General features: G+C 35.4%; 2 protein-coding genes and 2 long non-coding RNA genes across 9 annotated transcripts in view; 3 read left to right on the top strand and 1 right to left on the bottom strand.

Annotated features, from left to right (window-relative positions):
* Positions 1-6,928: 6,928 nt before the first annotated feature.
* Ttc19 (tetratricopeptide repeat domain 19) lies at positions 6,929-14,154 on the top strand. The gene is made up of 2 exons (XM_076477231.1): positions 6,929-7,355; positions 12,675-14,154. The coding sequence occupies exons 1-2, from the start codon at positions 6,979-6,981 to the stop codon at positions 13,606-13,608; spliced, it is 1,311 nt and encodes a 436-aa protein (XP_076333346.1). The 5' UTR covers positions 6,929-6,978; the 3' UTR covers positions 13,609-14,154.
* Positions 14,155-22,274: 8,120 nt separating this feature from the next.
* On the bottom strand, positions 22,275-28,733 carry LOC143238613 (uncharacterized). The gene is made up of 3 exons (XR_013020669.1): positions 28,630-28,733; positions 22,500-22,624; positions 22,275-22,406 (listed from the first exon to the last, which is right to left on the bottom strand). It is a non-coding gene; the product is annotated as an uncharacterized LOC143238613 (long non-coding RNA).
* Positions 26,501-39,802, top strand: LOC143238612 (uncharacterized). The gene is made up of 28 exons (XM_076478982.1): positions 26,501-26,704; positions 26,812-26,955; positions 27,579-27,733; positions 27,961-28,069; positions 28,258-28,354; positions 28,545-28,639; positions 28,777-29,058; positions 29,270-29,575; positions 29,734-29,996; positions 30,460-30,616; positions 31,240-31,875; positions 32,254-32,463; positions 32,587-32,640; positions 32,996-33,115; positions 33,434-33,594; positions 33,702-34,149; positions 34,304-35,121; positions 35,244-35,367; positions 35,602-35,748; positions 35,952-36,210; positions 36,413-36,587; positions 36,973-37,183; positions 37,280-37,479; positions 37,564-37,687; positions 37,772-38,028; positions 38,464-38,735; positions 39,050-39,246; positions 39,441-39,802. Exons 1-28 carry the CDS (start codon positions 26,578-26,580, stop codon positions 39,602-39,604), a joined length of 6,312 nt encoding a protein of 2,103 aa, XP_076335097.1. The 5' UTR covers positions 26,501-26,577; the 3' UTR covers positions 39,605-39,802.
* A 20,505-nt stretch (positions 39,803-60,307) lies between these two features.
* The window catches only part of LOC143238298 (uncharacterized), a 10,103-nt gene continuing 9,461 nt past the window's right edge, over positions 60,308-60,949 (top strand). For all 6 annotated transcript variants that reach the window (XR_013020507.1, XR_013020506.1, XR_013020508.1 and 3 more), the window contains exon 1: positions 60,308-60,949. This exon is cut by the window's right edge and continues 20 nt beyond it. This is a non-coding gene — a long non-coding RNA (uncharacterized LOC143238298).

The following is a 60,949-nucleotide window of genomic DNA, read 5'->3' as shown; positions in this document are numbered from 1 at the left end:
TTGTTTTTTTTCCATGTTGTATTTGTGATACAATTGCTCCATTCCAAATTCATTGTCATCTCTACCTAAAATAAATATTTCCTTCATAAGTCACTGTGCCACTATTGTCAGTATTTTAATTAATAACTCCATCTCATTATACAATTTACCACTGACCTCATTTGTCTGATCAATGGTCAATAACAGTTGTTAATTTAAAATTTTCTACTTTTAAAAGCTCTAATTTTAAACCATATTGAACTGGCATCTTGATTCAAGTTTAATTCCAAAAGGTTACTGTTAAAACACCACTAATAATTAACATAAAGATCTACCCCATCTCCTCTTTGAAAAACAATCTACTGGTATCAAATATTTCAAAATAATTCATAATAACAATGTTCTCCAAATTCAATCAAGTTTTAGTAATTGCCATTGGATTATGATTATCTATCTTCATTCTTGTTCCCAATATTTCAAATTAACACCAAATAACAGCAACTAAGCTTATACTTTACATTTCTTGAGTAAAACCTCAGATGGAACTACAAAAATTATCAGTATTAATATTAAAATCAAGCAACAACCCTGTATGATTATGAAAGTTTCAAATAACTTATAAAAAGTGAAGATTTCATAAACTAATGACTAAAGTCTGAGTAAAAACTAGTACTCGGTGGTAACAGTAGTGTAATTACATTGTGTTAATTAATATTGTGTTACCCTAATTAACCACGTAATTGCATTATGCACAGTAAACTGTACTGTACTCCGTAGTGTATTCAATATGTAGTATTAGTATAAAAGCTATAATTTAGAGACAAAAGTATGACTTGAGCTACTAAAGTGAAGAATATCTTGAAATGTTAGTGTTAATATCCAACTTATCTCTGCATTATTTTGGCCTTTTGTCTTAAAATATTATTACTAATATTATTCTATTCTTTTCACAGATGAAATATCCACATGGCTCACTGACATACAAAGATGTACAAAAATTAATATGCAAAAGGCCTAAACGTAACAGGTTGTGTTGTACTATAACTTATCCCACTTACTTTTATTTTGCCTATATAATAATATATTATAAGAAAAACTAACCCAAAACATAGAAAAGCTTTCTCCTATGGCAACGACTTAATCCACGATAAACAAATCATAGTGCCCTCTTTCTTTAGATATTTCTCATAAAAGCCGACCAGCAATTTGGAAAAATATTTTATTCCTCAATCTTTATTTCCTTTAACATATAATGTTTGATTTGATACAGCACTTATATAATGCAAAACCACAGACTCTTAAAACGAACATTCTAAGTAGTGATAAAGAGTTTTAATTTAAATCAATTTGTGTATTTGCTCTTGTGAACATGATTGTGATTTTGAAGCGTGGATTAAAGCGACCACATTGTCTCTTTTGTTTTGTTTTTTGTTTTGGAATTTCGCACAAAGCTACTCGAGGGCTATCTGTGCTAGCCGTCCCTAATTTAGCAGTGTAAGACTAGAGGGAAGGCAGCTAGTCATCACCACCCACCGCCAACTCTTGGGCTACTCTTTTACCAATGAATAATGGGATTGTCCGTAACATTATAACGCCCCCACGGCTGGGAGGGCGAGCATGTTTAGCGAGACGCGGGCACGAACCCGCGACCCTCGGATTACGAGTCGTGCGCCTTACGTGCTTGGCCATGCCGGGCCACCACATTGTCAACCTTTATATATGCAAAAATATTTTCTCAACCCAAACGAGCCGTTTTTGCATATATATTTCTATACAAGTGGGTTTTCTCGACATCACTGATTGTCAACCTTTATAGTTTCAACGTGGAACTGTGTATCCTTATTTTTAAGATATAAATTTAATATTTGTAATAATGCTAATCGTCGATTTTTCTTTAGCATGAAATGTTGGGATTTCCATCATATATAAATTATATATATATATTAATTTTAATGAAAATAATTGTTTTTTTTCCATGTTGTATTTGTGATACAATTGCTCCATTCCAAATTCATTGTCATCTCTACCTAAAATAAATATTTCCTTCATAAGTCACTGTGCCACTATAGAAGTAGAAGTCAGTTTCTTCTGAAGTCTTTTGATTTCTTGTTCACTATCAGAACACTAACAAACTTGGACTCCGTGGCCCTTTTATTAAGTACACCTATCTAGTACAAAGTAGAACCCCCTTTTGCTTCTAGAACAGCCTGAATTCTTCGCGTCACGGATTTAACAAGGTGCTGGAAACATTTCGTTGGAATTTTGGTCCCATGCTGACTCGATAGCATCATGCAGTTCCTGCAGATTTGTCGGACACACATTCATGCTGCGAACTTCCCGTTCCACCTCATCTCAAAGTTGCTCGATTGGATTGAGATTTAGGGAATGTGCAGGCCATTGGAATACATTGAAGTCACTGTCATGTTCGTGGAACAAGCTTCAGATGATGCGTGCTTTTGACATGGTGCATTATCCTGAAAACTGGTAGACTGGGGCCATAAAGGGATGCACATGTTTAGCAACAATGCTCAGGCATGCTGTGGCATTCTTATCATGCTCAAATAGTGTTAAGGGGTCTAATGTGTGCCAAAATAACATTCCCTCACCGTTACATAATCATCATAATCCTGCACCATTGACACAAGGCAGGTTGGATCCATGAATTCATGTTCACTCCAAATTCTGATCCTACCATCTACATGTCGCATCAGAAATCAAGATTCGTCAGACCAAACAATGTTTTCCCAATCTTCAATCGTCCACTTTTGGTGATTCCGTGTCTGCTGTGGCCTCATATTCCTGTTCTTAGCTGACAGGAGTGGAACCCGGCGTAGTCTTTTGCTGCTGTAGCCCATTCTCTTCAAGGTTCGACGTGTTGTGTGTTCAGAAATGTCCTTCTACACACCACTGTTATAAAGAGTGATTATTTGATATTTGTGTCGTTTCTGTCAGCTTGAACAAGTCTGACCATTATTCTCTGACCTCTCTTATTAATAAGGTGTTTTCGCCCACAGAACTACCGCTCAATGGATGTTTTCTTGTTTTGTTTTTGCACCATTTTCTGTAAACTATAAGACTAGTGCTTGAAAATCCCAGGAGGTCAGCAGTTTCTGAGATGCTGGAACTACTACGTCTGGCACAAACAATCATTTCACGGTCAAAGTCGCTTAGATCACGCGTCTTTTCCATTCTAATGTTTGATAAAACAACAAGTAAACCTATTGATCATATTCGCATGTTTAAAATATTGAGTTGAAGCCATATAAATTGCTGTTTGGCTATTTGCGTTAAAGATCAGGTGCACTTAATAAAGTGGATATAGAGTGTATAGCCCTCCGCTAGTATAGTGGTAAGTCTATGGATTTATAACGCTAAAATGGTCTTTATGTCTATTATTATGCCATCCAACTAAGCGAGTTTGACAATCGAGGGTAGTTCAGACATAGCACACACTTCATTAATTGATGAAATGTAATAGGAATATTACATAATCGAATTAATAACGCAACAAATAGACTAAATATTTCTTCTCTCTAATTGCTTTGTTGATTTGCACTTTCCAATATTCATTCTTAAGTTACAATATTAGCAAACATTTCGTTTCAGATATAGCGTCATAAATAAGTATAATAAATTTTTGGAAGTGCGGAGGCATCCTTATCAGTAATTTTGTCCACCTTCTGGTAGGTCACACAGAACTTTATGGATCTACTTTTTCCTAAGTACAAAAGTTAATGCTTAAGAGCTAGTACTTGCTTCTATGAACCTCTTCCCCTCATAACTTCCACTGTTTTGAAAGCCTCAACCTATCGGCAAGGGTAAGTCATCTGACTATATTTTGCAAGATATTACTTTTCTGGAGTAAGCCATGAGCTCCACTCTAAAAGGTGTCTTGATATCCCGTGAAAAAAAAATTATGCAATCTTCTAGAACTTATCGTTTGTAAGGCTTTCACAGTTCAAGTCATGCAGCTCTTATAAGTGAGGTTTTACGAGGTAAGCTGTCCTTAAGTAAGGGTTTGGTATTTAATTTACTACATCTTTCCTCAAAGGTAACTACTTCTAATGTTCTTTGATGTGAACGTACAACTATACAGCCTCACATCCTACGATGTATCATCCAGATTTGACTTGAATTTTATGTTTTATTATGTTCTCAGTCCTAATGCGACGTCTTTGTTTTTCAGATTTATGATAGCTCTACTAACCATTATAATATCAAGAAATGTTGCAGTGTTTGGTTTTATTGCATCCCAGACATTAGATGTACATTTATTCCTAAAACGTTCTGATGTGAGAATGTCATTTTTTGGTGGTACAATTACTATTGTCGTTGTTGTCATGATGTAGTAATTATAATACAAAGGGATTTTCTAGGCTTATACTCTGAAGTTATTTGAGGTTGGTCAATCTAACCTCACATCTTTGTTTTTTCATGACGGCCCGAGGTGGCCAGGTGGTTTAGGCACTCGACTCGTAATCCGAGGGTCGCGGGTTCGAATCTCCGTCATACCAAACATGCTCGCCCTTTCAGCTGTGAGGACGTTATAATGTCACGGTCAACCGCACTCTTCATTAGTATAAAAGTAGCCCAACAATTGGCGGTGGGTGGTGATGACTAGCTGCGTTCCCTCTAGTCTTACACTGCAGAATAAGGGACGGCTAGCACAGATAGTCCTCGTGTCGCTTTGCGCGAAATTCAAAACAAACCAAAGCTAAAAGAATCTTTCATGACGTCCTTCTCAGTGGGTACTTTTCTTCAATATTAATTACCCACAATTATGAGATATGAAAATTTTTCTACAGAAAAAATAACTATTGCTGCGACCTTCAAAATACAGTTTGTTCAATTAATTTTTTCATAGAAAACTGGAGCAGACATCGTTATTTTGCTGAGAATAGCACAGTATGTAGCAGTGAACACGTCTCATTTGAGATAAATACAGCACTGTTTTGGATCTCAAAAAGCCATTGATACAGCTTTCTTCTTATTACATAACTTTAGTTTTATTTAAAATAGAAAACGACTGCCTTTCGGATGATAATAACGTATTGAAGAAATAAAACATGCAAGCAAGTTAGAATAGTGTGTGAGTGATTTCTTACAGCATAGCCACATCGGGCTATCTGCTGAGCCCACTAATGGGAATGGAATCTCTGATTTTAGCGTTGTAAATCTGTAGATATACCGCTGTACTAGCGAGGGTAGTGAGTTAGAATAGTATGAAAATGTTGTATAATTGAAATAAGTAATCACCATGTAGGTGGTGCTTTTGTATGTCTTACTAAAGAAATCACATCAGCAGTTTTGCTTTTAATATGAAAATTGTAATCTAATCGTTACGTTAATATATTTCATAATAAAATACGCATAAAACAATTATGACTGAGAGTCGGACGCAAAGCCCTATATTATAAAATATTTATACAGACATGTTATGCTTAACGTCTAAGGAAGAAAATAAGATCCTACGTGTCCTCTAGACTATCAAAAATCAAAATATTATCTCTGAGACGACTTTTCTACAAATTACCACGTTTGGTACCAAACACGGCATTCTTTGTGGCTTACCCAAGGTACACAAAACTGGATACCCTCTCCGCCCTATTCTCTCAGCTGTAGGCTTTTGTAGTTATAATCTGTCTAAATTTATCATTCCTATCCTTAAACCCTTCACCTTTAACGAAGTTACGATTACTAGTTATTTTATCTTTGCTTCTGAAGTCTCTAAAATTCCCTCTGCCGATTAATACTTGTGGCCAGTTTTGATATTAATCTCTATATATCAATATTCACCTGAATGAAACTTTAAATTTAATCGTGAACCTTCTCTTTCCCACAAACACTGAACAGACAGCATCTTTGGATTTAGCCGCACACAATTCCTGGAACTTTGTGTACTCTTCACTAATTTAAACCATTTCTTCTGTAATAACGTCACGTATGACCAGGTAGATGGAATCGCAATGGGATCCTCTATGGGTGTCTACGATAGCCAATAGTTTTTTATGCTATAGTGAAGGCCCGGCATGGCCAAGCGTGTTAAGGCGTGCGACTCATAATCTGAGAGTCGCGGGTTCGCATCCCCGTCGCGCCAAACATGCTCGCCCTTTCAGCCGTGGGGGCGTTATAATGTGACGGTCAATCCCATTATTCGTTAGTAAAAGAGTAGCCCAATAGTTGGCGGTGGGTGGTGATGACTAGATGCCTTCCCTCTAGTCTTACACTACTAAATTAGGGACGGCTAGCACAGATAGCCCTCGAGTAGCTTTGTACGAAATTCAAAAAACAAACAAACAAACTATAGTGAATTAAATGGCTAGAAAACCGCACACGTGAATTGAAACCTGTCCTTTACAAACGTTGTATTGGTGACACTTTCTGTTTCGTCAATCAAGCTACCTTTCCAAGAAGTTTTGAATAAAATGACTCTTTACCGTGTAGTGACTGTAAGGTCACGTACATCGGTAAAACGAAACGACACTGAAAACTAGAGTCTATGAACATTTAGGAGTATATAAGAGAAACAACCTCCTGCTACTTATGTGGTTACAATATGACATATAACAATTTTTCTATCGTAATCTCAGGATCTTCGGACTTTGAACTGTATATTAAAAAAAGTATACTCATAGCTAAAGACCACCCTACCCTTAATGATTCATGAAGCTCTTTAGACCTAAAGTTGTTCTAAATGTTCATATGTAACTCAGCTGGTGTGTTATCTATCTATCTATATATATATATAAACATTGTTTTATCCATCCTATTACAGCTTTTTCTAATAACTAAATAAATTAGTGATGTGTTATAACTGTAGTAATAATCATCTTTGTAACATAATTTTCAGATTTCGCTGGTGATGGAATAAGTTATTCTGGAACGTTCAAACGTGTAAATAAAATGTGTTTGATCACTTTTCATCACCTTCGTTGTTTGTATATTGCAAAATACTTACCACTGTTGAGCCGAACGCGAAATATAATTATATATGAAGTTATGGCGTATAGTATTGCTTGGAAGGCGTGGCCTTTGTTGAATTTAAGTCATATTAATAGTCATATTTCAAGGTTTTACGGTACAATTTTTAATATAAATTTAATAAGAAGAGAGAAGTTAATACACTTATCAATTCTTCAACGACTAACTAAGGTTAACAGGAATCTTGCTAAAATAAGTAATAGTACTGCTACTGGTAGTAGTAGCAACGTTATAACATGTACTAGTACTACAAATAGTAGTAGACTGCATAATACTGTTTTAAAAAAACAAAACGAAAGTAGCAACGATATTCTAAACATTGAAGTGAGAAATGTTAATTTTGTATGCCATTCATTTTATTCCAGTGCTCAAGAAAATTATCCTGGAACAAGAGGGTAAGTCTTAATTGTTATAACTAAACTTTATAAACGTCTCAAAACTCCCAAAATAAAACTGAAAGGATACAAGATAAACAGAAGAAAAACATTTCAATTTAACATGATATTTATCATAAATTTGAGGTCTATTATAATACTTAGTTCTAATAACTTCAATGTATATCAACACCACATGAAGGTTACAAATTTTCAGTTCCTAATAACAAAAGTGCAAAAATTCAGCATAATTTGTTTACTGAAACATAATGTTTAAAGAGAAAACTAAATTAGGGACAAATGACCTAGGTTTAGGAAATTTAAAAATTAAATTGAGATATAAGTTTGAAGAATTACAGAACTGAAGGAATGTTAAGGATTTGGTTAGAAAGTAAGAATATTGAAAAATTCTTTTTGAAACCAGCGTGTTGATAATGTTAAAACTGATAGCAGGAATAATTTTTTAAGTAAGTTATAGGAATGCAAGATGTTAAAGTTCAGGATTAGGCTCTTAGATTGAGAATTGTTTTAAATGCTGATGGAATAAATTTTGTTGAACATTATGAGATGGTTGAGCTTTTAAGTTTTTTCTTTTGTTTGTTGTGTTGTAAGAGAAAATATTACCAATATTCCTGGTCTTGATGAGAATTATATGGAAAATATTACAATTGCACCAAATTTAGATTTATTAATACCAAAATATTTAGGAATAACAAAGGACTTCTTCGTCCATCTAGGCTGCCCCGTCATCTAAAATAAACTAAAACTAGTAGACAAATTAAATCCACCAAACCAGCTCATATAGTTAACAAGCTTTCACTTAATTTCAATTAAATTTACTGCCTACAGATGTTCTGAAGGCAACCTGTTCTAAAATCAACCACCCTATTAAAAGTAGAGTGGCTACAAGTACAAAACCAGGTTTGCTTCACAGAGGGTGTAATCAATTACATTAAAAATAATAATAATACAGATTTAAGAAATTTAAATTGACTGGTTTGACAGGAGAGCTAAAAGATTTTAAAATACCAAGAGAGTTGGTGAAACAGGAAATTAGGACATCAAAAAGGATGTATGAAACAAAATTGGTTGAAAGTGTGAAAATTAATGGTAAAGGTTTCTTTATACATATTAGGGATAAAAAAATACCAGTATGGGGTGAGGACATTTGAAGGATGATAAAGGAAAGCATGTATCTGATTGTTATGAGATGGCTGTGTTATTAAATTTTGCTTTTTCTTCAGTTTTTACTCATGAAAATTTAAGCAGTATTCCACATCTTGAACAGTTGATAAATGGAAACAAAGCTAAACAAGGTGATCACATTAATTTGGAGGCTTGTAGGGAAAGCAACCAGGAAGTTCAAAGGATGATAAGGCTCCTACACCAGATATGTCCCCAAGAATTGAACATGTGAGCCCCTTTGCTATGATTTCTTATAAGCCTTTAAATATTGGACAGGTGCAAAAGGATTGGAAATTGGCTAATGTTACTCCTCTTTTAAGGGAAGTGGTAAAAATTGTCCCTGTAATTATTGGCCCATTAGTCTTATATCGGTTGTGGGAAATGTTTTGGAGCACCTGATGAAAGATGCTTTACAAAGTCATTTATCAAAGTTTAGAATTTTATTGGATATTCAACATGGTTTTACTAAGACAAAATCTTTGACATTCTTTGAAAAAGGTAGTAGATTTGGTGTACTTGGATTTTCATAAAGCATTGGAATAGGTGCCACATAAAAGTCTTGTAAATGCATATACATATAGGAGTGGAGGATGAGTTAGCTAATTGGACAGAAGAGTTGATGGATAGAAGAAACTAGTCGGCTGTTATAAACGGAGTTCAGTAAAACTGGATTAAAGTCACAAGTGAGATACCTAATGATTCAGTTTAGGATCTTTATGCTTTTTTAAATTACAACAATGATGCAAATGAAGGAATGGTTAATAAATTACTTACACTTGCTGATGATATTAAGATCTTGCTGTCTATGAGGAAGAGGATGCTGCTTTAGAAAGGAATTTACATTATTTAGTGAGTAAGTTGAGTAAGTGACTGATGGGTTTTAATTATAATAAATGCAAAATAATGCATCAGGGTTATCATAAGTTGAAATATAAATTGAAAGGGAATAACCTCAATAATGTCATAAAAGAAAGGGTTCTTGGTGCAGTGGTTTATCAGTTTCTTAAACCACCCAAGTAGCATGTTGTTGTTGGTGGTGGGTGAAATTGGATTTTAGATCGTATCTATAAAAATACTGAATCCAAGTCTAATGAAGTTATTATTTCATTGTATAGGTTGCTGGTTAGGCCAACTTTGGGGTATTGTGTTCAGTCTACATCTCCTTATCTTAGGATGGCATTGAAGTTTTGGAAAAGTTGGAAGGATACAAGAATAGAGCTTGGGAAGGAGGGGTTGTCATTACAAGGAGAGGTTTCTTTTGGAAAACAAGGAGTTTGAGGGATATGATTGATGTGTTTAAGATTGTTAAGGGAATTGATAGTGTTAATGCATCATCTCTTTTTATACTAATGGTGAGAATGGTAGGACTAGGGGACACAGATATAAATTTTCGGAAGGGTGGAAGCTGTCCTCAGCTAAAACAATTTTATTTTTCAAATAGGCTGGTTGGCCTATGGAATTAGTTGCCTTCAAATGTGGAGGCAGTAAATTTAAGTGAGTTTAAAAGAAAATGTGATAGCTATATGAATTGTAAAGGCTAGTTTTACATTTTTCTTTTTTAATTTATTTATCTAATAGTTTTAGTTTTTCTTAAAGGATGGGACAGCTGAAATAGACCAACAGATCCCTTGTTGTCCATAAACATTGTGTTATGTTACATACACCAAAAATTATTACAAAAGATTAACTTGATGTAGATATATGATGTGGTATTAATATTGAAATCAGCAATCGAAATATTACATTCCCATATTATCAAGGAATTTAAATTTGCTTGAGGAATTTCATCTTTCTTAGTTGGTTTTGCTGATTGGAAATGTGTGGTCCATTCATATTCTTCTACTTTTGACAAATGAAAATAAACATATTACATAGATTACATATAAAAAAAAAAACAATTCATGAAGAAATGCAAAAAATGTAATTTTTCTGATAACTTTTCCTTGAGTGAATGTAATTTTATTTCATCATTTCCATTCTTGAAAATGTATAAAAAAATGTTTCTAAAAAGTTTTCAAAATAATTTTCACAAGTACAAATATGACTTAAATGCCTTATTTCTTTATGATTGCAGACACAATTGTTGCTAATATCTTTCACCATAAACTTAAATTTAGGGACAAATGGATCTGTAATAAAGATAGCTAAACTGATTGAACTTAATAGCTTATACTTTGACATAGTGTTTTCTAAATTTTAAAGATGTATTATGTGAATCAGTTAATATTTTTGGTAATTCTTATGACAATGGAAAATTGCATTGCATCTGTGAAAAGGAAGACATTATAGCGATCTTTAAGGAAAACCATGGGACAGGAAATACCTGAATAAAATATATTGAACAGTTTTACATGTCTGTTCATTTTAAATCTGTATATTAAATTATTGGAAATGAAGGGCCATTTAGTTCATCTAGGATATTTTGCTTCCCAACTCTTTGAGAGAAACAGAAAACTAATCACTATATCCAACTCTGATTCCCTAAATATTTCTCAACTTTACCTCTATCTTAAATTTACCCTTGTGAAGTTGTAACCTCTATCACTGTAGATAGCAGTTTATTTTAGAGATTAACACTCTACATGTATTGGAGAAATAAAAGTGACTTTTAATGGAATTCTCTCAAATCCATAAGTTATTACTTCATTATCATTTTAACTTTTTGCAGTTTTTTCCAAGCTCTTAGTTACTGGTTAAGTGAGTAACTTTTATGATGAATAATGTATAGTATTTGTGTTTATCTGGGGTTTAGTGTAACCTTTGACAAAGTGAATGCCATAAATTATTTATTCAACAACCTGAACATATCATAAAATTACTTATTAATTTTTTTAAAACTAAAACTAAACAAATCAAACTAGTTAACTGTTAGGTGTTAAATAGACATATAAAGCAGAATTACTGTGAGCTTAATTGAAAAATAAAAGAAAAAGAGATAAACAAATAATATAGAAAGCAAAGTGATAATTCTACTATATACTAAAATCACTTATCCATCCCTAATGTTCTTGTCACAAGTGTTTGGAACTTAAAACTAGTGGTGACCCACATATTTTGTTCTTTTTTATTTACTGTGCTACTTTTTTAAGCCATAAGATTTCATTTGCTAACAGAATAAGACCTGTAGAATTGTTTAGGAAACAACCTTTTTGCAGCACATTTAAAACATGCTCATTAATTTAGGACTAACTTATAAACAATGTTAGATTTTAGTCAGATTTTGTGCTGAAGTCAAACAGATGCATAGTTTATATGTTTATTTGTATGATTACATTATGATGGGTTATGTTTTGAAAATTTAACCATATTTAAATCATTGACTTATTTTTATTTCATAAAATTAGATCAATACCTTGAATGAAATATTAAACATGAAGATATACATGTGGTCCTGGAAATGTAAGCTCAATACATAATGAACAGTATTAAGTAATCAGATTTTAGTGTTGAAAACAGAAAGGGTAGAATAAAATCGTTACTGAGTGGTGATTTCAGAAAACAGATCCTTTGTTGCAACCATATCCAGTTAATAATTGTTCATTAAAATATACTTATTAAAATTTGATGGATGATAATAAAACTCATAATCCTTAATGTAATGCAAAATGTAACTGCCACCTAAACTTTTGTAATATTTGACCTATTACATTGGTCTGCAATGGTTTTATTGTCTTGAAATTTTTACATGTTTTACAGTACTTCCTTTTAGCTTAATCCAAAAACGATATCCATTTTATCCATCATCTGCAGATTTCTCACAAAACATCATGTGTACTTTTACATCAATGAATTGTTTTAATTGAAATCTGGTCACATTTTGTTATGCTTTTCTTAAAATGTTGACAACCACTGGCTATAAATTTCTCTGGACTAATAGTGATATGATAGTCTTATCAATCATCCTAAAATCTAAACATAATGATAAAATATTTTTACTCTGGTAAATGAAATAATAATCTGATCTGATGATTTTCCTTCCCAAAAATCCTTGTGATAGAAAAAGAGTAATATTTTCAAAATATGCACAGCTGTAAAAATCTATTATTAAGACCAAAAGAACTTCTATGAAGTTTTAAATTTGCAGACCTGTGTTATTTTTATAATACATTTTTATATTAAATAGAAAGAAACTAAATATGAATTTTCTTATTCAAGTTTTTTTAGAAGATATGCTCTCTTTGCTGGAATATTGGGAATTCTTGGTTTCCAGAAAGATGAAGAAAAAGAAGAAGTACTTATCTCTACAATCAAGCGTGGTATTCTTTCTATTCAGAAAGGAGACTTGAATACTGCAGAGCAGATCCTCCATGTTGCCCTTAAAATTGCTGAAGATGAAATGAATCTACAGGGTATTACCTATATATATGATTTACTTGCTAACATTGCCTTTGAAAAACAAGAATATCAAATAGCAGAAGCACTCTTTGTTGAAGTAATGAAACGAATGATTGCATCTGGGACTCCAAAAGACGATAATGCAATTTTGGAAATGTCGTTGAAACTTTCAACCATATACAGTGAGCAAAAACTTGATAAAAAAGCAGAAGAAGGATTTCGTTACTGTTTTCAAGTACTGAACAAAAAAATCCAATCTATTGATTTAGAAAAAGTGGATTTTTTCACAGAAATAGAACAGGATGATATTGTTTTATGGGCCATGAGCTGTGATTGGTATGCTCGTCATTCAATGTCTAAAGGGGATCTGAAAAATGCACAGCAACTTTATGAAAAAGCCTTAGCAGTTTCTGAAAAGGTCAATGGACCTTTTCACCCAAAAACTTTAATTTTAATGAATGATCTTGGAAGTGTTGCCAGTATGAGGAAAGACTTTGATGTGGCCATCAGTTATTTAAATCAAGCAATAGATAGAGGTGCAGTACAAGAAAGCTCGGATCTACCATCTTTCTACTGTAACTTGGGAGTTACACTTATGCAGAAAGGAGATCTTCAAAATGCATTTAAAACATGTGACAAAGGGTTTCAGTTAGCTAGAAGATTAAAAAATAAAGTTGCTCTAAGTGAAGCCAAAAAATGTATAGAAGAAGTTAAAAAATTAAGAATACCAAATTTTAAAACATCAGAGCATTAAAATAAATATAATAAAACCAGGATAACACATATATTAAAGTGTTTTGTTCTGCAAGTTATTTTAACTGTTTTGAAAGTCTCTTTCAAAGTTAAAAAAGAAAAGGAAGCTATGAGGACATAAATATATTCATTTTTGAAAGTATCAAAGTCATGTCCAGGTGCATTTCTCATTTTAAAGTTAGAATGTTTAAATAATATATTTATTGATACTGACTGATCACACAGCTTAATTCATATAAAACATCATTATTATCATCCTTAATATATATATTTCAATGTTATTTATTTTGTGATTACATTTATTTGTGAAAAATATTCCACTGAAAACCTAAACATTTGAATGGCTGTATATGTAAAACTTAATAATAATTTCAATTGAGAAGTTAAAAATTCAAGGAGCCCTCTGATCATAATCTAGTGTTTAAACTTTTATTTAAAAATGTGTCAGAAATTGAATCTTTAAGGGTGTTTCCTAAAAACACCTCTTACTGAATTTCCATATGTATATTTCCTAAATAAATAAAAATTGGAATATTTATGATATATTAACAATATTTCCTTGATTACTCTAACTGTAAGTGACCAAAATATTGCTTATACTACAAGGTTATTCAAAAGACACATCACATTTGTGGGCTTACAGAAAGTGGTGAACCGTAACATAACAAATATTCTATACGTATGTATTTTCAACAAACTATGAAGCAAAGATCTGTTTTTTGTCTTGTTTCTTGGCAGTCATAAGTGCTCAGAAAGTATGGAATGCAAATTCATTTCAACATGTTATATCAGTTTCTCATTCCTCTTTTGAAATTAACTGCTGATGTACTAGGGACTTTCTGGCAACCTAATTTTTCCTAACTGTATATCTTGCATGTATGGTGTAACATACCTAATGTTGGTTATTAGAGAACTCAACTACCTTGCATATTTTGGGAACACTACAGTGTGTCTGCACTCACTAGAGAATCATTCATCAGATCACTTCTTGTACAAAAGCTGAGGGATGTGGAGAACAGCCAACTGACTGTTCTTCAATTGCATCATGACAAATTGTGGTGTAGTTAAGGTTGACAAACTTAGCAAGTGTACACGCACTTTATTGTCTGCACTTCTAGTTATCCAACCCATCACACTTGAGGATGTTAGGGTAGAATAGATGCTTCCTACACACCAAAATTTGTGCTCAGGAAAGTTGTACTTCTGTAGTACTACAATCATAGCTTCTCTGGTCATGTGAAGTTTGTCAGCCAGTTCAATGATACATGATCTGAACTTCCTATAATACAGATAGTGGTGATAACATTTGGCAAATGCTCAAAACAATCCTAGGTCTGTTTTCATCATCCAGTTATCTGATTCAATTTGCTATTAGCCAGGAGCAAGATGTAGTTTATTGAACCAAAGGTGTTATCTGTCATATCCAAACATTATTTTTACGCAGCAGTTAAAAGGTATTTATGAACGCTATTTTTCTTCTAATCTGCCTAAAGTCCACAATAAACCTTGACATTCCTTTCCAAAAACCTGAATTTCATATAAGCTTGTATTATTCGTTTTTTTAGCATGTACTTAATTTCAGTACTGACAACATCCCTAATGATCCACAGAAGTATTTGTTACAATTATTTCATTAAGTGGGTGTCTTGTGTATACGCATGTTTTTTATTGTAATTTAGTCAAATTGGCAATCTGGTCACATAAACACATCAGAAAATTCCTTAAAAACTTGTATCTTAATTCTCTATTCATATCCCACTGGTGAATATGATTGCTGCTCACATCCTGATGCAGGGCAAGGTTGAATAAGGTCCTTACAGGTATAATTCACTGTAGATGTAACTTTGTATTTGTATATTATTAAAGCCACTTACAATGTAACATGAAGCAAGTTGATCATCATAACATTAGGTACAATTTGATTGCTGCCCTTCTGCTTGATCTAACTCAGGTTCCACTGGTTTAAACATTCCAGGGTAGCTACAGCCACAGATGTCATAAATTTTCTGCATTTATTGTGACATTATTCAGAATTATAATTGTATCCTGTTGCTCTGCTTTGCAGCAAAATACTGGAATTAATTAATCTAGCAACAAAGTAAGATATTCATCCTCTATACCTTTGGAATCTTGCTGTATAGGTGATACAACTGCAATAGCTGGGCCAAGCAAGCCTTGTTGTATAACTTGGAATCATGATGGCTGCATTATTATTCCTTGCAGTATCTACTGCAATGGATGTTTTGGTTGAACATTAGGACTGTCACAAACCTCAGGAGTGGTTTTGGAATAGACTCCACAGTTGCTATTGATACATATGCATATTTCTTCTGGCATTTTGATTTATAAAGATGTTTACCCCAGACTGTACACTCACAAACTGACATGAAAAAACAGACAGGGATTGCTACATGCCCCTAATGACCTGTGTATTGTGGGCCACTGGATCAGTCTACCTTTTAAAATAAGGTGTCATTGGTAACCATCTGCACTATATCCAGTGTAGCATTCCTCCAGACCCTTCAATGCACTGTTTCCTAACATCTAGTTGAGTATGGAAATCTTTGCCACTTATCAGTTCCTAAATGGTGTGGTGGTGGACCATGAAGAGTTCCTCCTGAGTGTGAGTTAAGAACACTGACTGTGTGTACTAAGTCTCACTCAGTTGACACTAAGATGGTGATGTTCTGCCAGCATTGACTCTCATTCCACTGTGGACCTAATATATTATTTCAGAAGCTGTCAGGTGATACATTCTGCCAGCATGCAATTTTTCCTACTAGTTGTTGGTTTGTGATGGATGTGGTGAAGGCTGGAGCTGGACCAGGAACATAAGTCTTAACTTGTTTGGCCAGATACCCACCTCCTATGGTGGACTAGACATTACATTCCCAAAGTTGCCTAATAATGGACTGAAGATACATCCCCACTTTGCTGTGTACCTTCCTACTATATTCTGCATATCAGTTCCCAATGGCTATTATACTGGTTGCAGTGGATGTGCATATAGACAGTGAAGGGTTTTCTTCTCTGATTCCACCCTCATTGTGATACATTTTTACGTGGGTGTTGCCTTATTTTTATTTACACATCTTATGGTCTTTCTTTGGGTACTTTTGAAAAGGGAATGGTCTTCTCACCAGACCCCCAATTAACACAATGTGGGAAGGAAAGATATCATATCAGAAGTTAACTTTTTCAGGCACTAAAGATGTACTTCCAATAGATACCTTTTCATATGCTAAAGATGTATTTCAGATAGATATATTTATTTTCTCATGTTTCTCACCCAACTTCCTTATTTCTGGTGTGTGTTTTGTGGAAATTTCCTTATCTTGAAGTGATTACAGGTTACACAGAAAAGAGGACACTAGTGACGACAGGAGTTGTGCCACACTTCTGTTGATGGAGATGTGCTGCATGATCATTTGCACGATACTGGTGCGATGTCTCAGACAGGTAGGTGGGAGTATTAAGGCTAGATATGTAAGAACATTTGCATATATAGAGGGCAGTATAAGTCGCAAAAAGCTATCTTTGATGAAAGGTGATTACTTATCAGAAATACACTTTCGGTGTATAAAAATGTTAACTTTGAGACATCATTAGTTTGAAAGTGGCCTCTCTCCTTATATAAAACTTTAAAGCAATTGTGTCTTTTGCAAACATGTCATAATGCATAAGATTATGTAGCATTATGATTTTCTGCATTGACCTTGGCTACCAGATATAGTGTCCAAGTGTCATCATTTTGTCTTACCAGCCTGAAAACTCCTAAGTGTCTCATTTGCCCTCAACATCATAACAAAATTTAGTGGTATGGTTCTTTCAGGCAAACTTCATCCATGGTGTTCATCTCGTTACAATTTATTTTGCAATAATGTCTCATATTATATTTTTATGTTACTAACGCATAGAAAATTACATATCATTTTTCATATTTTCCATCAAAGCTACAAAGATGTACTTTCAAATGTTCTCTGTGTTATAACAGAAAAATAAGATAAAATTAATCGCTGTAGAAGCTATCAAAGGGAAATATTGATAATTCAAATAAAATACTTGGACTTCTCACGGTCGTGCTATAATTATCACTATAATGCCAGTTTCCGAATGAGATAACAGCCATCTAAATACTGTGAATACATTTTAATTCGTGGTCCTCTTATCCACTCAAAAAATTGTATTTACTTTGATATGTATTTTCATACTTGTTTTTCAACACAGATCATTCACCAAAGATAATGTCTGATAAACTCTGTAATTCGTACAAATTTCCAAACGTTAGTAGTATCACCTGGCTTATTGTAAATCGGCTACATGAACTTCTGTGAAGAAATATAAAACATTTAATTTACTACATCTGTACGTAATACCATTAAGTTTTCCCTGGTGTACATGACATTAAAAGTTGTGTATGGAAGCACATTATGCTAATATAATAGTAAAACTGGCAAACTGATTTCTAAACATGATGAAGTGGTTTACTTTGGGGAATGTTTTCACGGAACATTAATCTGTTTTCTTCTGTTGAAACACGTAATATATTACCCTCAAATAAACCACTACGCTCATAAATCGTCTTTGTCAGTATACAATAATATGGCATTAACATTTATATACCTGTTATTGTTGTTTGTCATGGTTTGAAACTTGTTACACTTTGTAGTATTGAAATGGGAAAAGAAAGTTGTACATTTATTTGTTTTTTACTTTAAGATACGGGCCCGGCATGGCCAGGTGGTTAAGGCACTCGACTAGTAATCCGAGGGTCGCGGGTTCGAGTTCCCGTCGCACCAAACATGTTCGCATTTTAAGCCGTGGGGCGTTATAATGTGATGATCAATCTCATTATTCGTCAATAAAATAGTAGCTCAAGAGTTGGCGTGGTGATGAATAGCTGCCTTTCCTCTAATCTTACACTGCTAAATTAGGGACGGCTAACGCAGATACCCTCATGTAGCTTTGCGCGAAATTCAAAAATAAACAAAATTACAATGCACCTAGGTGTTGACTAGCTACCTTCCCTCAAGCAGTGTAGCCAATGACAACTAAATAAGGAAGGGATAGCACAGATAGACCTCTTCTAGCGAAATTTAAAACTTTTGTAACATACATTTATTTTTACGTTTTTATTTTGTTTATTAAGTGAAAGTTAGTCGCTTGCTCCAGCACTAACATTAAACATTTTAGATAAGTTTGTAAACAAATCTTTAGCTGTGTGGTATTTTCAAGTATCAGATAGATCCACGAATAACAGCAGATATGACAAGAAAATCTGTAAAATATTGTTTTAATAATTTAGCTGAGTTTGTTCGCGTATGTGAGATATGGAGACTGGACAAGTGGGACTAAACATAAGAGTACTGATTATGACATTGTACTTTCATTCTATTGTAGGAGTAAATATTTTCTGATTTTATCACACTTGTCCAGTCTCCATATCTCACTTACGCGAACAAACTCAGCTAAATTTGCCGTTTACTGGACAAAGAAATTACATTTACCTGTGGAATTCAACTGTACTTTTTTATTTCCAGTAAACGGCATCATCTTATAACACTTGTTTTCCCACAACATTGACCATATTTTACATGTAAAATGATTCAGTAAAAGATATTAAAATTGATAATCTTTCCAATAAAGATGTGAAAGTTCATTACAATACCCTCTCAGGTAGAATAAACATCTACTATAGAGATCAGAAAAACAAAACAGCCTCAGCGACTTTGTGGACTATTTACTATAACCGTATAGAAATAAAATAAATGAAAATTGTTAATATTCTTATGTACATAAAAGTAGGTAGAATACGTGATATGCCTGATTATCTCAACTGAAAGAATATGATGCAGCTGAAAAGTATTAGAAAAACTGTATATATCTTCTACAAAGTATACCTTGAAAAAAAATTTACAGCTTATGGTTATTAAGCTTAATTCATAACCCATTATTTTGGCTTTTAAAATGTTTGTTTCTTTTTTAATTTCGCACAAAGCTACTCGAGGGCTATCTGTGCTAGCCGTCCCTAATTTAGTAGTGTAAGACTAGAGGGAAGGCAGCTAGTCATCACCACCCACCGCCAACTCTTGGGCTACTCTTTTACCAACGAGTAGTGGGAGTGACCGTCACTTTATAACGCCCCCACGGCTGGGAGGGCGAGCATGTTTGGCGCGACGGAGATGCGAACCCGCGACCCTCAGATTACAAGTCGCACGCCTTAACACGCTTGGCCATGCCGGGCCCCTTTTAAAAAGAGACCCACAACTCAAGCACTTTCGAATAGCTCACTATTCTTCTTTATTCTCCTGAAGAAGAACAGAGAACTATTCGAAAGTAATCAAGATTTTTGTTTCTTTTTAAACATCATTGAAACTTTTCTGTGTTATCCTGTGTGTTGACATCTTAACCATAATTCATTATTTATATTAATACTGATATTTAGTGCTGAGTTACTCTCCAAACATTGTCGGTAATTTAAGGAGGTCTAACAGTGGATTCTTGATTTATTTTTCAATTATTATGACTGGGCAGTGGGGCTGTAGAAAATAATTCTGTATTTGATGATAGCATCAATAAATTGTTTGAAACATGAAATGAATTAACAGTGTTCTTGGCAACCTTCATTTGTTATGACCGAATTACACCACAAGAATGGCAGAATATAATTAGTTTTGGAATTACAAAACTATTGAAAGTATATTGCAACATCGTATAACAGAAAATCATAATTGCTTTTGAAGACTTGCAGAACATGAACATTGTGTTGTGCAAGTTTATAATTAACCCAACTCTTTACTAGCATGTGAAAGAAATCAATCTGTAATTAATATAGTATTCAAAGTCTGTACAAAACAAGTGTAAGTTGCAAATTTGATGTAACATGCAACTGGTTTATTAGAATCATTACGAAAGTTGAACAAAAGCAGACTTTTATTCTTACTCGAAAAAACAGAGAAACTACGTGAAGTCAAACAGATATAATAAATGCTACTGCTTAAGAACATTTAAAAAAATAACATTTCTCAAAACTATAATTTCTGTGTAAAAATGTGTAGCATATCTAATCCACGAACGTGGTCCTCAATCATAATTGATTGGCTTATGTAGTGTTCCTGGTATTACAATAATTCCTGCAGAGATGTCAGTTACCTGTAAGTTCAAAGAATACCAGCCAATAGAGTAAAATGATTTTCTTATCAACATTCTAGTTGTCTGAAGGAACAACTCAGAGACTGAGAGTTTAACAAGTATGAACAAATACACAGTTAAAATACAAATATAGAAATGTTCGTACGATAATAATGAACTAAAACTTTATTTAATAAGCTGAGACCACATTAGTGTAGTAGATCCTATAGACTCCCACTCATCTATTTCCTTGGTTTACATAGAGGTCCGTTTTCACACAGTTGGTGAGGTCTAGTAGCAACGTTCAGAGAAGTTTCTGAGGGATGAACTGTCTTTGTAATAGTAATGAAACCATTTAGTATGTGTGTGTGTGTGGGGGGGGTAAAGGTGTGGTTATGCAGCCAATTAAGAAACTCGAATATCTTCTCAGTAGGCTGTTTCATGTCAGACCTTTTATTCAAGATGACGTAATACGTGATGTCAAAGGTATTCCCTGCATGGCGCGGTTGATAAGGCACTCGACTCGTAATCTGAAGGTCGAAAGTTCGAATCCCCGTCACACCAAACGTGCTCGCCCTTTCACGTTATAATGTTACGTTCAGTCCCACTATTCATTGGTAAAAGAGTAGACCAAGAGTTGGCGGTGAGTGGTGATGACTAGCTGCCTTCCCTCTCGTCTTACATTGCAAAATTAGGGACGGTTAGCTCAGATAGCCTATGTATAACTTTGCGCGAAATTCAAAACAAGCCAGACCATTCCCTGCATATTACAGTTACTCTATGCTAGAAAAAAAGAAAGCAGGAAACAAGGAGACAGTAGCAATTTGACATTGCTATTTGGAGTGTCTCCAGGAATCATTTAATTGCCCCTGAACGTGTACAAAAGATATTATATGCAACATTTAAGTGGCGTAACGAATAGTGGGTATTTTAAAGTGCGTCCTGAACTCAGGGTATAATTTTCAGTCGTAGTCTGATTAAAGGCAGTTAGTCAACAGTACTTATCAACAATTATTGGACTGCTGTTGTTTGACCAAATGATGGAATTTGATCGTCAATTTCATAAGTTAACGTCTCAGAAAGGATGGACACGTTTCACAGATTAAATTACATTCCATAAAATTGTACAAGCCATCTCGAATTCTAAAAGCAGTCATGGGTCTGGTCATGCTATCTAATTCAGTTAGCTTTTATCCAGGTACCCAAACTAAAATATTAATGGGCCCCTTACAAACCATCCAGACGTTCGTTTGTTTTTCGCTCTAGTATAAAGGCATCAATAAGAGTTTCACTGTTTCTTCGTTTAAATAATAACAGATCCTAGACAATAAATTCAAGGCAATATTTCACTTAATATTGATCGAAATTGTGGTATTTGGAGATTACATTAATTTCCTGACAAATAATACATAGAAAAATTCATAATATCAACAGAGTTTGCCCAAGAGTTTATGGCGGTTCTTATGAAAGAGATAATTCAATTAAAATTTCTCTTTAGTGTGAAAATAATGAAGCTGGACACTTTGTAAATAAATGAGCAAAAACATTTATTTCCAAAATAAAGAAAAAAGCTGTACAGTTGCCAATTCCTGATCAGTGGACAGTCATTTTCTTCTCCCAGCAGTGTAATGTTTAGTTTTGTCATCTTTTGTCTCTCAGGATTGAGTGCTATAGAACGAAACATAATGGTTTTTAATAAGAAAGAGTAGATCAATTAGTGAAAAACTGAAAAAAGAAAGTACATTCAGAATGTTAACTCACTTTCTCTGTGTAGAGTACAGCAAAATATTGTGACCTCTGTTCCTTGACAGCATTGGTCAGCATCATAATTGTTTATCAAGGATATTCCAGTACTAATACGTTCAACCCAGATGATTCATCTATTGCTGAAATATCTTTTCTGTTAAGAAAACATAATCTACTAAAAAGAACAAACATAGAAAGTAATGTTAACGTTTTGTATCATATGTTGCTGCTATGAAAATCCAGAGATTAAATAGTCAAAACGTTTAAAGATTTCTATCTCACTACGGAAGATAACAAACATTATATTTCAGGCTGACAATTGAAATTTTAAATCCAATCATTTTCAGTCTCATGGCACAATTTCGGACCACGATCTCTTTATTTGTGGAATTCCCACAGAGATAATACAAACCTTTTGATAGTGAGTTATAGTATTTAACAAAAGTATAATTCTAAAATTTATTTAAACTAAACTATTATACATTCTTCTCACGGTGTTAAAATAATACAATATTAAACTTCACAAAAAATTTCTCTAACTACAATTCTAGACTACGAAACAAGACATTATATAAAGATAAAATTTCTGTGATCTTCTTTAAAAGGAAGCACAATATAATACGTAATACAACAATAGAAACTTCATGTTTCAAATTAAAACAAGAAAACAAAGTTTTGTAACCAAGCAGCCCATTAGCAATATCGAAAAAAACAAACAAAATACTTTAACCTTAAATACATATAACATGAACTTTTTAACAGTTATATAACAACATATGGATACACACATACAATTACATGTAAAACTTAGAAAGGAACAAAGAAAGACATAAGCAATATGCAGAATTACACTGCCCACGAAAACCACTAATCACTAAAACAATTGAAAAAAGAACAAAAGTAAAGAAAGGTTCTTCAACAATGATACACATGTATACTTTTTCTCCTTAACAAAGATTTGCATTGATTCTATAAGATAGATTGTAAAATTCGGCTTAACATGTACTTATGCCAGTCTTCACCCACAGACTATACATTTCGGTAACCATAGGGATTACTGATTGACTAACTTCCATAGGTTTCCATTCGACCATCTATTTGTAGCCATTATGCCTACAGCTGTTTCTGGAACACATGTATACCAGAATCTTCAACCAAGTCACCTCTCTATTCAATTATTTGGTTGTCATACAGACAGCACTCGGATCCACAGTGGGAAGCATTGGCGTTAAGACTTAGGTCAACATGACAACTTTATCTTTAATCAGTAAACTTTGCTAATGTTTTCACTCATTCTCTTATGGACTTTTTATATGTAAGAATTATGACGAGTATTACAAAGCACCACCCATCAAGTGGTACCTTCCATCTCCTTATAATGAGCGTTCTCATGCTTCAAAATTGTATTTTTTAATGAAAAATGTTAAGACATTATTTTCTAAAAATAGTTCACTCTATCTCACTGGGAATATGTTTATTACAACCAAATAAAACATTGAGTGTTCCACGATCATATATTTCTATCATTTGTGGATTTCATATACTACTGGTAATTTTACTCACTCACGTACATCTCAAATTAGAATATGCTTATATTATTCTCGTAAAAAAGACGAGGTAAATTTTGTCAGAACTATAGATTAAATTGTATTCTTGAAAATTGTGGTTAAACTTTTTATCTCTTCCTATATGCGCCCCCCAGTGGTTCAGCGGTATGTCTGCAGACTTACAACGCTAAAAATCGAGTTTCGATAGCCGTGATGAGCAGAGCACAGATAGCCCGTTGTGTTGCTTTGTGCTTAATTCAAAACAACAACAACTCTTCCTATATTATCTTTTCCATGATCAATTCACAAACTTGACGACTGTCCTAACTTTGAAGTTAGACCAAAAACTCTAATTCACTCAAAGTGGGAGGTTAACAAAGTTCTTGGCAAGCCAGTGCAGCAGGAGCTTGTCTGTGCTATATGAATATGGTTTATCAACATACTTCCCGTGTGCTCCTTATATGTTATATAATAAAGTCTTTTCCAGAAATTCATAGTTGCTGTAGTTTGTTTTTTAGTTTTGCGCAAAGCTACACGAGGGCTATCTGCTCTAGCCCTCCCTAATTTTGCAGTGTAAGACTAGAGAAAAGGCAGATAGTCATCACCACCCACCGCTAACTCTTGCGTTAATTTTACCAAGGAAAAGTGGAATTGACTGATACATTATAACGTTCCCACGGCTGAAAGGGCGAGCATGTTTGGTGCGACGGGGGCTCGAACCCGCAAACCTCGGATTACGAGTCGAGTGCCTTAACCACCTGGCCATGCCAGGTCATTACTGCAGTTGCTTGTATATTGAATTTATGCGCGTGTTTGCTTTTTTCCGTAATTATAACTTCAGAAATGAATAATAACAATAATACTTTTAAGAATATTTCACAGTAGAATATGTAACAGAAAGCAAAACAAAGATTAGTGCTAAACTGTACATTGTGTCACTTTTATCGTTTTGGAAAGTTTAATTTGAAAGCAAGATATTATTTTCAGTTTATTATACAATTAAATAAAGATTTTGAGAACAAGATTAAACCCAAGAATCAAAGTGTATAAAAGGCTAGTTGACAAAAGAAGTTAATGTTTGCTTAACACTTTCACACATGACAAAATGAAAACGAATTTTCTCGTTAGAGTGTTACATATCTTTCGAACCATTCACTTAATATAATTCTGTATATGTGCTTACTACGTAACCGAATACACAATATTTGATTTTTTTGATAATTATATTAAAACCTGAAACAAATCAGTAATATTTAATATATGGTGTAATTGAAAAACCTCACAAAGTTTCAAATGTTCTATTATTACAATATTTTCATTTTTGAAATAAATCATTACAAGCCATTAACACAATAAATAAGTAATGCAACTTACTTGATAAAATACAATGTTAAAATAAAACTAACATGTACATTGATATGTTTAAAGATTATATTTGTATACATATTTGAGAGACAAATAAGTACCAACCTACCCCCACTTATAACTAGTTTAGTTAAACACTTCCCTCTTTTTGAACAACACAGAATTGCCAACAGCTATTTTCCATGTGCTTATGCCTCTTTATAAACGCCAGTCTCAAGTCCACACTTCAGTCGTCTTTCTTTAAGACTTGCAGGTAGAGTAGTTAGGTGGTGTTAGTATTATATACATGTGTTTTTGTTTTAATGCGAATGTTTTGTTGTGATATTGGAGCTAGTATTTTGTTTGTTTGTTATTATGTTGTAATACTTGTTAAAACTCATGTAATGAGGAATAATTTCATTTGTTGAGAAGGTGTGGATAATGTTTATACGTATAGCTTTTGAGTTAAACTTGTGTAATAAGACAATATTTAAGCCGATTCATATTTTTATGCTTCGTAAACTTATCGGAGGTAATAAAATCTAGAAGATTTAATTGTATAAAAACTACTTTAAAATGCAAATCTTTCTACAAAAAAAATTTTTTTTTTTCTTTAGGGATTTCTTATAACAAATACTTTACTTCCTAAAGTTATATAAACTAAGGAATATATGCTTTTACCACACTTAAGGTTGTATTAAGAAGGTATTTTACGTGGCTCCTTAAACTAACTTTACCTATCAGGTGGAAGAAAGCCAAACATTTCGCTTACCTAAGTCTGAAAATATGAACTTTTGCTTGGTAATAAATCTGTAGGAGTTTCAGGTCTTTAAACTTGTATGATTTAGTGATCTTTGACTGTTCCCTTTTTAGTGTTTGGCATTTCAGAATCGCTTTAACCTTGTTAATTTTTTTTTTTTTTTTGTTCTCGTAACAAGAATGCAAAATATCTTTGGATTGTTTAGAATTATCTTTTAAGATGTTTGTAGTAAGGCTAATAATAACTTGTAAACAGACTACAAATCAACCATTTAACTAAAAAAAAATTTTTTTTTTTAATGTTAACTTCGTTTCACAATAGACCATTACATCGATGATCTCCGTCACGGGATTTTGTATTGCTCTTAACTATCAAAACGTTGACTATAAACTATTAAAGATTCCTTCAATTAATAAGAATTTTTATAATCTTATCTCGTAGGATGCTGTGGCTCCGACTTCTTCTACCGGCTACTCTGGTAGTCCACTTTGTTTGCCTCGATACGAGCACTCTAACAAACCTTTTTAGTGGAATTCTCTCTGCTTTTCGTACACCACACAATGAAACTGGTAACGTTTTCTCGTTTGTAAAAATGGCTATATAATTAAAACAACTTCTGTAAACATTAAGAGCTATTAATCTTACACTACCTTTTCTTATGATCTTTCTCTTTCAGACCTAGAAGAGATAAAATCTTATTATGATTCTGTAGCAAAGGATATGTTAGACTCTGTACTTGCGGCTCACCACTTGACTTCAGGTCCTGAGAGGCATAAAAGATCTTCAAATATTGTACAGAATACTGTAATTGACGTTCATGGTATGTAATGTGGAATGAGTTATCACTTATTCCACATAACTAAATACCGAACTGTAATATTAGTCTCTCGGTACTTAATCAGTAAACACTACTTTTAATTAATGAGGTTTCGTACTGTTAAAACCTTAATGTTAATAGCTGTTTTTCATGGCTAAAATCATACTGTACATAAATACAAAAATTGTACTTTATTACAAGTACTAAAACTATAGTACTACATGAACTTCATCACTACTTTGGTATCAAAGTTTTATTTTACGTAACATGTTTCATAATTGCATCAAGTTTATTAAACTACTCTGAAATAATGCCGAAACTATTGTGGTCCTTTTAAATGTGAAATTCATTATTCTCCTTACATTTCTATATCCCACTATAAACTTTGCTATTTAATCATAGCGATTGATTCTTGCTTTTCTCGAAGACAATTAAGTAGCTATGTACTTCTCGTAGCAGATCATGAACACCTAACTAGACTATACTTTACTCCATTGGGCTTTACCTTTGCATGCAAAGGTTAAGATCTTTTCCATCTGCTAAAGAATACTAACTGCACTCATTAGTTGTAGTCTTATTTCTTATTTGAAGTATTTGCGACTTGTAAAATACTTTTTTATCTGTAGGTGTTCATAGACTTCAAGGCATACAACCAGTACTTGGAACTTGCAGTTATCCAGTATATATTCATATTTTAAAATATTTCGATAAGACTTACTCCTTATGCCTCAGTAGTGAAAAGGAATCTCGAAAAGCTAGTGTAACGTTAGGAACACTAAACGTAAGAAACGTTTTTCTTTACATTTTAATCTATGTGGAATATTTCAATAACCTTTTAATTCGCTTACACGAAACTATAAACAATGATAGAACTTCTATTTCCCTGTGTCATTTTAGTCAGTGTAAAATGTATTTAAACCACCTTCTCTAATGTGTAGCTTAAGTTTTTTTTTTTTTTTAAAGCACCATAATTGATCTATAATCAAGAAATTTTCTAAATATTTCTAGACTGAACATTGGTTACCTATTCTGAGTTGGGATGCTATCGATCCTGTAGACGCTGTTAGCTTCATTGACAACGGTTACCTCTATCTTTTAGTAGCAGATAGTAAAAGAGGCAAGTGTTTTGGTTTTTATTTTTTTAATCATTAAAATTTTTCACTTTAATTACTAAACGTAACGTTTGAACTTGTTTTCCACATTTTCATATTAACCATTCTTCATATGGTATGAGGTTGCTTAATCTTTGAAATATACCTGCAAGTATGCTGACCTAAAGTAATTATTTTTGTTTTTCTTTTACAGCCGACGGGACGGACTTGATGGTCTTCAAAGATGGTTCTCTTGAACTTGACCATACTATTAACAGCAAGTATGCAACCGCAATTGCTTTGTGGCAAATGTAAGTAACTTGTACCTAATCCGATTAACTTGTTACTATTCTTGTTTCCTATTTACACTACATTAGAAACTAATAATTGGTTAGCTTAACATTTTGCTCTTAAAGCATTAAGTGCTTATGTTCCCTTAATTTTATAACGTTTGGAACCTGAATACCGAACTTAAACTTTTTTTTAAATGTATCTGAACAGGGGTGAAGACAATAGCTACCACCTAGCAATAGCCAATTCTAAAGGAGGCTACTCTCGCTCTCTAAAAGATGAGACTTATACTTACCAATGGCTCAGTAAGTTGAACTATATCATTTAACTACTTACGTTTTGAATGTTAAACCTCGTGACTACTTAACACTTTAAATCTAACTTTCATGTGTAGGTTGTGCTGCCTTAATGTAAATAACATGTTTATGAACTTATCTTTTAGATACGTACTTTGACAAGTACTCTTCCTTCGTCACTTACGACGTAAAAGATCTTGAACCATTTGAAATTAACACCAACTTTTACATGGCTGTTGCAAATTATCGTGTAAGTGAAGATAATTATGACGTAGATTCCGAGATCTTAAAATACGACGTCAATCTCAGAAACTGGAGATCCTTTCAACGAATCCGAACATATGGAGCAATGGACTTTGAATATTTTTATCTTGGAGAACAACTTGAGAAAGAATTCTTCTTGGTAATAGCAAATAACCATGACGCTTGTAAGTATCTTTTTAAAATCTTTTGTTTTTTCCTAGTCCTAGATTTTAAAACTGTTAGAATTTTTTTTTTTTTTTTGTTAACAATACATAGTAAGTCTGTTTCTTTTCAGTATTTACCTATTCGTTGAAGCTTTAATTTCGTTAAAATTTAAGTTTTAATTTGTCACATAATGACAAAATGGTAAGATGTACTAATTTTGTTATTCCCCAGATAGCGGATATGCGAAATACGAAGTAAACACCGTCATATACAAGTTTGTGAGGGACAAGTTTATTCCTTTCCAGTGCCTACGAACAATGGGTGCCACAAAAGTTTCTACATTTATGGGAATATACGGAGAATTCGTGATGGCTATTAGTAATATGTACGATGCTGTTCAACTTTACCAATATGATGGCTGGCGTTTCGTGCTTTCTCCAGTTCAGTATACTAGAGAAAGTATGGTTGCTGGAGCCCTTTCAGTCTCTTTTACTTACATTGAATCTCTATCCAGTACAACTCCGGAAATTGTAATGGGTAATTTAATTACTTCTTTTTTAATACTAACTTGAGTTAGTGCTATCTATACTTTATGTACTAAATTATTCAAACTTGAATCTTAATTCTATAGATGTTCAACTTTCATTTTAGATGTGACTCATCTTTTATTGTAAAAATGTTCTTTTTATTTTAAGCTGTCTCCAACCCACAACTTGAAGGATCGTTCAACATTTTCGTTTTAACGTTCGCACACGAAAATCGCATTAAAGAATGGAGAGATCAAAGCATGAACTGGTGTAATAACCTACTACATAAGGTTAGAAGTTCCAATATCGACGAAATTGGTAGAAACGTGAATGACTTGTTCTACATCGACCAAACGGAACCAATAATTCTCGACGGAGACTTAACATTTGAAGATGATCTGACAATAACTGGACGGCTTAAGACTCCACAGGTAAAAACTTTAATCTCTTATAAGACAGAGGGAAAGATTAGAAAATTAAGTAATGCAAATATTACTTGCGGTAACTATACTCTTAACCTTCGTACAACTTCAACGAAACTGTTTGTTTCCCAGTGTTGTAGCCCATTTCGATGGTATTCCCTACTTTGATTTTTGGGACGGAGAACCAACCTTCTCCTTATGGCATAAGTTTAGTTTCGAAGTGGTATATCAGGGTTGCTTGATAAATATTTAGGTTGCGTGTAGTCCTGTGAAGTTTTTCTTATCCAAAAAAACTTTTCTTAATTTAGTCACTAATATTTTTCGGTGAAATCTAGTTTCACTTACGTTGCTTAAACGTTGCAAGTTACTGGAACTTACTGCTTAACTTTAAAAACACTTTTTTTTACGTTGGTATCGCTATGATTCAAAGTTTGCTTTGAATTTAACTCTAAGCTGTAATTCTGTATTGTAGCTTGAGGATCTAAAGACTGGAATAACTTACGACAAATCTATTTTCTACGAACTTGAAAAACTTCATAATAGATTAACTATCGTACAACAAAAATTGAAGAACGTACACGAAACCCTCAGCAAGGCACTTCGCACATCTGGTGACCAGATCATTACTGGTGAGCTCTTCTACTACAACTTTATTACTACTAGTATTGTATGTATCACTCATCTTTATCTAAGATGAGTCTCCGACTTACTATGTTACGTACTTTTACTATTTCAATGCCTTATTTATAATTACGTTTTTAATACATATTTAGTCATCTTTCAAGACCACTACCTTTTTAACACGAGTATCTTTCTAATATACAAGCTTAATATAATGGTAACGTTGCACGATTCGTAATATTCAGTCTCCACACATTGGTGGTCAGAACCTGTAGTTTTCCTATTAATAGACGTTAATTATCTCTAGCTTCCTAGACCTATACAACATTAACTGTAGCTGTCCAGAAATAGTCTCTCTGCGAGTGTCTCGGAACTAGAATTTTTAAAAATGGCCAGTTTTTCGTAAAATACTTAAACTCGCGAACGTTTAACAAATTTAACCAGGCATAATACATAGTCAACAATACGTTAGCTGTGTAAAATGCCTAAAACAAGCATAAACGCTAACACCTCGGTAAATTTACGTAGCTTTTAAGTCATAAGCTTGAGCAACATGCTCATCAACACTTCTTGTATACATTGCTGATATACCAACCTTCCATCAAACTAGCATTTTTATCACTAATTCCAGGTGAATACTCCTTCAAAGATGTTAACTTCATTTGTCACGAAACTCATAACTGCTATTTCCACTCCGTGAACGTAACTATGTTAAATGGTCAAAACTTTACTAACATTGGAGATAAGGTAATATTTACTGACCAAAGCCAGGTTATCGACTCTTTCCTGAAGTTCCAAAACATGAGAGTTAGAGACATGAAAGTAGATGGTAAAGTAGATGGAATGGATACATCAACTCTGGTGACCCGTAGTGGAGACCATGAAATCCTTGCCACGAAAGTTATAAAAGCACCCTTGTATACGAGAGACATCTTCGTGAATGGACTCGTTAACGGAATGATAATTACTCCCGAAAACTTGCTTCTAACTTACGGAGACCAAATGATAACTGGAGACTTGGAGTTTGTGTCGCTCGAAGTAGAAGCACTGGAATGTGGTAAGAACATTAACGGTATTAACTTGAACGAGTTTTACGAAGACGTCGTGCTTGTCGATACTGACCACGTCATCAGAGGAGAGAAGACTATAAAAAGTTTAGGTATTAATGGAGACTTGATTATGACAAAAGGAGCTCTTATAGATAACGTGGATATTGTAGACTTGTGGGAGAATGCACTGTGGCTAGATGGCTATCAGGAAATCTATGGTAAGATAAATATTGTTCAGGTAGCTCTATAATTTAGGCTTGTATACTTATGCTCTTAGCGTAGAGTGACTTGACTTGAAGTTTCGAAAAGATTAACTTTTTAAAATAAATGCTCTTAATAGTACCTCTACTTTTGACCATAAAATATCTAATTCATATTTGCACCTGTCAGCTTTAGAAACAACCTGAATGTTTGTTTGTTTCTCAAGTGAACTTCTTAACTGATCCTTTTAAGTATAAACAATTGCAGTATCCCTAAGAATTACTAGTGACTTTACTATAATTTAAGTAGTACTTAACCCTTCTGTCTCCATTAATCAGCTTCTTTACTAAAGTGATTTCTCCTTATACTTCACTCTAATTTACTCATTTTTTCAGCCCCGTACAACTTCTCGTCTGTCGTCGCCTTAAATGACTTGTACGCAAAAACAATAAATGGCATACAGATTCCTGGTCCTGATGTACTACTAATAAACGAAGATGCTATCATTACTGCTCCAAAACACTTTGAAAAAACATGTAGTGTATCCAACTTGGAAGTGACTGACTCTCTCAATGGACTAAGAATCATCAAGGATGAAACATCAGGTTTTTGCCTATTGAGTCTTATTCTTAATTTATAGTAACTTTTTTTTACAGGATTTTATCTCATATTAAACTTTCCTAGTATGTCATAACTTAACGTTTTTAACTTCTCTTTTCATAATGAAGAATGGCCCAATCAATTGGACATAATGGTTAAAAGTCGAGCACAGACAGTATTTGGTAAGTTGTTTTTATTTTAAGCCAAACCTTAAATTACTCTTGCATTCAAACTCAAGTGGACTTTTTACGAACGTCAACCTTTTGACTCTCTATAACTAGTATCGTACTACTGTTAAATATTAACTTTTTTTTTTCTAAACATTTTAGCTACAATACAAGAGTAAGCCACAAACTACTTAAATTTTTCTCTTCTAGTATTTAAAGAGGCGGCTTACTCCAAGTTATGGAAATTGTCATGTAACTGCTGCTACAGAGTTAAATCTTAGTTTGAGTGATAGTTAACATCAATATTTATCACTGCTTTTCATTGAGAACTTAAAGCCTAATCTTGCTTATTCCTACCCTAAATATGCAGGAAAAAAGACTTTTAACCGCATCCATTTGGGAGCTCACGCTTATGTAGGAAGATATACAGATGGAGTTGACTTATCTGAACTAGCCATGACTGCTTTAGACTGGCATGATTCTCTTCCGGGTAAGTTTTTTATTTATTTATTTATTTGTTTATAACTCTGAGTAGCAATCTAACGAGAGTTCTCTTATTTCTAAGTTTGGTAACTTCAAAATACTTAACCTAGATAACCACATTCCACCATTTTATTTTTTTTTAATGTGGAGCAAGAGTGATTTTAACATGTGTATAATAGCCTGTCTAACTTTTATTCAGTTAAATATATATGGGCGGTGTTGCATGTTTCTTACTATAGTAAACTGACTTCTTTTAATGTTAATTAAGTACGTCGCTGTATGTATGGCAAGTCTTACTTGTTTCGTATTTTATGTCTTCCTCTAGCTACCTTCATAATAAATGGAGATGTGGAAATCAAAGGTCCTGTACAAGTTCGTGGATTAGTCGACGGAGGCGATCTCGATTACTTGTATAACGAAGCTTTAAGACTAGACACTCGTGAGATGCCTAACTTCTCAAGCTTTGTATTTAAGGAAAAAGTTCAGGTGTGCTTTAACTTTAAAATTTCTTTTTATGACGAAGATTTCTACAGTGCGATTAGATTAGCAAATCTATGATTAGCTATTAATTGTAACTTTAATTTTTGTTTTAGGTCGAAAACCTACAGAGTCCAGATATAAATGGAATTGACTTCTCGAAAGACGTAGTACTGAAACATAAAAATCAAGTTATAAATGGACACAAGACATTTGAGAAATTAGTACTGTATGGAAACTCTCGTGTGGATGGATTACTTAATGATCTTGACTTAAAATTTCTAGTTCAGGATACTCTCTTTACTTACGGTGACCAAACTATGTCTGGTCACGTAGTTATAGAAGGTGACTTGGTTGTTCATGCCTTGGAAGTAAGTGGAAGATTGAACAACATTGATTTGAAGGATGTGGTTCTTCTGTACGAAGATAGTGTTATAACTTCCCAGAAGACGTTTTCTAATATAGTTGTGGAAGATGTATTGCAGGTCACTAGTATGACTGTAGATGGGTTAATTGATGGCATAAGGCTCGAGGAATTAATGGAAGATACCATGACTTACGAAGGTAAGACTACTGCAAACTTTAAGTGTTAAAACAATTACTTAAGTTAAACTAATCTCTCTATTACATTCTTCAATATGAAGTTTTAAACTGACTTTATTTCTTCTGGTAACATTTGAGTTGTTTCCTCTTAAACAACGGCTTTAACACTTTCTAGATCATCAAATTGTTACTGGCTTAAAGACAGCAGTGGGTGACGTGATAATAATCGAAGGAAGTAACTTGCAAACTGATAACTTCAGTGGTGTGGACCTCAGCGAGATTTGGCGTGATGCTGTACTGATTGACGAGCCCCAGACAATAACTGCAGATAAAGTGTTTTTGAATACGGTAGAAGTAAACAATCTTTGGTTTTATGGAACACTAGATGGAGTTTCAGATTGGGACATGAAGAATAACTGGATGCTCCAAGATGCAGACCAGATGGTTAATGCTGATCTTTACTTCACGAAAGATGTGTATGTAAAATCGAACGTTTATGTTCACGGATACGTAAATGATATGGATATCTTTCGGTTGAATAAGAGTATAGTGAAAGTGGATGAACCAGCCTTCATCTTGGGCCATATTACTTTCGAAAATACAGTTATTGCAGAAAGCGACATCACAGTACTAGGGACTGTTCAAAATATAGACCTGTCGGAAGAGGCTGTCCTCACGAATCGGTATAATGAAATCAGTGGCCCTAAACTTTTCAGGAATGGATTCGTAGTTAATGGTGACCTGTGGTCAGAAGGCCTGATAGACAATGTATGGATACCAGAGCTATGTAGTAAAACAGTCTTAACGCACACTGACCAGGAAATAACGGGAACCACCACAGTAGTGGGTGACGTAGTCATTCAGTCAAACCTTGAAGTTGATGGATTAATTAATAATGTGGATATCGTATATCTCGACCAAAACTGCTGGAAAGTAGATGAAGATGTTTATATCACGGAACCAAAGAGTTTTGAGAAACTAACAATAGAAGGGGTAAGTGTAATAGTGTTTCTGTAAAAACCTACTCTTAACTTTTAAGTTTTAATAGAGGTTTTTGAGAATACAATTTTCAGGCTTTTTGAAACCTGATGAACCTCTTCTCTTCCACCATTTAGCCTGTCCATCTCGAAGGAACACTTGGAAATATTGATGTTGTCGAACTGAACCAAACGTACATGAGTATCAGTATTCCTCAAGAAATACCTGCTCATATTATTCTGGAATCGATGGAGGTTAAAGGTTTGTTCTTATTACTAAAGTGCCGAAAACCTGTTAACAAGGTTTCAAACGTATGTCTTGCACGAACCTCCCGCAACAACTACTTTTAAATCTTATTACAAATACAATACTAATTTAAGAACCATTCTCTACGCAATATTCCAGTAAACTATTTTTTAACCATACTCTCACCCAGAAGTAGTAGCTCTGAACTGACTTATCTTTGTATAACTATCTTCACCTATTGCTTTGCAGGTTCACTTTGGGTAAGAAACATCTATACAGCCAATGAGGAAATAAATGGTGTGAATATCAGAATACTGAATGAGACTGTGTTAAAAACTATTGGTGACCAAGTAGTAACTGCAACATATGAATTTGAAAGTGATTTGATATTTACTGGTATGTTCTCTACAACTTATCTATACTTAGTTCTAACTGTAAGTTAAGTTCCATAGTTCGTAATCTGAATTGTACACCTTCTAAACTGGTCTTTAGAAGTCTAAATCTTTTACGGTTTTAAAACCTTTTTTATTTTTTGTAATTGTCTCCACTTTTAGGGGACTCTCTTCTAGAAATTAACTCTATCCTTAATTCCTGTACAGGGGATATTCGTGTGTCTGGTACCGTTGACGGTATTAACGTTCCATCAGACTTGATGCTTCGTAATAGAACAAACTACATTAGTGTTCCAAAAGTGTTTCAATCTAATGTCATCGTATTAGGAGACATGGACGTTAGTGATGGCGTCACTGTGCAAAACGTGGACGTGTCTGAATGGGCAGCAAATTCGGTATACAAGACTGGGCACTTTGACATATATGGAAAGAAGGAATTTTCCTTAATTAAAGCACCAGCAGTCTGGTAAGAAGATAACTTTATCTTTCAACCTAGCAGGGCGATTGTTTCTCATTTAGCCTCTATTTTTTTAAAGTAGTTTTAACAATGGTAACTCGGTTTTTACTTTAAGTTGTTTGTCTTCTTTACTGAAAAGACTTAAATTTCCAGTAATTAAAACTAAATTAACCAAAGATAATACATTGTAAACTTACCCTTCTCACTTAAGGGCCAAACAGTTCGTCGATGGTATCAAAGTATCTAAAGACTCTCTCCTGCTCACAGAAGGTGACCAGATCATTTCTGGCGCTGTGTCTATAACTGGTGACGTACGTGCTGAGTGCGATATCGAAGTGGATGGACTCGTTAATGGTATTGATCTCGTGGATTTCTCTACAAGAGTGGTAAGTTTTCATTTATTTCACGTGTAACCCAACTCTTAATGAATGATAAATGTCTGACTTAATACAACTAAACTTAAGGCAGATGAGTATTTGACACTAGCTCTTACTATGTAGTTTGAAAGCTAAACATTTCTAGATGTTCAATCTACCTTAAAGTATACTCTCATTGTGCTATACCATATGTAATTTCTTACTTCAACATTTGATAGTAAAATGTTGACGGGGGGGGGAACAACCTAGTGAGTATAAAGTTACTCTTACTAACGTATTAGTAAAACTTCATTTTACTTTCTGTTTTCTGAAAAATCTGTGTGCATAGCATCTGTTTGTTTTAAGCCATGATCAAACTAGTTGCACCTAAAGTATCTCTTCTCCTATTTCTCAGATGCTAAAGGGAAGAAATAATACCATAACTGGAAAAAAAACTTTCCTAGCTCCATTGACGGTGAACTCTATAGTCGCACTGGGAGACATTGACGGAGTCTCTTTGGCAGAGCTAAATGAAAAAATTATAGAAGTAAAGGATACCAGTAGTCTCCAACAAGAACTAGAAATCCAGGGAGAACGAATTGCAATAATGGAAGAAGCCTTTGCTAGTAGGTTTTAGAATTAAACTTACCTAATTTTATAGTTACATTTACGATGGCGTTACCCTAAGCTACATTCTAACTGTTTTAAATCTTTAATTCTAGATCAAGCGATCTGCTTGACATATTATGAACTAGTTCACGGATTTAAAATATTGAACTCCTATGCCTGGGGATTCGTTGAGCTACCTGATAATACTGACTTGCTTTTGCTGAGCGACAAAACGGAAGGAAATGGCAATGGCTGTTCTAATATCTACTCCTACCATATGACTGGTAAAGAACCCCACTTTGAAGAGAAAGAGGTCAGTAAACTTCTATCATTCAGTTTTCCCAAAGTCTTTTTTTTTACTTCCAAGTTCAATCTACTTTTCTTTCCTTTTTAACAGATCTATCCCGCTGCCTTTGCCACTGATATAATTTCCTTTACATTTCAAGGAAATTTATATTTTGTAACGTCGAACTACAATCCTTCACGTTCCTGTGTTCGTTTGACGGCTGGTTCTTCGATAGGTAGGTTTAAGTTTTAGTAAGTTTATCCTTTTATTCGTGAAACAACTAAGGTACTTGTGACTTATTAAACTACATCTATTGTAGATGTACCATCAGATATGTCTGTGGCCCAAATCTTCCAGTGGACTACCGAAACGAGCTTTCGTCCATTCCAGACATTGGCACTCTATCCTTCAAGCAGTGTAAATTACTTTGAATACAATGATGTAGGATGTATTGTATTCCTTGTGTACGTGATTCCTGGTCAACAAAAGAATGCTGAATCTGAAGTCTTCTGTGCAGTAAATGCAAAAGAGGGCTTTAAACATAGTGATACTCTCCATACAAGAAGTCCAAAACAGGTAATGAACTACTAACTATATTTTACTACCAATACTGACTTTGGCACGGAACATTTTAGATAGCTCCTAGAATTAACTTGTTTAGCTCGCTTAAATTACCCCCTGGCATGGCCAGGTGGGTTAACGCTTTCGACTCGTCAACCGTGAGTCACGGGTTTAAATCTCCGTCACACCAAACAGTTCGGCCTTTCAGCCGTGGGGGCGCTATAATGTGATGGTCAATCCCACTTTTCATTGGTAAGAGTAGCCCAAGAGTTGGCGGTGGGGTGGGTGAGACTAGCTGCCTTCACTTTAGTCTTGCACCCCCCCCTTCTAACCTAACTACAACTAGCGTCCGTAGCCCTTGTGTAGCTATGAGCAAAGTAAAACTTGCTTAACTTAATACGAACAGTTTTTAAATGATAGCTAAATATGTACTTTGCTTATCTTTACCAGGCAAGCATTATTCTTCATCTGAACAGAACTATTCTAGCTGTTGCTAATGCATTTGATGTGGAACTCCAATCTTTCGAGAATAGTGTAGACATCTACTTCTGGGACCCTAAACGAATGAAATTCGGCAATCCTGTCCAAAAAATTACAACAACATATGCCCGTTCTGTTCTACTCCTGACTCATAACACTGAGTATTCTAATGAATGTTTCTTGGTAATAGCCGAAGGAAGAAGGCCAATGCTGGAGTACATACCTTTTGTGACTGTATACAGGTAATAAATATTCGTGCTAACCTTAAGAATACTTGCTTAATTCTAAAGCTCTTAGTTCTACCTATATTAGTAGACTCTCTTGGGATTTTTTAAGTAGTATAGCTACGTAGAATATGCTTAACATTTCGAATTCTGTCCTTTGCATAGAATCATGCATCCCATAATATTTAATCCTCGTTCCACAAATTAAGATCTAGAAAATTTCTGCTCTTAATAGTCGATAATTTACTCCTACGTAGCCAGTTTTTGGGTTTTTTACTAACTCGATAGTTCTATTCAATTATTTATAGCGACAATCTGTTTTGGACTTTCAGATACAGTTCAAACGAGAAGTATCCATTTTATGATGTCCAGAAGATACCAGAAACTGGTGCAATTGACTTAGACTGGACAGTACTTCCTTCAGGCGACCTTATTCTCTTCGTTCTAACAGATGAGGGTGACAACGTCAAAATTTACAGGTTCATGGGCGTTTCAGGATTTGTAAAAGAGAAGGAATTCAGAAGTGAAGGTACAGTCTGGTTCAATCTTTCTTTTTAATCTTTTGTTTTTTTAACAAGTTAAACTTAATCGTAACTTTTATTTAGGGCAAATCTGGCATCAACTTGTTTCCACAATGATTGCCAGAACATAAGTTTCGGGTAATTTATCTTGTGTTTTTTCCTTTAGAAGTTTGTAATGTTAAATCTAACTTTGCGTTTTTAGGGTCTCGAACTCTAAAGGTCTTTACTAGAAGATTGGACAAAAGTGAAGAAGGAAATCATTATGTTGCTCTTGCTGGCAATTCAGGAGCAGACGCTTATGAAGAACTAGAATTCCGACCTGCTCTACTGCTGAGGTCTAAAATTAAAGGAAGACGACTCTTGTAGCTTGTTTTTGTTTTTACAATTTACTACTAATATTTAACCCGTATTTATTTGTTATATACTTCTACAATTATTTTAAACTTTAAGTGTAACTAATTTATTCTAAATATATAATATTAAAGTTTGACTTTTTTAAACTAAAACTCTTGTACAATTAATCTATGTACTTAACTAGCTACAATAAAGCTTTAGTTCCAGAAACTTGCTGCGCAGTTCGTTTCTACATCCAGAAATTCCTTAACTGAGATAACCAACTTTGCATATCTTCAGTAAATTGTTTTTGTTTCCACTCGAATAACAGTATTGTCCAGCTCTTTTAGCGAGGTGTCCTCCTACAATTAATAGTAGTTTTCGAATCACTTCATACACTTTACCTGTACGAAGTGCTTAACTACTCTAACACGGCGAATTTTTAAGATAACTTCTCAAAGGACTTAGTTTTAAACGTACTATATTTATTTGTTACTTTCAGTAGAACTTACTTCACTTTAATTGTCTTCCCCGCTTGGAAAAGCAGTATTTCAATTCAATTAATCAAACTAAATTACTCGAGTAATTTGACAAAATTTGCACTAAATGCAATACGTTAAACTCGTTGGGAAAACTTTCTTACAACCTATCATTCTACAGCCACTGTTCACCATAGCTGCCTTTACTTGTAACATCTTTTCCTCTTTAAATTCTAGCTATATCCATCCAGTTTCATTTGTAAAATCTCAAAAGATTGAAAAAACACCAACTGTTTTAATGTTGGCTATCGATCGATCTCATTTCAAATACTCGTTTCCACGTGTTTCTAACTCTCAGCCCCTACAGAAGTAAATACAACCAAATGTTTTCTTGATAGTATATCCTGAACCTTGTTTCTCGTTAATATTGAAACCAGGGGTAATTTAAGTTCTTACGCCTTTAGTTACGTGACTGAGCAGACTTTCTTACGCCTTTAGTTACGTGACTGAGCAGACTTTCTTACGCCTTTAGTTACGTGACTGAGCAGACTTTCTTACGCCTTTAGTTACGTGACTGAGCAGACTTTCTTACGCCTTTAGTTACGTGACTGAGCAGACTTTCTTACGCCTTTAGTTACGTGACTGAGCAGACTTTCTTACGCCTTTAGTTACGTGACTGAGCAGACTTTCTTACGCCTTTAGTTACGTGACTGAGCAGACTTTCTTACGCCTTTAGTTACGTGACTGAGCAGACTTTCTTACGCCTTTAGTTACGTGACTGAGCAGACTTTCTTACGCCTTTAGTTACGTGACTGAGCAGACTTTCTTACGCCTTTAGTTACGTGACTGAGCAGACTTTCTTACGCCTTTAGTTACGTGACTGAGCAGACTTTCTTACGCCTTTAGTTACGTGACTGAGCAGACTTTCTTACGCCTTTAGTTACGTGACTGAGCAGACTTTCTTACGCCTTTAGTTACGCGTGACTGAGCAGACTTTCTTACGCCTTTAGTTACGTGACTGAGCAGACTTTCTTACGCCTTTAGTTACGTGACTGAGCAGACTTTCTTACGCCTTTAGTTACGTGACTGAGCAGACTTTCTTACGCCTTTAGTTACGTGACTGAGCAGACTTTCTTACGCCTTTAGTTACGTGACTGAGCAGACTTTCTTACGCCTTTAGTTGCGTGACTGAGCAGACTTTCTTACGCCTTTAGTTGCGTGACTGAGCAGACTTTCTTACGCCTTTAGTTACGTGACTGAGCAGACTTTCTTACGCCTTTAGTTACGTGACTGAGCAGACTTTCTTACGCCTTTAGTTACGTGACTGAGCAGACTTTCTTACGCCTTTAGTTACGTGACTGAGCAGACTTTCTTACGCCTTTAGTTACGTGACTGAGCAGACTTTCTTACGCCTTTAGTTACGTGACTGAGCAGACTTTCTTACGCCTTTAGTTACGTGACTGAGCAGACTTTCTTACGCCTTTAGTTACGTGACTGAGCAGACTTTCTTACGCCTTTAGTTGCGTGACTGAGCAGACTTTCTTACGCCTTTAGTTACGTGACTGAGCAGACTTTCTTACGCCTTTAGTTACGTGACTGAGCAGACTTTCTTACGCCTTTAGTTGCGTGACTGAGCAGACTTTCTTACGCCTTTAGTTGCGTGACTGAGCAGACTTTCTTACGCCTTTAGTTACGTGACTGAGCAGACTTTCTTACGCCTTTAGTTACGTGACTGAGCAGACTTTCTTACGCCTTTAGTTACGTGACTGAGCAGACTTTCTTACGCCTTTAGTTGCGTGACTGAGCAGACTTTCTTACGCCTTTAGTTACGTGACTGAGCAGACTTTCTTACGCCTTTAGTTACGTGACTGAGCAGACTTTCTTACGCCTTTAGTTGCGTGACTGAGCAGACTTTCTTACGCCTTTAGTTGCGTGACTGAGCAGACTTTCTTACGCCTTTAGTTGCGTGACTGAGCAGACTTTCTTACGCCTTTAGTTGCGTGACTGAGCAGACTTTCTTACGCCTTTAGTTACGTGACTGAGCAGACTTTCTTACGCCTTTAGTTGCGTGACTGAGCAGACTTTCTTACGCCTTTAGTTGCGTGACTGAGCAGACTTTCTTACGCCTTTAGTTACGTGACTGAGCAGACTTTCTTACGCCTTTAGTTGCGTGACTGAGCAGACTTTCTTACGCCTTTAGTTGCGTGACTGAGCAGACTTTCTTACGCCTTTAGTTGCGTGACTGAGCAGACTTTCTTACGCCTTTAGTTGCGTGACTGAGCAGACTTTCTTACGCCTTTAGTTGCGTGACTGAGCAGACTTTCTTACGCCTTTAGTTGCGTGACTGAGCAGACTTTCTTACGCCTTTAGTTGCGTGACTGAGCAGACTTTCTTACGCCTTTAGTTGCGTGACTGAGCAGACTTTCTTACGCCTTTAGTTGCGTGACTTTAGTTGCGTGACTGAGCAGACTTTCTTACGCCTTTAGTTGCGTGACTGAGCAGACTTTCTTACGCCTTTAGTTGCGTGACTGAGCAGACTTTCTTACGCCTTTAGTTGCGTGACTGAGCAGACTTTCTTACGCCTTTAGTTGCGTGACTGAGCAGACTTTCTTACGCCTTTAGTTGCGTGACTGAGCAGACTTTCTTACGCCTTTAGTTGCGTGACTGAGCAGACTTTCTTACGCGCCTTTAGTTGCGCGTGACTGAGCAGACTTTCTTACGCCTTTAGTTGCGTGACTGAGCAGACTTTCTTACGCCTTTAGTTTGCGTGACTGAGCAGACTTTCTTACGCCTTTAGTTGCGTGACTGAGCAGACTTTCTTACGCCTTTAGTTGCGTGACTGAGCAGACTTTCTTACGCCTTTAGTTGCGTGACTGAGCAGACTTTCTTTACTGCGCGGACTGAGCAGTTGCGTGACTGAGCAGACTTTCTTCTACTTTAGTTGCGTGACTGAGCAGACTTTCTTACGCCTTTAGTTTGCGTGACTGAGCAGACTTTCTTACGCCTTTAGTTGCGTGACTGAGCAGACTTTCTTACGCTTCTTTAGTTGCGTGACTGAGCAGACTTTCTTACGCCTTTAGTTCGCATGACTGAGCAGACTTTCACTTTTTTGACTGAGCGCCTCTTAGTTGCATTGACTGAGCAGACTTTCTTACGCCTTTAGTTGCGTGACTGAGCAGACTTTCTTACGCCTTTAGTTAGGCGCATTGACTGAGCAGACTTTCTTCACGCCTTTAGTTGCGTGACTGAGCAGACTTTCTTACGCCTTTAGTTGCGTGACTGAGCACGCCTTTAGTTGCGTGACTGAGCAGACTTTCTTGGTTAGTTGTGACTGAGCAGACTTTCTTACGCCTTTAGTTGCGTGACTGAGCAGACTTTCTTGCCTTTAGATTCGCGTGACTGAGACAGACTTTCTTACGCCTTTAGGTTGAAGCATTGACTGAGCAGACTTTCTTACGCCTTTAGTTGTGACTGAGCAGACTTTCTTCGCCTTTAGTTCGCGTGACTGAGCAGACTTTCTTACGCCTTTAGTTCGCGTGACTGAGCAGACTTTCTTACGCCTTTAGTTGGCGTGACTGAGCAGACTTTCTTCACGCCTTTAGTTGCGTGACTGAGCAGACTTTCTTACGCCTTTAGTTGCGTGACTGAGCAGACTTTCTTCACTTTAGTTGCGTGACTGAGCAGACTTTCTTGCACGCCTTGCTAGTTGCGTGACTGAGCAGACTTTCTTCACGCCTTTAGTTGCGTGACTGAGCAGACTTTCTTACGCCTTTAGTTGCATTGACTGAGCAGACTTTCTTCACGTGCCTTTAGTTCGCGTGACTGAGCAGACTTTCTTACGCCTTTAGTTCGCGTGACTGAGCAGACTTTCTTACGCCTTTAGTTGCGTGACTGACTTTCAGACTTTCTTTACGCCTTTAGTTGCTTTGACTGAGCAGACTTTCTTACGCCTTTAGTTCGCGTGACTGAGCAGACTCTTCACGCCTTTAGTTGCGTGACTGAGCAGACTTTCTTCGCCTTTAGTTGCGTGACTGAGCAGACTTTCTTAAGCCTTTAGTTCGCGTGACTGAGCAGACTTTCTTACGCCTTTGGTTGCGTGACTGAGCAGACTTTCTTCGCCTTTAGTTCGCGTGACTGAGCAGACTTTCTTACGCCTTTAGTTGACTGACTGAGCAGACTTTCTTACGCCTTTAGTTCGCGTGACTGAGCAGACTTTCTTACGCCTTTAGTTATGCGTGACTGAGCAGACTTTCTTACGCCTTTAGTTGCGTGACTGAGCAGACTTTCTTCGCCTTTAGTTGCGTGACTGAGCAGACTTTCATGCTTTAGTTGAGCGCGTGACTGAGCAGACTTTCTTACGCCTTTAGTTGCGTGACTGAGCAGACTTTCTTACTTTAGTTGCGTGACTGAGCAGACTTTCTTCTTTAGTACGCGGTTGAGCCGCGGACTGAGACAGACTTGCTTTAGTAGTTTGACTGAGCAGACTTTCTTACGCCTTTAGTTGCGTGACTGAGCAGACTTTCTTACGCCTTTAGTTCGCGTGACTGAGCAGACTTTCTTCACGCCTTTAGTTGGCGTGACTGAGCAGACTTTCTTCGCCTTTAGTCGCGTGACTGAGCAGACTTTCTTACGCCTTTAGTTGCGCGTGACTGAGCAGACTTTCTTACGCCTTTAGTTCTGGCGTGACTGAGCAGACTTTCTTCGCCTTTAGTTCATTGACTGAGCAGACTTTCTTACGCCTTTAGTTGCTGACTGAGCAGACTTTCTTACTTTAGTTGCGTGACTGAGCAGACTTTCTTACGCCTTTAGTTACGTGACTGAGCAGACTTTCTTACGCCTTTAGTTCGCGACTGAGCAGACTTTCTTACGCCTTTAGTTACATTGACTGAGCAGACTTTCTTACGCCTTTAGTTACGTGACTGAGCAGACTCTTCAACTGGTGCACTTTAGTTACGTGACTGAGCAGACTTTCTTCGCCTTTAGTTCGGTGACTGAGCAGACTTTCTTCGCCTTTAGTTACGCGTGACTGAGCAGACTTTCTTCGCCTTTAGTTACGTGACTGAGCAGACTTTCTTCGTGCCTTTAGTTGCATTGACTGAGCAGACTTTCTTCGCTTCTTTAGTTACGTGACTGAGCAGACTTTCTTACGCCTTTAGTTACGCGATGACTGAGCAGACTTTCTTACGCCTTTAGTTACGCATTGACTGAGCAGACTTTCTTAGCGCCTTTAGTTCACGTTGACTGAGCAGACTTTCTTCGCCTTTAGTTCGCGGTGACTGAGCAGACTTTCTTACGCCTTTAGTTCTACGTTGACTGAGCAGACTTTCTTACGCCTTTAGTTACATTGACTGAGCAGACTTTCTTCGCCTTTAGTTACGTGACTGAGCAGACTTTCTTAGCGCCTTTAGTTACGTGACTGAGCAGACTTTCTTACGCCTTTAGTTACGTGACTGAGCAGACTTTCTTACGCCTTTAGTTACGTGACTGAGCAGACTTTCTTACGCCTTTAGTTACATTGACTGAGCAGACTTTCTTACGCCTTTAGTTACGTGACTGAGCAGACTTTCTTACGCCTTTAGTTACGTGACTGAGCAGACTTTCTTACGCCTTTAGTTACGTGACTGAGCAGACTTTCTTACGCCTTTAGTTACGTGACTGAGCAGACTTTCTTACGCCTTTAGTTACGTGACTGAGCAGACTTTCTTACGCCTTTAGTTACGTGACTGAGCAGACTTTCTTACGCCTTTAGTTACGTGACTGAGCAGACTTTCTTACGCCTTTAGTTACGTGACTGAGCAGACTTTCTTACGCCTTTAGTTACGTGACTGAGCAGACTTTCTTACGCCTTTAGTTACGTGACTGAGCAGACTTTCTTACGCCTTTAGTTACGTGACTGAGCAGACTTTCTTACGCCTTTAGTTACGTGACTGAGCAGACTTTCTTACGCCTTTAGTTACGTGACTGAGCAGACTTTCTTACGCCTTTAGTTACGTGACTGAGCAGACTTTCTTACGCCTTTAGTTACGTGACTGAGCAGACTTTCTTACGCCTTTAGTTACGTGACTGAGCAGACTTTCTTACGCCTTTAGTTACGTGACTGAGCAGACTTTCTTACGCCTTTAGTTACGTGACTGAGCAGACTTTCTTACGCCTTTAGTTACGTGACTGAGCAGACTTTCTTACGCCTTTAGTTACGTGACTGAGCAGACTTTCTTACGCCTTTAGTTACGTGACTGAGCAGACTTTCTTACGCCTTTAGTTACGTGACTGAGCAGACTTTCTTACGCCTTTAGTTACGTGACTGAGCAGACTTTCTTACGCCTTTAGTTACGTGACTGAGCAGACTTTCTTACGCCTTTAGTTACGTGACTGAGCAGACTTTCTTACGCCTTTAGTTACGTGACTGAGCAGACTTTCTTACGCCTTTAGTTACGTGACTGAGCAGACTTTCTTACGCCTTTAGTTACGTGACTGAGCAGACTTTCTTACGCCTTTAGTTACGTGACTGAGCAGACTTTCTTACGCCTTTAGTTACGTGACTGAGCAGACTTTCTTACGCCTTTAGTTACGTGACTGAGCAGACTTTCTTACGCCTTTAGTTACGTGACTGAGCAGACTTTCTTACGCCTTTAGTTACGTGACTGAGCAGACTTTCTTACGCCTTTAGTTACGTGACTGAGCAGACTTTCTTACGCCTTTAGTTACGTGACTGAGCAGACTTTCTTACGCCTTTAGTTACGTGACTGAGCAGACTTTCTTACGCCTTTAGTTACGTGACTGAGCAGACTTTCTTACGCCTTTAGTTACGTGACTGAGCAGACTTTCTTACGCCTTTAGTTACGTGACTGAGCAGACTTTCTTACGCCTTTAGTTACGTGACTGAGCAGACTTTCTTACGCCTTTAGTTACGTGACTGAGCAGACTTTCTTACGCCTTTAGTTACGTGACTGAGCAGACTTTCTTACGCCTTTAGTTACGTGACTGAGCAGACTTTCTTACGCCTTTAGTTACGTGACTGAGCAGACTTTCTTACGCCTTTAGTTACGTGACTGAGCAGACTTTCTTACGCCTTTAGTTACGTGACTGAGCAGACTTTCTTACGCCTTTAGTTACGTGACTGAGCAGACTTTCTTACGCCTTTAGTTACGTGACTGAGCAGACTTTCTTACGCCTTTAGTTACGTGACTGAGCAGACTTTCTTACGCCTTTAGTTACGTGACTGAGCAGACTTTCTTACGCCTTTAGTTGAACAACGCTGAACTGTTGGATCTTTGACTTCCGTTAGCGAGAATTAATCTCTTCGGGTGTCCTATATTGCACTATTCGAGAGAGAGAAAACAGCGAATAAGTTACTCTAACTACTAATTAGAGGTAATGAACTTAATTTCTGTAACCTTAGTTTCTCTTGTAAGCTAACGTAGCGAATAAACGAGACATGAACTTTAAAATTACAATATCCTTGGCTAAAGCCAACGCTTATCCGAAACCCCCCCCCCCCTAACAAAAAACCCTCCACATCGAACAACTTCCACAAACGCTGAACAGGTAGTCCTAGCTTATTGAATATTTTCCATTATGTAGAATATATCTGTTACCTACAACATTTCGATGTCGTGATGTGACTAAATTACTGTAACTATTTCATTTAATTCCGTCGTGCGAATTTGCTTTAGAAAGAAGGTAATCTGTTTATTCATGATACTTGTTTCCCTTTTGTTACAAATAGCGTTGATTATCTTAAGTATAGATCTCTTCATTCTGGCACTTTTGTTTTACCTCAATACACCAGTTACTAAACCAACAGTAAAATCTTTAGAGAAACTCGACAAATAAATAACTAATTGGATTATCTGCAATATTCCTCATGTATTAACCTAACTCTAAGTACTCGTGATAGGTACAGCATAAATGCCGTATTGTCTAGGTTTGCCCTAACTGCAAGAACAACTGACTCCTGCGAACAGATTTGTCTGAGTGATCTTAATATTACTTTAATTCGTGATATTTTTAGTGCGATTTATTTAAACTGCTTTGTTAAACAATTCTAAAACATTACATTTAACTGAAAATAATTACCATTGTACAAAGTTATATTTTGAATGTACAACGCTGTTTGGGGTAAATGTTGATTGATTTTTTTTTTTTATTTTGTGACTAAATATTTGACCGCTAACTCTTGCGCTTCTCTTACCAACAAGTAGTAGTATTGACCGTCACATAATAATGTCCCCTCGGCTGAAAGGGACAAGCATGTTTGGTGTGACGGATTCGAAGATGTGACCCTCGGATTACGAGTCGAGCGCCTTAACCGCCCGGGCATGTCGGGCAAAAGTGTAATGGAATAAGTATTAGAACTGACGAGAACTGCCTATAAGTTTAGATCACGTGTTTATACAAGTTTAGATCACATACGTTTAGAACAGTGGTTCTTAACCTTTTTGGATGTACTAAACCCCAGAAGTTTCGTACTTGCATTCACTGAACCCTTCGAAATTGGAAAAATAAAATGATTTTTTTTCAAACTCAAAACATAAGTAGATATTTTATTAGTGCACAAAATGAACCATGCATCAGCTGCACACAATATCACCATGTTCAAAGAACAAAACCAACAAAATATGAATTTCACATAACTAAAACATAACTCAATGAATATTTACTACAAATCAATGTGACTTTTGCTGTTGCCTTTCAGAGACAAGTTAAGAAATGCGCGGCTTCACCTTGGTAAGTGTCACTCATATCATTTTCGCAATAAAGTCTGTTCCTTTTCTTCGTTTTTGTCTACCATCTTCGAAACGGATTGCTACCAAAGATACGTTGTAACAAACGGTATGAGTATCTCAAGGACTTTCTTAGCAATAAGAGGGTACGCTACGATTTGGTGACACCAAAACGTTAAGAGCGTTGTTGTTCTGAAAAGTTGCTGTTGAACCTGGCTCTGCTGAAGTTCAATGATTTCGTCGAGGTATTCATCATTGACAACTGCTGTCGCAACACTAAACGTGAACGACTGTCTCACCCATGCAGGATATGACTTTCTGGTGGGGAAGTATCTGTCAAGAGACTTTGTGAGCTCATATAAGTGCATGGCAATTGCTTGCTTCAGTTCCTCGGGTACAGAAATGTCTCCAACTTCAGACACATCTTCGATCTTATTTACACAGTCGTTCAGCAGAGGAAAGTTTGCGAAGTTATCATCCTCTGTTCGTCGTTTCCACAACGGTAGCTATTTTTGAAAAGCCTTCAGGTTTTCTTCCGCTTCGATGATGTTGACTCCACCGCCCTGCATCTGTTGATTGAGATGATTGAAGATATCGGCCATGTACGCCAAAATGTGAATGAACTCAGATTTTTCGAAACAATCTGCATGACAATGTTGGTGCTCTCGCAAAAACAGGGCTAATTTCACACGCATGGCAAAAACACGATTCAGCACCTTTCCCCGGGATAACTACCGAACGTTAGAATGGTACAGAAGTACCTCGAATTCAGAGCCCATTTCATTACACAGTTCTTTGAAGATGCGGTGCTTCAGGGCACTATTTCGCACAAAGTTCACACATTCCACTACAATTTTTTAATACTTCTGCCAGTTTCGAAGGCAAGGTTTTTTGTTGCCAACGCATGCCTGTGCAAGACACAGTGCGTTACAATGATGTGTAGTGCATCGGCTATCACCAGCACCCCAAAACCAGATTTTCGTCCCAGCATGACTGGAGCTCCGTCCAAACAAACTGCAGAAACCATATCCCACGAGAGATCGTTGTCTCTGAAGAAGTCATCCACAAGTTTCTTTACGTCGGCTGCTTTAGTTGTTGTTGTAAGAGGCTTACAAAATAAAAGAAAAACTCTTTTATCTCGTCGTTCTTCACATAGCGCACGGATACAACAAGCTGGCTTAGATTGGAAACGTCGGTGGTCTCGTCGATTGAAGGCTGAATTTTGCTGGGCTTGAAATCAGATCTGCAACCACTTGAACCAAGATGTAATCGCTCATGTCATCTATTCTGCTGCTGATGGTGTCATTTGAAAGAGGAACTTGGGATAACTTATTTTCAGCAGCTTTCCCAGCATGATATTCGCCATCTTCAACGCAGCTGGTTTTACGAGTGCTTCACCAATGGTGTGTGGTTTGCCCTGCTTTGCGATCAAGTACGCAACTTCGTACGATGCTGTGAGGATCGGTTTATTGATGGGTACAAAGCCGAGAACAGGCAAAGTAGCCTTTTCATCGAACCTGGTATATTAGTAATATACCTAAATAGTGACAAACATGCTACATTTAAATAATATTAGACGTAATAATATTTATTTGACAGAGGAATCTATTTTTATCTTTAATAAAAAGACAAGTATTACCTGCATACAGACTATTAATTGATGGGAAATGTGTTAGTGCTATCTTTAACAAGAATCGACAACTATTTTCACTTTTCCATCGCACTTGTGATAGCTTTTGAGCTAAATACCTTTTTTTCAGAAATAATTTTCAAAGCTGGTCATATCGTTATTCAACTATCTTTTAATGTCAAAGAAACACCACGATTAAAAAAATGCTTTGTTCCACAAGTAAAATTTAAAAGTCGAAATAAAATCATCTTTCTGATGCAAGAAATTAGTAACTATTTATTATAATAAAACATTTTTTTTAATTTTAATGTGGATTCGATTCCCAAACTAGTACTGAAATGTTTGAAGACAAGTGAAACAGATTTTGAAAATTTCTGGATTATATTTAACCTTTCAACTCTCAACCGAAGACAACTGCTTAGTAGGAGCTGCTGAACGTTATTATTACACAGTTATTTACAATTTTGGCCCGGGATGGTGAGGTGGTTAAGGCACTCTACTCGTGATCCTAGGGTCGGGGGTTCGAGTCCCCGTTACACCAAACATTCTCGCCCTTTCAGCCGTGGGGGCATTATAATGTTTAGGTCAATCCCACTGTTCGTTGGTAAAAGAGGAGCCCAAAAGTTGGCGGTGGGTGGTGATGACTAGCTGCCTTCCCTCTTGTCCTACCCTGCTAAATTAGGAACGGTTAGCGCAGATAGCCCTTGAGTAGCTTTGGGCGAAATTCAAAAACAAACCAAAACTAAGTATATAAAAGATAGTAAGACGGCTTCTTTAACGTAGTTGTTAACGACGCGTTTCGTTCAGTTCAGGTCTCTTTTGGCTAGCAGATACAACAAACACCCAGTGCTCGGAAAACTATTTACATAAACCGTTTGATAGACAGTTATTATGGTCTGTAGGCCTTTTATAAGCCGGTGAAAACAAAGCTAAGCAAGTAGTTTTATATAGAGATAAGTGACTAGACACAACAACATATAAGCATGTAGCAGAACAACAACAAGTTTGAATAATTGTAGGTTTGGATGTCTAGACACAGCATGTAAGATTGTTGTAGTGTATGAACATTTTTTGAAAACTGTACAGCTGAATGAAAAGATACAACATATAAAAATGTTGTAGAGTAAGAAAAAGTTTGGATACTTTTACAGCTAAGTTATTAGACACAACAATACGTAGGAATGTTGTAGAGTAAGAATACGTTTGTATAACTGTAAAACTGAGTGACCAGACACAATAGAATTCAAGGATGTAGTTTTTTAAGAACATGTTTGGATAGCTGTAGACCTTAGTTACTAGACATAAGAACATGTAAGGATATTGTAGAATAAGAACAAGTTTGTATAACTGTAGACCTGAGTTACTAGACATAACAATATGTAGGGACATTTAAGAGTACCAGAAAGTTCGGATAACTTTAGAGCTGAGTAACTAGACACAACATATGTGGATTTGAATAAGAACAGCTTTTTACAATTGTAAAACTGAGTTACTAGACACAATAGGACGGTAAAATGTTATACATTAAAAATAAGTTTTGATAACTGTAAGGCTTATTGACCAGAAGCAATAGAATGTAAGGATGTTGTTTTGTAAGAAGAATCTTGGATAACTGTATAGCTGACTGACTAGATACAACAGTATATAAGGAAGTTGTAGTGCAACAAGTTTGATTCATTGCACAGCTGGGTGAATAGACACAACAACATATAAAGATGTTGTAGAGTAACAACAAGTTGTATAACTGTGCAGCTGAGTGACCAGACAAAACAACGTGTAAGGATGTTCTTGTTTTGTAAGAAGAATCTTGGATAACTGTATAGCTGACTGACTAGATACAACAGTATATAAGGAAGTTGTAGTGCAACAAGTTTGATTCATTGCACAGCTGGATGAATAGACACAACAACATATAAAGATGTTGTAGAGTAACAACAAGTTGTATAACTGTGCAGCTGAGTGACCAGACAAAACAACGTGTAAGGATGTTCTATAGTAATAACAAGTTTGTATAACTTTAGATCTGAGTGACTATACACAACAACATGTAAGGATACTGTATAGTGAGAACATGCTTGGATAACTGTAGACCTGAGTTACTAGACATAACAATGTGTAAGGGTTTTTTAGAGTACTACGAAGTTTGGACTACTAGATATTAGGGATTAGACACAACAACATGTAGGAATGTTGTAGGGTAAGAACAAGTATGGATAACTGAGTGACTGGAGTCAACATTATGTAATGATTTTAAGAGTATAAACAAATTTGGATAACTGTAGACATGAATGACTAGACACAACAACATGTAAGGATGTTGTAGAGTGAAAACAAGTTTGTATAACTGTACAGCTGATTGACCGAACACAACAGTATAAAAGTATGTTGTAGTGTAAGAACAAGTATGGATAACTGTACAGCTGAGTGACTAGACTCAACACTATGTAAGGGTTATGAAGAGTACCAACAAGTCTGGATAACTGTAGAGCTGAGTGAGTAGAAACAACAGCATGTTATGATACTGTAGAGTAAAAACAATCTTGTATAACTGTAGACCTGAGTAACTTGACACAATAGTATGTAAGGAAGTTGCATAGTAACAACAACTTTGGATAACTGTAGAGCTGATTGACTAGATGCAACAATGAGTAAGGATATTGTTATACAAAAACATGTTTGAATAACAGTAGAGATGAGTGACTGGATACAACAAGATATAAGGATGTTGTAAAGCAACAGCAAGTTTGAAAAGCCGTAGGGTTGAATGACTAGACACAAGATTATGTAAAGATTTTAAAGAGCAACAACAAGTTGGATAACTCTAGATCTGAGTAACTAGACACAATATGTAAGATTGTTGTAGTGTATGAACATGTTGGGAGAACTGTATACCTGAGTGAATAGACACAACAACATTTTAAAATGTTGAAGAGTAAGAACAAGTTTGGATATCTTTACAGCTAAGTGACTAGACCCAATGGTATGTGATGATTTATAGAATAACAACAAATTTGAATAACTGTGCAGCTGAGTGAATAGAAAGAACAGTATTTGATTCATTGTAGAGCTGAGGCTGAGTTACTAGACACAACAATATGTAGGAATGTTGTAGAGTAAGATCAAGTCTATGTAATTGTATAGCTGAGTGACCAGACACAATAAAATGTAAGGACAAGTTTGGATAACTGTGCAGCTGACTGACTACACAACAACATGTAAGAATGTTGTAGAGTAATAACAAGTTTGTATAAATTTAGATCTGAGTGATCAGACACAAAAACGTGTAGGGATGTTGTAGGGTGAGAACACGTTTGGATAACTGTGCAGTTAACTGACTAGATATACCAGTGTGTAAGGAAGTTTTAGTGTAACAACAAGTTTGGATAAATGTATAGCTGATTAACTAGACACAACAACAAGTAAGGATATTGTAGAGTAACAACAAGTTTGGATAACTGTAGACCTGAGTTACTAGACATAAAAATATGTAAGGATTTTTAAGAGTACCAGGAAGTTTGGATAACTGTATATCTGAGTGACTTGACACAACAACACGTAAAGAATTAAACCAGATACTTTGCCCTCAAATTGATATATTATTTATGTATTCAGAATAGTTATGTGTTAGACATTCCAATGAAACTTCTAAGTTCTATACTCTTTTCTTCAGGCACACTGATGAACAAGAGTTTCTTTGTAGAACCACGCCTAAACCTTCATAACAGAACACTACAAATATCAAGCGTTCACATATGTCATGAAATGAAAAGTGCATAAGCCTATTATTTTATAATAATATGATAAAAAGTGCAATGCTATACACATCGTAGACTTCGAGTATAAAATACTAAAAAAGTTAGAAATTGTTTACAGTATTAATACCTTTTTAAATTCATAGTTATAAAAACAACAGTGTCATAATATTGATGTCATTAATAAAGTATGCACATCATGTGGAATACGCTGTTGGTGTTTCCAATTTGAAAGGGACTTTTGGAACACAAGAGTTAAATGTCTGTGCCAAACTTTGTTTGTTTTGTTGAATTTCGTGCAAAGACACTCGTTAGTTATCTGTGCTAGCCGTCCCTGATTAAAAAGTGATAAACTAGAAGGAAGGCAGATAGTCAACACCATCCACTGCCAACTGTTAGGATGGGAATTGAACTTGCGATCCGTAGATTGCAATTCAAGTGCCATAACAACGAGGGCTTACCAGGCCCATGTCACGAACCCATAAATTTCAAGTATAATCCCAGAATTTCATTATTGGTCATAAGGAAGGCAACTAACCAAAGTATCCTCCTCGAAACGAATATTGGGATTGACTGTCACTTTTGCAAAACACATACAAACGTAATGGTGGGGCGAACCTAACATCATCGCGTCTCGCACCCTGGACCATCCGATCATCGGCTCTAACTGCCACCGTAGGAAGTCATAACAGTTTCAAAATGCCCATTAAACGTTTTGCTATTACAATCAGTCCGTCATAGGATAATATAATGCATATTTGTAATTTAGTATAAATCTATTCATAACATACCTGATAGAATCAGCATCATTTAAATGGTAAGCAAACGACGAACGTAGTTACGAAATGACTGTGTATATGATAGTTTATTGCATTGTTGAATTGTGTGTCAGATTGTTTGTAAATATGTTATCTGGAGAAAATAGTGATGAATACAATAGGAACCCTTTATAAAACGATGAAACCCATAGGACTATAGTTGATTCATCGTCCTGTACCAAAAAAACTTTCAGGGATCTTGCGCAAGTACATCCAGTATATAGCAATCCGTATGTGTCGCGAGGAAAGTCATTGTATTACACTGAAAAATTACACGGTTTTAATTTTTCGTTTAGGGTTTATTAGTGGGAACAGAATGAAGAGATGATCTAGCAATAGGGAAAAGGACGAGTTGAAGTTAAAAATGGCAGCAGGAGACAAAGGCTCACATGCACGAATATCATCAGTAGCTGGATGGAAACAAATATACCAACATAGGCCTTCAGCAGGCTAACAGAAATCAAAGTGGATGAAGGACCATGGTCGTCAAAGTTTATAACAGACAAGGCACATTCCAAGGAATAGAAAATACTCAAACCAAAAACAACTTTATGATACTTCTCCGAGAAAGAAGGCCTGGCAAGTTTAGGCTCTAGAAACGCACATACTGTAATAGAAGCAAGACAATTACGGTGGTTTAAAAAATTAAATTACACTATAAGTGAGCTAAACTTCATGAAGTGATGGACACATTACGTTTCGAACAACTGCTAGAATGGTCATAAATTATACAGGTGGTTTCGTAATCTAATTTACGCATGTGTGAAAAATAGAAATGGCTCTATTTGCGCGCAATATGAGAATTTCATAAATACTTGAGAACTATTTGCTCTCTCGTATACGGTTGCTGTTAGAAAATATCTTGGGAAATAGGTTCTGTAATAGTGTAAACAATCAAGAGTATTTCACGGGATCAATATATGTATAAAATATTCAACTGATCTTTTTTGGCTCATGGGAACTGAATGTTTTAACGTAAATGTTCGAGAGGATTAACGTGAAAGTGGCAGTATCTAATTAATGAACTGCCAACTTAAAACGATAATGTAATGTATTAGTTACAGCCATAAGTCAAAAAAAAAAAAAAAAAAAAACTTCTGCAGGCTTCTGTCGTGTTGGATATTCGTGCCACCATACAAGTAGACCAAAAGTAATAAGGTAATAAATAAAATGCAAATATGTTTTGTTTTGTCATGTGATTTTTGCTCCTGAGGTTTGTTATTTTGAAGTACATACCCACAGTCGAAACAAGGTCAACTAATGTTCCAGACCCACTCATTGAATGGCTAACCAGGAAAATAATCCATCAATGCAAGAACATCAATAACTTTAAATGCAGTGAAATGAAAGTAGATTTGTTTTTATCAAACCTCTTTTTTAATTTTGTAAAGACATTTTTATACCGAAGGTGCGCCCTTCAAATTGTTATGTTCTTAGGCCCTAGTCTTGAAAGCCTATTCGTTAATATGCCCTTGAACACATGTGGATCTTTACATATATAAATCTAGTTATTTTCATAGTTCGTGAGTGTGATAAAGTGCGATAAATCACAAGCACAAGCAAAATAAGTAACTGAACAATTTAAGAAATGTTTTCATCTTCATTAACATCAGACCCTTTGGCTTCCTATTAATGGCTAGTGATCCCAAAAGAATATATGTATATGTGTGTATGTGAAATTTCCAATAATGCTTCAAATGAATATCCTTAATGAGTTGTGTTATATGCCACAACAGCAGTTTCTTTGGTATTGCATTATCAATCAAAGACAAAAGCTTTAAGAATTAATATTTTTTACTTAATCTGCTAAATTTATTACGTCTATTATTAATACTCTTAAGATTACATTTGAGGACTTAATTGACACATGATAAAATACAATTTAGATTTTAGAAAAGTGCTCATACTGCTGTTCAAGCACGTAATGGTACAGCGGTATGTCTGCAGACTCACACCACTAAAATCCGGGTTTTGATGCCCATGGTGGGCAGAGCACAAATAGCCCATTGTGCAACTTTGTGCTTAATTCTAAACAAACAAACTGGTGTTCAATAAATATTCACTAGGAATTTAAAACGTTTATCACTAAACTATGTTATAATCTAAAATTAAAATATACTGCTTTGAAAATGCAGGTCTTTCTATTCGATATTTTGAGTAACTTACAAGTTATTGTGTCACAAAATATTATGAACTCAGATAATAAATGAGCCATTTATCCCAATCTCATACACACTTTGAAGTACTTTAATTTATAATTTGTAATTGAAATAATTAACTCACAACAACAGCTACTACCAGCTTTGAGTTTGATTAGCATCCGACATAGAATTTTAGCTTTACATATTTCATGGGCATGAGCTCTAGTTCTAACTCTAATGCAATATCAAAAATTACAGATTAAAATCATATTAATTACTTATCTTAGGATCTGGAGACAACTATTATGATATCAGTCAAGTCGTATTTCTCACCTTTTAACCTAATAATACAACTAGAATTACAAAATATTCCATTCTACTTACAATGACAAGAATATAAACATACGTATGATTTTTTATTTTGTTAATACGATGAGAACTTTCTTGCAGAGTCAGTTGGCAATTTGTTCGAAACTGCGAAGGTCGCTTGATAACACATACAGCTAATTACCCAGGTCACTGACAATTTGTAAGTGAAGTATTGTATTCAATACGTTTGGCCTGAAAAATCTGATGTGGTAAAATTTTTACAGTTTTATTGCAGTGAAGTGATGCCCCCAAAGAAAAAAAAAAAAACAGGAAAGAAGGTTGATCAGAAGAAAAAAAATATCAAAGTAAAACAGTTTTAAATTTTACTCTTGTATACATAGGCATTGGAATAATGAATTATGTAAATTGTAACTAATGCAATATTTATACTTGAAATGTACTGTAACTTGAATTTACTGTAGCGGTAAAGCCTAATGCCAGTCTGTGAGTGTTAATTCAAAAATGAGTTAGTTAACTACATAATTAATAATTGTTCGTACTAATTATGTGTAGTATCTTGAATATTATCACAAATGTTATGTTCAATGCAAGTAGATTTGGACAACATTTTAAAATTAAATTATTGGTATATAACTCATAAGTAGGGACAACATAAATTGTAAATTTACGATTCTTAAACTTTAAAGGCAATGGCGAAAAAAGTGCATGTCCTATCACTTTGAATTGTGATTCTATCATAATCAGAAAAAAGGCTTTTCTAGTGGTTGAGTGACTCCTACAGATTATTATGGTTTTATTCTTACTGGCACTTGTCCAAGTGAAGCAACTAGTAAAGCTTGAACAGCACTTAAAAGGGCAAGTACTTTTCCTTATAACTTAATTGTTTTAGTGACTCTTTATGTGAAAGTTTTAAACTATGAAAAACTAGTTTTTATTATATTAAATAGTTTTTCATTAAAACAAATTCATATACAAGACCAGAAACAGTTTGTCTAGATAATTGTACTTTGCAGTCATTCTGGATATTTTGTTTATTGGCTGATGACTTTATCAAAACCTGATTGGCCAAAAAAAAAAAGGCAACTGCTGCACCGTTTGTGAAAAGTGGATCTACAGCTGGCCACAAAACAGATATCAACATACTACAACATTCAGTGATTAAGTGTAGTGATCTTCTATTGGTAAAGTAACATTAATACAGGAAAAGAAAAAAATGGCTTGTAAGTTCAAAGTGTCAGTGTGAAAGAGCTGCAAGGTAAATTAAAAGTATGAAGAAAGAGAAAATGAAGGACTGATTCATCTATTCCACTGGAGAGTGATGAAGATGAAATACCTAGCAGTACTTCTGAGGATCCCATGGAGTTTGTGACACTGAATTTAATGATGCAGATAATTTAATAACTGAAGAGTAAAAGCAAGGCATTGATGTGGTATTTCACCATGGCACAGGAGTAATGTCTATTCAATTTGGATTTGAATCCACAACAACATTAAACTTTCCAAATCAAGAAGCTCGATGAAAAGCATCAAGTTTCAGTTGATTGTTTGCATTCTGCATGGCAGGATTAAGGATTCTTTGTACTATGTTACTCCCATGAGATCCAGATGATCTTATGAACATGACTGGAAATGACATTTGTAGAAATCTGATTATACAAAACTATTCTCATATACCAACAATGTGCAACAAGTTTTGTCAGAGAAAGTTATAATTTCACTGATATGTTAGACAATGATGTTTAAAGAAATGAAAGATAGACTGAAGAACAGACTTTTGAAATAGTTAGATGAGAATTATCCCACTGATACGAAGGTCACGGCCTTTGTATCTACTCTGAAAACAAAAAATAAGAATGAGAACAAATAGTCAATAACACAACACAACATACACATCTTCCAAGTTTACTACTGTGTACTATGGGAGTCAAAAACTTGCAATAGCATCATTAAATCTGCAAATTTGTTCATAAAACTTTGTGGGAGATTTTTGTTCAACCTGAAAACTCTAAAAGTGAGTTTTAGCTCATTTTAGAATGATGTTATTTATTAAGAGCTGCCATACAACACAAATCCTGGGTGCAAAGATATGCAAACAGTCTGAGAAAAGTATTGATTTCTTTGTGTCAACCAATTCTAATTTTAATGTCTTTGACCAGAAACTAAAATAAATGGGTATCTATATTGATGGCAGCACTATTTTTCTCTCACATTGGCTGTCTGATTTAGATTTACATTGCTTAGCTTTAGGCCAGATCAAAAAAATAACTTATTATTGTAAGATTCATGGTTAAGTTTCAAAATTTTTTAATCAGAATGAAATACAATTGTACACCTATGAAAATTGATTATATCAGTTTCATGCAAAGTAATCAGTTAATTTTATGAAAAAAATCAACTTGTGTGTCCAATTATTACTATTTTCAATTATTCAGTAATCAAAAATTAATCTTTTTAGAGGCAATTCACATCTTGCACAGAAAGCTGTCTTCTCTATTTCTGCCTTAGAAATTTCCATGTTACTTGTGAAGTTATGCTGATTGTGTGAGTGACTAATTTTCTCACACAGGTTGTGTAGTAATGATGGATTATAGTCATGTTGACTAATTGTTTTTTTCAATTACATTGTGATGCTTCTTGTTTGGTGATATTGTTTTGTCTGGTGCACATGAGATGGTGTGTAAGGCAGAGGTGAGACTGTTTCTGTTTTTGTATAATATTCTTTGGCTAGTGTGTCAAATCTGTTTTTGAAATAGCCAAATACTTTGTTGAGGTCAGAAAATGACTGATTTGGGGTATATTCAGTGGTGATGCACACCCACCCACACATTCTAAATAGATCAGTTGTATTTAAGATGGGTCTGGTAAAGCCTAATTCTGGGTGTTATTTATCTCATTTTACTGCTTTAATATCATGCTGAGAAGGTGTGGTCAGTTCTTGTAAACTTCATGAGGAATTACAGTATAACAAGGTATCGAAGGCTACCTTAACTTTTACCAGTGTTTGAAAATATAAACAGAACATTTTGCACTTTATAAGTAAACATGAGCCATGTAAAGCCAACAGTTTGGCCTTTTAACATGTCTTTAACACTTTGTAATTATCATCAACATTGTCTGTAGGAAGTAGAAAGAAAAACAGAATATGAAGGGCTTTGTAAAATGGCACTTCCATGTAGTAAACTTATAAGTACCACATTAAAAGTCAAATTCGTAAAGTGTAGTTTTCATCCCAACAGCTGTCACATTTTGTTTATTTTTAATGAACATGTATTAGATGATATGTTTTGAATGTTATAAAACTCTATCTTTGTAATGCATAATTTGTTTACTTAATCAATGAAATAGTGTGCCATGTTTATTAAAGTTATTGATACAAAGGTTCAAACAAATTGTTGGTGGTAGCAGAGTAATCACACTCTACTCATATTACCTAAGGTAGATCAACAAGTAGGAAGAAAAAGATGAGAAAAAAGAAGGAAGTTGAGGACCTGAACTTGATATTCAA

The sequence above is a fragment of the Tachypleus tridentatus genome, chromosome 13 (genome assembly GCF_004210375.1).
Source record: "Tachypleus tridentatus isolate NWPU-2018 chromosome 13, ASM421037v1, whole genome shotgun sequence".
Lineage (NCBI taxonomy): Eukaryota > Metazoa > Arthropoda > Merostomata > Xiphosura > Limulidae > Tachypleus > Tachypleus tridentatus.
This window is presented reverse-complemented; position numbering and strand designations above follow the sequence as displayed.

Excerpts from the sequence above, each read along its gene's own strand:
- LOC143238612 (XM_076478982.1), top strand. The coding sequence starts at position 26,578 with ATGCTGTGGCTCCGACTTCTTCTACCGGCTACTCTGGTAGTCCACTTT. Across the intron at positions 35,749-35,951 it reads AAGTGATTTGATATTTACTG|GGGATATTCGTGTGTCTGGT; the intron begins GTATGTTCTCTA and ends ATTCCTGTACAG. Across the intron at positions 38,736-39,049 it reads CCTTTTGTGACTGTATACAG|ATACAGTTCAAACGAGAAGT; the intron begins GTAATAAATATT and ends TTGGACTTTCAG.
- Ttc19 (XM_076477231.1), top strand. The coding sequence starts at position 6,979 with ATGGCGTATAGTATTGCTTGGAAGGCGTGGCCTTTGTTGAATTTAAGT. Across the intron at positions 7,356-12,674 it reads AATTATCCTGGAACAAGAGG|TTTTTTTAGAAGATATGCTC; the intron begins GTAAGTCTTAAT and ends TTCTTATTCAAG.